Source organism: Cupressus sempervirens, chromosome 11 (genome assembly GCF_028749045.1).
Source record: "Cupressus sempervirens isolate cs-2001-9-10 chromosome 11, ASM2874904v1, whole genome shotgun sequence".
NCBI lineage: Eukaryota > Viridiplantae > Streptophyta > Pinopsida > Cupressales > Cupressaceae > Cupressus > Cupressus sempervirens.
In genome coordinates this window covers 638,146,884-638,218,972 of record NC_143128.1, presented here as the reverse complement: position 1 = coordinate 638,218,972, position 72,089 = coordinate 638,146,884, and the positions used below count along the sequence as shown (strand labels likewise).

The 72,089-nt window shown below is 33.8% G+C and overlaps 1 protein-coding gene across 1 annotated transcript; it reads left to right on the top strand.

The window, feature by feature from the left end:
• The first annotated feature begins 21,455 nt into the window (after positions 1 to 21,455).
• DCL1 (dicer-like 1) lies at positions 21,456 to 50,776 on the top strand. The gene is made up of 21 exons (XM_089811030.1): positions 21,456 to 21,617; positions 25,625 to 27,216; positions 27,544 to 27,657; positions 28,198 to 28,408; positions 28,676 to 29,070; positions 29,205 to 29,433; positions 35,840 to 36,012; positions 36,100 to 36,222; positions 36,521 to 36,681; positions 42,988 to 43,221; positions 43,353 to 43,503; positions 43,607 to 43,789; positions 45,945 to 46,109; positions 46,250 to 46,345; positions 46,446 to 47,074; positions 47,341 to 47,441; positions 47,558 to 47,748; positions 47,879 to 48,808; positions 48,907 to 49,071; positions 49,215 to 49,594; positions 50,037 to 50,776. The coding sequence occupies exons 2-21, from the start codon at positions 25,675 to 25,677 to the stop codon at positions 50,212 to 50,214; spliced, it is 6,351 nt and encodes a 2,116-aa protein (XP_089667156.1). The 5' UTR covers positions 21,456 to 21,617; positions 25,625 to 25,674; the 3' UTR covers positions 50,215 to 50,776.
• Positions 50,777 to 72,089: the final 21,313 nt, after the last annotated feature.

Here is a 72,089-nt window from a genome sequence, read left to right as displayed (position 1 = left end):
TAAAGGAATTGATCTACTAGATCAATGAATTATAAGAATATTTTGACTATGGAGATATCAAAGATCCTGATAGGGTCAAGTTTCTAAAGGCTAGATTGAAGGGTCATGTGAAGATTTAGTAGTGGGAGATTAAATTGGAGTGAAATAGTCATTTTTCATCAATTATGAGCTTGATTTTTTGAAAAAAAAAGCAAGGTTTGAAGTGAGTAGGAAGATTTTTCCAAGAGTATAGAAAAGATTTCTATCAAGTCCTCATCATAATAGGTCATGCAAAAGCTGACAAGGAGAAAGTTTCATGTTACCTTAATGGGTTGAGGCAAAGTATTTAGGAGGAGTTAAGTCTAGTTAGACTACCTAGTCTTGAAGAGGCGTGTTAATTTTCCCTAAGAGTAGGGAAAAAGTTGAACATGAAGTTTGAGAGCAGACAAAGTGAAAAAGGTCAAAGTGGAAGATCTAGTGGATGGTCTTATGGAGGCTAAACTAAAGATTTAAATAAGAAGGATGATGCCAATAGTGGTCAGAATTAGAGGGGAAATAATTTCAATCATTTACATTATAAGAATAGTAGAAATCTAAGAGGAAGAGGAAGATGACAAGGACCTAGCAGAGGAGCTTTCCACAGAACATGTTTTCATTTTAGAGAAGTTAGCAAAGCTTATAAATGTCCTTAACACAAAGAAAGGATAGATAGAAGAGATGAAGGTTAGGAAAGAGTTGCAAATGTGGATTAAGATTCCAAATCATCACATTCTCACAACACTAAAAGAGAAGTCCCAGTTAATAGAGGAGTCTTTTTGAGTGGTGAGAATGAACTTAAGAAAAGGAGGAGCTTATTTTGCACCAAGTGCAAGTGTGAGGATACATGTTGTGATGTGATTATCAATATTGGAAGCAATAACAATTTGGTGTTAAAGGAAATGGTCACAAATTTAAAGATCAAGAGAGAGAAATACCCATATCCATAGTAGATTACCTAGGTGCAAGATGACCACAAGGTAAACAATGCCTAGTAAAGTTTAAGATTAGGAGCTACCATGACGAGGTACTATGTGATATCATATGCATGAGTGCATGCCATCTATTACTGGGTATGTCATCAAAGTTTGATAGGCATGTTGTCCATGATGGTATTACGAATACCTATTCCTTAACAAAGGATGGAGTGAGACATTAGATATAGCCCTTGAAGGAAATAGAAGAAAATATATGTAGTAATTCCCAAATATGTTTAGTTGATGGAAGAAAGTTCCTAGATGGTATGACACATGAGCATATGTATTTTTATTTAATTCTAAAAGATAGTAAAGAGGAAGTAGAATATGTACCTTTAGAAACTATAGATTTTTTGGATGTGTTTCAATATATTGAATCTAATAATGTTCATGATGGATTACCACTAGTAGGGAAGACCAATCATCAAATGGACTTGAATCTTGGAGCAACTTTTCCAAATAAGGTATTACATAGAATGACATTCGCAGAAATTTAAGAGTTGAAGATGTAAGTACAAGAGTTATTACATAAGGGATTGATTCGAGAGAGAGTCTATATTTCTATGTTGTACTAATAGTTTTATCACCAAAGAAGAATGATGTACATAGATTCTAGGGCTATCAATAAGATCACAATCAAGTATAAATTTTCCTTACCAATGATGGATGATATTATGGATTGTTTGAGAGGAGCTATGCATTTCATAAAGATAGATATAAAGAGTAGATATCACTAAATTCAAATCAAAGAAGGAGATGAATGAAATACTACCTTCAAGATGAAGGGTTGTATGAATATTTAGTCATGTCTTTTGGGCTAAACAATGCACCAAATATTTCCACATGATTCATGAATGAGGTACTAAAGCAATTTCTAGGTAAGTTTGTCATTATTTATCTAGATGATATTTTGATCTTTGGTAAGATATTGGAGGAGAATCTAATGCATATTTGTAGGATGTTTGAGAGGTTAAGGGAAGTGAATTGTTGATTAATTTAAAGAAGTACAATTTTGTGAAGGAGTTGGTATATCAAAGGTTCGTAGTTTCAATAGAAGGTCTGAAAATAGACCCAAAAAAGGTGAAGGTTATCCTCAAATGACATACTCCAAGGAGTGATACTCAGGTAAAATCTTTTCATAGTTTTGCTAGCTTTTACAAAAAAAATATCAAGAGTTTTAGAAATGTCTATGGACCCTTGACTAAAACAATGAGAGAGGATAGGAAGGAGTTTAAGTGGACTACATGAGCACATAAGAGTTTTGAATTATTGAAACAAAAAGTGAGAAAACAACTTATTTTAGCACTTCCAAATCTTAATAAGGTGTTTCAAGTAGACTGTAATGCTAGTGGTATTGTAATAGGAGCTATTTTGAGCCAAGGAGGTGGACTTGTTTCTTATTTTAGTGAGAAGTTGAATGATGCCAAGAGAAAATATGATGTTTATGATCAATTATTTTGTGCTATAGTTCTACCATTGAAGAAGTGAAGACACTATCTTCCTCCTAAGGAGTTTTTTTGTATGTTAATCATCAAGATTTTCAATGTTTGAATAGTCAAGGAAAGTTTAATAAGAGGCATTTGAAATGCATTGAGTTTTTTTAGAGTTATAGAGTTGTTTTGAAACCCATGAGTGAAAAGTCTAACAAGGTTGTAGATTCTATTAGAAAGAGACAAATTTTTTTGACATAGATGAAGATTAAGGTTGTTGGCTTCAATGAACTCAAGAGTTTGTATCTAGAGGATGTTGATTTTGGTGAAGATTGGAAAGCTTATAAGAATACTATTACTCTAGAAGGACCTAAATGATTGGATTTCATTATCTAGGATGGTATGTTATTTAAAGGAAGTCAATTATGCATTCATAGGAGTTCTATTAGGGATAATCTCATTAAAGAGAAGCATAATAGAGGGTTGGATGGACATTTTGGTTGAGATACAACCATTTCTCTAGTTAATGAGAATTATTAGTGGCGACAATTACAACAAGATATTAAGAAGTTTGTATAGAGTTGTAGAGTATGCTAGATGGGAAAAGGAGAAAAGAAGAATACAGGGCTATATCATCCACCACTTGTGTCACCCACATTTTCAACTTGGTTACTTTCCTTTTTCAAGGTCTTCAGAAAAGAATCTTTAAGAGGATTTTGGACCTTGAACTTTAACCACTTGGTTCAAAGGTTCAAAGTCTCTCATTCTCATGTTGGGAATCATTCTTGAGTTTTTCTTTTTATCAAACCAGAACCTTGAATTTGAACCCATGTTTTAATTGATTCAAAGGCTTAAAGTTCAAAGATTCATCTGTTGTACTTATACACCCGACATAAAGTGTTGTGTTTCATAGTGGACCCTACTGTTACTTGAAGTTGAACTTTGAACTCCTTTTAGTTAGTTCAAGTTCATGGTTTGATGTAATGAAAATCTACCTAAGTCATTTTGGGTATGTTTACAATGAGTACTTTGTCCCATAATATTCTTGGTGGATTGAACTTGAATCTTGAATTGATCATTTTATGGTTTAAGAATTCAAAATTTGTGGGCTTAAGAGCTGACCACCCATAGATACGTGGCAGTATAAAGATACACAATTTTTCTGAGAAAGATGTAAACACATACATTTAATGAGAATTGGTCAAGGTGAATGTAGAATGAAATTTAGATGACGTGGAATTGAAGGCACTCATTAATGAGAAAGAATACCTGATATATCGATACTTTCCCTTATCATTTAATGGACATGCTCTCTAGGTATGTACTATAATAAAACCCCTTTTCTCATTTTTTTTGAAAGAAGAAAGTATGATGTGTCTTCTTGAAATCAAAAGTAAATAGCAAGTAGGGCCCACATTAGAGGATTTTTATGAATTCAAGTATGATGAATCTGCATTTCTTATCTAAATTCCCTAATTTTATTTTATTTCAATATTTTTAGAGTTTGTCTAGTTTCTCTCAATATATGTTTAGTTCTGCTAGTTGAAACCTGCACATTTCCATGGCCAAACTGCATCCATGGTTATCTCATGAAGAGGTAACCTTGATGTCTCAAAAACTGCACAAATGAAAATGGAAGAAATAGGTGTGGACAACATAAAAAGTTGATTGAGCACAAATCCATACAAGATCCATAAAGCTACTAGAAGACATGAGATAGAATGTCTTAAATAATGATTTTTTTCCATTTTAAGATGGTATATTTAGCCCCCACTTTAGTGGGAGTATGATTCTTGTATAAAAATGGCTTAGGGTCAAGGATGTTTTAATATGTATGATGATTTTGTAGCTTCTTGTGACAGTATTGAGTTACAAGGCATTACAGATTGTATTTGGGTTGAAATCATTGGATAACAATGTTGGACTTGTTGTTTGGTGGGTGTAGCTTAGGGATTGGGTGAAGCATGCTAAATCTGTGTATCTTATATTTGCTTATGTGTGCTTTATTCCTTTGTGATATTGGCTATTTTTGCATGTAATTGTTATTTTTGCCTCTCTAATCATGACATAAGCTTTGAAAAATAAATATAGAATTGTTTGAAAGAGCTATTAACAAATAAAATTTATTGACTTTTAGAGAAACATTTTCTCCTATTGTTAGAATTCTGATATTTAGACTATTTCTTGTTTTTGTTTCTTCAAGTACTTCAAAGTGTATCTAATTGATGCCAAATTTGTGTTCTTAACTAGTGAGTTGGAAGAGGAAGTACATGTGGAACATCCAAATATTTTTTCTAGTCAAACAAATGAAAGAAATATGGTACGAAAGTTGAAGAAATCTTTATATGGATTGAAACAAGCCCCTAGAGCGTGGAATTAAAGATTGGATAAATACCTTTTGGAGCTTGGATTTAGTAAAGGTACTAGTAAGATATATTTGTATTTGAAGATTGATTACGATAACATGTTCATTATTGAGGTATTTATTCATGATATCATTTTGGTGGTAATGACAAGTTGAGTAAAGAGCTTACTGATAAAATGTAAAGTGAATTTGAGATGTCCATGATAGGTGAGATGGAATTAATTCCTTGGTTTGAAAATTATACAATTAAAAATATATATATCACATTCAAAATATGTAAAGGAAATATTGAAGAAATTTGGTATGAAAAACTCCAAACTAGTTGGAACTCCCGTGGTGACTAGTTACAACTTAACTAGAGATGATGATTTTCTAGGAGACAAATAATTCAATATATAGATCTTAATGTTCAGTGGCTTATTGCATTTAACATAAATACGACTTATTATTGTGAGTGTAGTATGTGTGACATCTAGATTTCAAGCATAACCAAAGGATCTCTTGGGGTTGTAGTGAAGAGGATATTCAGATGATTGTGGCCTATGGTACACTTACGATGAGTCAAATTTTATATTGTGTGTTTATACTTATGTTGATTTAGAAAGCAACGTGGATGATTGCAAGAGTACAAGTGGTGGTACATTCTTCTTAGGTAAAAGATTGACTTCTTAGGTGAGTAAGAGACAAAAATATGTATCTCAGCCTACTACTGAATCAAAATATGGTATTTCTATTATAAATTGTTCACAATTGGTATGAATGAAGAAAATGTTGAATGGTATCAAAGTGAGCATTGATGAGCCTATGACTATTTATTGTGATAATTCAAGTTCTATCAATATTTCTAAGAATCTAATACTACATTAAAAACCAAGCATATACCTATCAAGTATCATTTCTTGAAGGACAAGGTAGTTGAGAAGGAAATAAAATGAGATTACATGTCTATTAAGGATTGGATTACATATGTTTTCCCAAGCCTTTACCTAAGAACACTTTTGAGTTTTTAAGAAAAAATCTAGGGGTTATTACCCCTCCTAAGTAGATACAATGATGTATAAATGTGCATCAATCCAAGGTGCTTAACATGTATATTTATCTTCTTCTTGGATTGATGTAAGGAAGCTTCTCCTCAGTGGAATAGTGTGTAAAGGAGACTTCTAATTGGCATGTGTGTGTATTAGATCTTTGTATTTAGGTGAGAGATTAGCTTTTGAGTTTCATTGTTGGATATTTGAGTTGCAAATATGTGCCTTTGTCATTGATGTCAAAGGGGAAGAGAAGTCGCATGAAAAATAATGTATAAAAAATAGTAACAAGGCATGTATATGAGAGACTTTTATATGACAAAGAGAAGAGTATGTTATAAGTATGGAATAAATGGGGATGTAATGTTCATTTGGGAGAGAATATTATTAGAGAAACTTTGCAATATAATATCCTTTGAGAAGTATTGTCACTAAGATTACTATATGTTTTTTCACATCATATGTCGCTATAAATTCAAAAGGGTGATATTGTTGAGATATTAGGAAAATATGTGCTTTCACATATTTGAGAGACATTTTGTCATTGATGTCAACATATTTCTTTATCTAGACAATGTTGTAGAGTTGGTGCAAGAATTTTTAGGGGAATGATTGGATTAGTGAGACTACTATGTTAGCAGTCAAAAGGTATGGAGGAACAAAAATATCAAGGTATGTTTGTAGTTTACCTATATCAAGTTACAAAGGTTCGTTGATATTTGGTGACTAATTAGGATTTAGTATTGTACACTTTTCATAACCCTTGATTTGTTTTTTGGTAACTCGTTAAGGATTTTTGAGTTGACTCGTCAACCATTTCCCAAGGTTAACTCTTCAAGTATGTTTAGGGTTAACTTGTTAAGCCAACATAAGTTATGTAATATTGGCTTAGGGTCAAGGTTTTCTAAGGTGAATATATGGCCTCTTGTGATGATATTGAGTTGTAAGGGGGATTGAAGATTATAACAGGTTGAAGTTATTAGATAATAACATTAGACTCGTTGTTTGTTGGACGTAGTCCAAAGATTGGGTGAACCATGTTAAATATTTGTGTCTTCTGTTCATTTATGTGTGATTTATTCCTTTGTGATATTGGTTATATTTACATGTAATCATAATTTTTAGTCTCTCTAATCCTAACGAGGTTTTGAGTGAAGAATGAAGTGAGTTATGGGTGATTATTAGATAGCAATATTCTAGTACTGAAGAAGCATTCGGGAAGAGATAGAGGGATGATAAATACTTCAATGTTCATGCATGTGACAAAAAAATGTGATGTGATTGATATGTTTAGGACTTGGAATTGTATCCTTGACATGATTTGTGCACTATTTTCAAGTTCACAAGCTATGTCTCTAAAATGATAAAGATGAGTGATTTGTTTTTCATGTTCTTGGTTGACCTGATGGTATAGCATGTTATGTGGATAATGATATTCAATTTATGGATTTTTTGTTTGCTCAAGGATGTTGATATGGATAATTTCTATGTTGCGACTAAAATTAAATGGATCACTTTATAAATTGAGTTGTATTGAATAAATTTTTGTAGCTAGGTGTTTAGTAAGATTGACCTTGTCTATTTCTACAAGGTTGATGAAATATATAAAGGAACTTGGTATAATTTACAACTGAGAAGAGTGTGAGGTGTATTCAAGGATGCAAGCTATGTATTAGTGACTATGTCAAGAGGTATGAGTGAAATATAATGTACTTCACCAATACTAATATAGCATGTTGGTGCTACTAGGCAGTTCATAACTTGTGGATTGTTGTCCAAATGTATTTGTAAGGGAATGAGCCTTCCCTCGTGTAATTGAGTAGCAAGCTTTAGGAAGTGTGTCCAAATGCATGTACATTCCCTTTGTACAAAGTCTCTTAACTGGTTATTACGTCTAACAAGGTAATTATTTGAGGATGCCATCCCCACTATGGTTTTTCTCCTAGTAGGGATTCCACATCAAGAATATTGGTGTTATGTATTCATGTGGTATTGTGGATCTATGCTTCCATGCTTAACATTTTGATCTATGGTTTGAAGATTTAATTATGCAAGTTGGCTAGGTCACAACCGATTTAGCCCCACTCTTAGTTGCCTGTTTCTGCTATATATCTATACATACATGTTCTAAATGGTCTCACTATGCTTCCCAAACCAAATCCCACACTTTCTAATAGATTTTAATCAAAATCAAACTCTTGGTATTCTTCTCTTACCAAAGAATGAGTGGCTTCCAACCTAGTGCATCACCAAAATTATATCAAATCCACTTCCCTGCTCCTACAATCTTATGAGACATAAAATGCATCAAATACCCTTCATTCCATGGATTTATATAATTTTTCAATAGTGGAATACACCCCAATTTATTATTTTGTAGATCAAACCCTCAGACCTTGGATTTTAGACACTATCTCGGTAATATGCTTATAAAATACACAAAACCTACACAAAATGATAGAGGATTAGTTTTAGATTGTGGAGCCTCCATATAATTCCATAGAGTTGATTGCAACAACAACAAAAAATCTAAGAACTAAGAAATAATGACTTTTTATTGCAATTTCTTCAGCTTACATTCATCAAAGACCTATTCGATAATGAAATTGGCCCATTTAAATGTTTTTCAACACCTCTAATAGTCATAAACCAATATTTGAACTGTAACAAACTAAACCAAAAACTTGTTTGGTTTGACGAATCTGCAAGAAAGAGATACTCAACAACTTTTACAACTTTTGTGTAACTTTTTCTTAATGACTTCAAATGACTTCTCAAGACTCTAATTTCTAACACAAATAATTTTAAAATGGGCTAGAAGGTCTTATTACATGATCAAGACAAAATCTAAAACAAATATTTACAAAATATCATCATGGAGGCTTGAACTCAACCAATTGCTTCTGCACCAAAACATGACTTGCAAAAATCAAAATAAGATAAGATCAACTTGGACAACAATCCAATAGCCATACTAATTTCACATCTTCACAATGTGTTTGTTTGTTAATGACATTAATGATGATACTAATGTCTATTCTCTTACATGTAGATTATAAGTGTTTATTTGCATAAGATCTATCATGGGCTATGTGGAAATTGTCATAAATTTGGCTACAAGTTTCATCATGACTTTGAGTGTAGTGGGCAAACTAGGTCTACCCTTACATGGAAAATTGGGCCCAAATTTAAAATAAGAAGATGACATTTTATTTCAGGCAAGATTTAATTCTATGTTAGCCTTTTTAAGCTTTAGGCCTTGAATTAGCTAGGTGAGGTATAAGTACAAGGCCACCTCCCTTATTTTATGATCCATCTTTAATTTATGACATTCTTATTCATCTAAGCACTCAAGTTGTCAATTAAAGGACCAATCTAGTTGAAGTTCATTTAAGCATCAAGCATGGAAAATTATGGAGAAATGTCTAGATCCTAGCATGTATGAACGCATTCATGTTCTTCCCATTTTAGATCCAAGGTGAAGACTACACAAGACAACTTTCAAGCATCTTCACGAAAAAATTAATAATTGTGAAGGTATAATATCTTGTAGAGCTTATCATACTAATTAACATGCTTTTTCCTTTAATGTCATTTTGAATATATTTTAATGTTAACTCTTGCATAGGGGATTGACTAAGACAACCTCTTTACCCTTATTTTCCCCCCCAATTTTGTGTTTAGGTGACATGTGGTGTAGTCATGGATTTAGCTACAAGAATAATTGATAGATTTCTCTAAATCCTATGCCTTTTCATCAGTCAAGTAAAGGGCATATCTCACAGTCAAGGGTGAGTCCTAATTGCCCTTAAATCTTGAGGTCACCTCTTACGAATATTTCAAGTTGAAAATTGGTGTGCAGGTCAATTACTATCTCTATTTCTCAAAGATCTAATCTTGAAATTTGTTTATCAATATGCTATCTTTTTCTAGTTACAAATTACCCCTCATTGCATCCTATCTCATCCTATTTCCTCAATCTCTTAATTCTAAATTACACCAATTAATCATTGCATTCTGAGAAACTTATTAAGCCTAGTGGGTACTTTGTCCTTCCTAATCCGATGTGTGTGTGTGTGTGTGTGTGTGTGTGTGTGTGTGTGTGTGAGAGAGAGAGAGAGAGAGAGAGAGAGAGAGAGAGAGAGAGAGAGAGAGAGAGAGAGAGAGAGAGAGAGAGAGAGAGAGAGAGAGAGAGAGAGAGAGAGAGAGAGAGAGAGAGAGAGAGAGAGAGAGAGAGAAGCCTAGTGGGTACTTTGTCCTTCCTAATCCAATGTGTGTGTGTGTGTGTGTGTGTGTGTGTGTGTGTGTGTGTGTGTGTGAGAGAGAGAGAGAGAGAGAGAGAGAGAGAGAGAGAGAGAGAGAGAGAGAGAGAGAGAGAGAGAGAGAGAGAGAGAGAGAGAGAGAGAGAGAGAGAGAGAGAGAGAGAAATCAAATATGGGGTATGAGCTTCCTACTTTGATTGACCATTATAGTGAACTCTTCCCCTTATCCCATCATCATCAATCTTTCTCTCCTTACACTAAGAAAAGCAATCAAATCCCTCTATCTACTAATTAATTTGAAAATAAATAGTATGAAATTATATACATTCCCTTGACCTTGACATATTCAAACTACATTATCTAAAAAAATTGACCGGGGCCTAAATTTGTGTTGTTTTTACGAAACCTAAAATCAAAAGCTAAACAGGAATACAAAATGTTATGCATTCAGTTAATCTTGACACATTCAAATTACATCATTATCTAAAAATTTCACCAAACCTAAATTCAAATTTTTTTTCTTCATATTCCAGAGGAAGGGACCTCAACTGTGTTCTAATGTCCACCTACTCCTTGCTCATTAAATCCCCAAATTACCAACTTTAAAGAAACCAAAAAAATCATAATAAAAAATCCAATAAATTTTTTTACATGTGTACATATAGCTACCCAGGATATTCTAGTAGTTAAAAGTTGTTGACTTTAATTGGAGGAGTTGTGCAACTTAATTGGTACCTCAACACATGACTACTAGGACATTTGTTCATAACTATACAATTTGGAGGTAACTGTAGTCTATGGTTATTAAGACATTTTTCAGTAGTCCACTTTGATAAAAATATTTTCTAAATGTTTGCAATGGTCCTTAGCCTTTTTTGAGTATGCAGTTAGGTCATCTTGATATACAACCATGAATTTATCAATATACTCTTTAAATGCTACATCCATAGCCCTTTGAACTGTTGCTCCTGCATTTATCAGGCCAAAATGCATCTTGACATATACATAGGTTCCCCAATGTGTTGTAAAAGCTATTTTAAATTGTTCTTTCTCATCAACAAGAACTTGGCTATATCTTGAGAAACCATCCATCATTGACCTTAACTCTGAACTAGTGACTTGTTGCAACATAGCTTCCATGTTGGGGAGTCCATAATTATCTTTCAATGATGCAATATTTAGATTTCTAAAATCAACACACAATCTAATATCTCCATTCTTTTTTTTGACCGGTACTAGGTTTGACACCCATGAAGAATGTTTGATTGGTTTGATTATCCCCCCATCCCTTAGCTTCATGAGTTCTTCCTGCATTTTAGGGGCTAGAGTGGGATTTATAGGTCTCTATTTTTGTCTAAATGGTTTGAAACTCTCTCTGAGAGGTATTACATGTTGAAAAAGATCTTCTCTATAAGCTTTAATGTCATCATATGACCATGCAAAAACATGTTTGAATTTTCTTAGCAAATCAACTAAAGACTTCCTAATTGCACAAGATAAAGTCCTACCTATGTATACCTTTTTTGGAGATTCAACAATGCCAAGATTGATCTCTTCAAGCTCATGTGGCTTCTTGTCTTTGGTGTCTGAATGCACTCTATCTTGGGTATGAAAGACACTTTCAAGTACCACCAATCCTTTAGGTACCTTGTTTGTTTTTAACTACAAGATTTCTTGGCCAAATATTGTTTCCTTCCCATCTGATGTTTCTACCAAAGCACTGCAGTCCATCTCTTGGCCATGATACTTATCCTCATTAAGAAGAAAGTTCAAGATATCTTTATCATCTTCGAATACTTGCCAATTTTCTACATTGTGAGATAGAAGGCCTATTCTGCATCTCAATTGTAGATACACTAGAAAATGATATGTCATCTAACTTGATTGCTACATTAGCCAATAAGTCAGCCATCTTGTTGTTACTTCTATCCATCCAAGAAATGCCAAAGGCATCAAATGCTTCTATTTGGTCCCAAACAACATTCCTGGACTGTTTTAGATTTTTATTCTTGGAGGCATATGTCTTCTTAATTTGAGACACAACTAACTCCGAGTCACCAATAACATGCAGTTTCTTAATTCCATGACTAGTTGCAACTATTAATCCTAGTAAAAGTGCCTCATAATCTACAATATTATTAGTGCATGTAAAATTTAAGGTAAATGAATACCTAAAAGTGTTCTTTTCTGGAGATATAAAAACTACTCCAGCTCAATCCATCCTTAGAATTGGCTCCATCAAAATACATGGTCCATAAATTTTGTGAGTTCAAACAATTTGTTATCTCTTTGTGTAATTAGTGGGGGTGGTTTTTCAGCTTCTTGAATGACAAGTTCAACTCTAAAAGCATTAACCTCAGTATATAGACAACATGTAGCATCTTTATCCATGTTGTCTTCAAACATATGAGTGACCCTTGGTTATCTATCAATTTTGATAGCCTTATCTGCTATGTGAAATGTAGCATATGACAGGTCACATTTTAGGCTACTTCCCATTGCAACACTCTATTTTCTAGAGAGTAGCATCCCATAATGTGGAGGAATATCAACTACTGGGATAGTCATAGTTAACTCAACATCAATGTAGGAAGCTAGTCTAAAAGGTAAGGAATTGATTGTACCTATGATAGACACTTCCCTTGCATCCATTTCTATACACATACCTTGTTTGGTATCTACTTCCAAGCCAAGGGCCTCCATAACTTTGAAAGGCATGACAATATTAGAAGCCATTTTTTAAAATTCTACCATTTATGGGTAGACCGAGGAAGAAATGATCAATGTCTTCTATGTAAGCTTCAAAGGAATTATCTAAGTTGTGATATTTGGGACATGGCTCTTTTTTCCTCTTTGTCTTTTATTACAAGTGGTATTTGTTGCACTACTGATGATTCTTGCTAAAAAAACATTACTACTTCCTTTGCCACTTAACCAAGAAAGGGCCTTATTCTTGTGTTCTTCTATTTTAAACATCTCAGATAAGGAAAATTTGATAGTAATTTGAGAAAGTATAGAGATCATATCAACAGGATCATATATAAAAGATTTGGGAAGATTGCCTTTGATTGTTTTCTCTTGAACAGTAGGTTCCTTCACTTTCTTGGTGACATTAGGGCGTGAATTTTTCTCTTGTACATTAGCCTTGACTGTTTCAACTTCTTGAAAATGACACCTCAAAAATAACCATTTTCTGACCCTTACACACCTAAAAAATCCTAAAACATATGTTATTACTACTTAGAAGCCATAATTGTTTCTGTTACAAGTTAAGTCCCATATAGAAACACGGGTCCAAATTCAATGTACCATTTAGATTTTTTGGATACTCAAAATCAACACTCTACTATTATGCTTCCTCTTGAAGCATGACTATAGAATAACATTATGGTTCTTATCCATGTCATAAAACCCAAAATGAAGAAGGAAATTATACTTTTCTTTCTTATCCAATCAAGAGAAACAAAAATATACTAGCAGTTGCACGTTTAAGTATGAGCAACGATTAGCCGATAGGAATATTTTGTGAGAAGGTGTTGTAATTCATAAATAGTTTTTAAGAAATATTTACATATGAATCTCGTTAGAAAATGAAGAGGACAATTAAATAAGCATAGTGCCAAATTGTAGATCCAAGTATTTTTAAATTAATCATATATTTTTATGGTAAATGTTAACAATTTAAACAATTATGATTAGACAAATCATAGTACCACTATTTTATATTGTTTTGGTTAATAATTAAGAAAACATGAGTGAAGAAAAAAAAAATGACAACATTTTCTATTGGTAATAGAAGCAATATCTAAAGGCACATATTTTTTTGGCACTTTTTAATTTTGAAACATTGAAGAGACACAATACTCGTGTGCATGTGTATGTAAAATATGGAATGAATGTATTGACTATTCATATTAATTTGAGTAATGTACATTAAAATAACAATATTTAATTAATATCACTTTATGTACATAAAAATAGTGAATTTAAGAAAAGGCTTTATACTTGTCCAAGTTCATCAATAGATAAAATATTTTATTGTTTGTAGATTGGTACATGTGCATGCTAGACAATATTTTACAAAAAAAATTAGTGTCTAATTCCACACTTTGGATATTATAGCTATAAAATATTTTTTAAGAGCTTTTTAAAAATATGTATTTCGATAAATGTAAAATTTGCTTTTAGTTGATTTCATGTTACCTAGAATTAAAGACTATTGGAGGGCCTTATTTGAAACTATAAAATTAGACATCCATGAATTTGAAACTTCTTATGGGTGTGGTAAAATTACAGTAGTACTTTTAATGTCAAGATATTTGCAAGTATCTAGAATGAGAAGAAAAATATGAAAGAGCATTGTGTAACGCCCCGCCAAGAGATCCAAAAGAATTAACCTAAAGTTTTACTAAGTTTGCTAAACATTTTTTTTTTTAAAAGTAAGAATGTATAACATACACATCAAACACATAGTAGCGGAAGCAATAACATGTAATCATCAACAAACATACATAACAGGTTACATTCCTTAAGGATCCCAAGACGTTGAGTCACTTTTAAATTTAATTAATTCTAAGTCTAACAACTACCACATCCATATGAAAGAATAATAAGAAAGTCCAATGTCCATAATATACATTTTTTCCGAATACCTCTTGGCAAATTAATTCGGAATGCTCAATCATCCACTGTACATGTCACAGGGTATGAAAGGCTTAAAAGAATATACATATGTAAAAATAGAAATACATCATCCTCAAATCCATGATACAAAGTATAGTAAAATAAATGAAATCCTCCACCATACATGATACATCCATACATCCATAATGATAAAACATCTATCATAAAATCTAACCATCCATCATCATAATCCAAAAACATAGTGAAGGTAAGTGCCAACCAAGAAAGCTCCAGCCACGGCGACTACAGACAGATCTCAATGGTAAGAGTAAAAAGCACTACCACCTGACCGCGTGGAACCTAAATGGTCCACTCCCACCGCGCTGAGGAGATAGTCTCAAGTCCCAAACAAGGTATTAAAACACAAAACACAAGTACTCTCTAAGTCTGAAAAATTCTAAAAGTATACTAACTCAAAGGTTCCAACATAGATAGACATCTAGACCCAGAGGCACCACAAAGACACGTAGGAAACCTGCTATGCAAGCGAGAAAGTGTCATCGCAAAAGTCACGTAGAAGTTACCCGAGCAATCCCTTAGGAATCCTGGGTCCCTAGTGATCCCTGCGGCCACTAGTATCCTCTCATATTGACGAGGCATACTACAGAATGCAAGGTCGTAACCAAGCGTTCTCTCTACCCCATCCTAGCCTGTACTAGCACTCAAGGCATGGGAGAGAACATACAATTATCTTATTAGGTTCATTTAAGTCAGTATTTAGGTGAGATGTTTTCACTTATTAAAACAACTTACAATGGGTTACTCCAGGCAGCCTCTTAGGGCCCCGATCCCCATTGCAAGCCACTTCCCGACACTACACATAGATAACCTACCCTAGGCTCATGAAATCACAAATCAAAGAGTAATAATAAAAGCACCTCAGTCCTATACAAGCGACTGAAAACATCAAAAGATAATCATAATGATCACACAAGTTCTCTATGAGCATATGAAGGCATCAATGATAAATCACAATATCCAATGGTTCTCCAACGAGTAACCAGAAAGAATCCCAATAATAGAGCACAAAACTGATTGAAGACTCCCAAAATGGTCAAGTCACACATGTCACAACATGACATCATCAAGAGCAAAACAAACACTTCAGTCCTCTCAAAGCGACTAGAAGGTAATCCAAGTATAACTGATCGAGACTCAAAAATGGTTATTAAATATAACTGATCGATGACTCAAAAATGGTTAAGTTAGGTATCTCAATACATACACCTCAGCTTCACACAAGGAACTAGAAAGCAACAACCAACAGTAAAACATCTGTATCATAGAGCATACCATCACATTATCATGGTTGGGTTTAGAAAGATCGGGAACAAATCGTCATAATATCACAATCGCATAACCCCAAAGCCTCTGGTAACAACCTAGGACTGGTCAACATCTGATCAACCCAAAAACCCCAAACATAATATCATAAGAAAATAGAACAGTACAGTAAAGGTCATAGTTGGATACATTTTCAGAAAACACACTAGGGTTTAAGTTAAAGTTCAATTCACGTTTCTATGTACGTTTCTAATGTAGAATTTTCTCATTATTACCCTTATGCTTAAACTCGATTATTTATTTATAAATATAAGATTACTCTTAGATTAAAAGTCAATTTCTTCCTAACAAAATGACCTAAAATAATCTTTAATAATTTTTTTTTAAAAATTATTTTAAAATAATCAATAATGATTTAAATTAAATAACTACTATTTTATTAAAAACCATTATTTAACCTTTAATAATAATAACTCCTATTATTATTAAACATCCTTCTTAATTAAATTACTTAATGTTTTATTTAAATAAAAATTACATTTATAATCATATATAAATATTAATAAAATTTAACATTTAAAACTATCAATAATATTAATATGAAATTAATTTAAAACTTATTAAAAACTAATTTAAATTTTAAAAAAACTGAATGCCAAAAATATGGATCGGCATCATATATTAAAGTTTTTTTTTTTGTTTTTAAAACAAAAATTATAAAGCGATTTGGTAAATCGCTACCTGCGGCTTAATTGCAGCGCAGTGATTGCTGCGTCATCAGTACCTGCTGCGACACGCGAGTCGATAGGTAGGAAGGGGGGTGGGTCAACGACCCCCCCCAATATTAATATATTTTATTTCCTTAAAAAAAAAACCCTTTGTTATATGATTAACAATTTCAAAAAAATAATTTATTTAGTTTATAAAATTTTATAAATAATTTAAGATTATAAAACACTTTTTTTTAATATAAATTTATTTATTTATTATTATTATTATTAATTAATTTTTTTTTATTTTTTTATTTTTTTAAGTTGATTTCATCTATAATCTAATGGAGAAAACATTATCAACCCTCCAAATTTAGAATTTCATTCTTAGATTCTATCCTTTCCCGATTACAATCTTATGTTCTTTGATTTAGAAACTCGAGATTTTTCTAATCTCTTTTCTAATCCCTATGTATACAGAAGATTAATTAACAAGCATCTGTTAATTTTCAATATTGGAATGTTTAAACTTTCATCACAGAGAAAGGCACGAAGAAGACAAGAAGTAGGAAAAATGCATAATTAATTAGTGATCACAAGACCCTACCTGATTCTGATGCTAATTGGAAAACTCCGAAAAACTGTGAGAGAATCCGCTTCTCTCAATAACTTTCCTTTTTAAAAAACTTTCCTAGAATTCTCCTTCCGAAATTCGCTGCCAAAAGATGTCTTCAAAATTCCTGTCTCCTCCCAAAAATTCTTTCCCAAATTCGTGTCCCTCAAAAATGAACCCCAAAGTTGTGATAAAGAGTTTTCTCCTCAAATCAGGGCACTAATTGTGCATTCACCCGAGAGGACTCTTTGCTCAACTGAGTTAACTCTCAAATTAACTTGTATTAATCTTTGCTTTATCTTTTTAATGCACATTAAATGAATTATTAAATAACTTTATTTAATATTCCACTCGACTTCTATTTTAATCTTTATTACTTTTAAACCCATGCACACTTTATGAAATTAAAACAACATTATAATTTTCTCTTGTTTTATCTTTTTAATTAATTTCTCATATTTAAACTCATGCTTAGATCATGCGATCTAGAAACTTTAATAATTTAATATCTTTTAACTTTTTAATTTATTTTAGAAACTTAATTGATAGAATATTTAATTAACTTAAATAACAATAATATTTAGCATTTATTTAAAAATGAACTCTAAATATATTATTATTAAATTAAATAAATATTATCACGTTGTAAATTTATCTTTAAACTTTTATCTCCAAATTTAATTCTTTTATTTAATTAATTTCTCAATTAATTAAATATAATTAAATATGAAAATGTCATAATAATTTTCCTTTAAATTAAATCATTAATTAATCCTTTTAATTAAATTTAATTAATAGAAAAATATGCCAAAGACTCATAAAGACAACATATGAAAACCCATCATAGAAGAACACATACTAAATTAAACAAAAGGGTTATAATCACGAAATAACATCATTTGATGCATTCGGAGGGTACTTAATTCAGATACTTGTCCTAATTATCAATTAGGACAATCGGCTAAAGGGTTTAGGAATTGGACTTAAGAGTTTATCTCCCCTCTCTTACCATTGAGATAATGCGATAGGGTACGCTCATCCTGGCAATTCAGGGAAGTCGATACCCGGTACCTGCAACCTGCATAAAATCCACGCATGTACAGACACAATATTCTAAGCTAAACAGACAATGGTAGGAAGTGGTGCATCGTGTAGATCCCGACTAGCAAGTGACTACGACTCCCTTCCTTAACCACATTAGAAACACCATACATAAAGAAAACAAACACGCACACCATACACATGTAGTATGGGGTAAGTATCCATAAGAAAGCACATGTGATAATAAACCATCTAACTAATCATTATCGATAATTGAAAACATTGAATAATCATCATACATGCATGAAATATAGAGTACCAAGTAATCTCATCATATAATAAATTGAGTGTAAAACAACATCTGATAATTTGAAAGTAATGCTACTAAACATCAAGTATAAAACTGGCCTAAAAGAGTTTGGCAATTAAAACAAAAAATGTGAACTAGGGGCAGGCACTACACATTGGTAGTGTTAAAGTTTGTGATGTTGTAGCATGTGTCATCCTGTAAGAAACATTTTATTGGAGAAGGGAAGTTGTATTCTTGATCTGCAAAAGTACATTGGAATCATGTTAGCTTAGTAAATTATGTAAAAGTCAATAGAAGACTATTTAGCTAACTCAATAGGTAAAATTTTGTAAGTTCCAAAATTTTGAAAAATAATTTTGGTGAGGTTTATGGATCTCAAAAAGTAGATGTTTTCTATTAACTGAATCATCAATGTTAAATTTTGTAAGTTCCATCATTTTGGATATTGAAAAGGATTTTGCAAGTTCCCCCTGGTTAATTCTTATTTACTATCATATTATTCTGAGGGTAATTGGTTTTCAGATAAAAGGAGGTCTAGTGTACCTGACATAGTTGCATTGAATTGATACATAATCTTCATTGTCCTAAAACTAATCAAAAGAAACTCAAGGATTTGATCAAAGCAGTAGTTAGTGCTTGCAAGACAAAATATAGGAAGATCGTGTGTGTGCAAAATTATGAAAAGGGTTTACTCTCTAATTCTACAATAGGCATTGAAAATCTTGATATTATTCATAAGATGTAAATGCAAAGATGAGCAGTTACTCACAAAAAGCATTCATATAAAGTATCACTGGGATTAGAAATCAAAAAGTGTAATACATGTAATATGAAAGAGCTATGAAAAATGTTGTAATAAAATCGTTGAGCATTAAAGAAGAGGAGAAGAATACAAAACTTTCCAACTTCTTGTTCAATGGACGAATCTGCAATAGAAGTTTGTTTGCTTATAGAACAATAGACCTGCAAAAGAAGTTTTCGAAGTAATAGAATGAAAAGTGATGCAATAATATCATCTTGTGAATATTTAAAAGATAACTTGGGAAACAATATTTAATGAGTTTCTAGATATTTTTCTAGATTTTTCTAATTCTATAACAATATTTTTGGAAGTTTCTAAAAATTCTTATAACAAGAAGATATGTGACAAAATAATATAATCACTAAATATTAAAAAATAGATAACTTGGAAATAAAATGAAAGTTTCTATTACTTATTGGTTTTTTTAATATCATTGGAAGTTTGTAATAATTTATTTATTATGATTTTAATATCATGAGAAAGGAAAGTTTCTTTAATATGAAGAGGAGATCATATTTACTATTAAGTCTAATTTTAATGTGAAAAAAATTATACTTAAATTTACTCAAAATATAATATTAATAACATAAAAGAAATTAGTTACATGTTTTTGATCTCATATATATTTTTATCCTTATGTCTCCACAAAAGTTCTATTTTAATAGAGTTTCTATATTACAATGTTTTCAAAAAAATCTACAAAAATATATATTTAAAATTTTGGAAAGTTTTCAAAATGAGAGGAATTACAAAATTTTAAAAGGAAAGTATGTGAAGAGAATAAATTATTTTTAAAATTTTTTAAAAATGAGTTTTAAGTCACATCGGAAAATTAAAAAACTGACATGGTCTTACAAATTTTCCGGCAAAAAACTAAATTTTGGGAACAAAGCTCCACAATAAGCCTATCGCTTAATAATTAATAATTAATAAATTGTTATTTCCTTTCCTTTTAAGTGAAAAAATTAAAATTTGATATCTCTATCTTTCCAAAATTTCTCTATCGCCATAGTCATAACATACCAAAACAAAGAAAGTGCCCATCTCAAACTTCAAATGCACGGCACCACGGATCTTCCTGCATGGTGCCTGCTTCACAATTATTAAAACATATTTTAAGCCCCAAAAAATTAAAATTCCTCTGTTTCGCTTTAACCCGAGGGAAAAAACGAAAACGACGGATAATAATAAAATGCACGATTATGTCAAGAAATATTCCATCCGTAATATCTACGTATATTCGACACTTTTAACGTGAGCGTCACGCTTATTTTAACCGCGGAAGGCCAATCCAGTGAAAGAAGGAATCTGAAAAGCATCACAAGGACCAGTCAGAACAGACAGTTTTTCTCCGTTTGTCCACCCGTCAAAGCCAACCGGCGTAACCTTTCACCTTATTGGAAGTCTAATAGTCGCTCGACGCGTGTCAATGCTAGCCGGTTGTCGTTGAGAGCCCGGGAGAAACGGAGCAAGGGATCAGAATGCTCTGGTTAAGGAAAGATTGGGTGGCAGGCATGCATTTCTTGTGCGTTGGATTTTGAGATTTCTAGAGTACAAAAATAAATGGTAATTAAAAGCATATAAGGAAGTTTCATATGTATCTATTAATTTTTATTTGTTCATTATGGGCATTTGTCGCATTTAACAATTAAAATTAATGATGATAATAACTAGTAGGGGAAAGTATTCAATAATGTGACTTCTTTGTCATTTTAGCTTTTTTGCTTGGTAAATAGTCAATTAATAAATAAACTAGAATATTTCAAATGAACTCCGGACCGCCTATTGTCGGTGCCCCGGTTAACCAGTTGACGTTTGAGTGTGTGTTTTTTAAATTTTTAAATAGCGTTATTAACATCTGTCAATGGTGGGCCCACTTTCCTGCATTTTTTCTCAACATCCTATTTCCAGTGTTGGACTCCTTTTTATCAGCTCAATAAATAGCGGCGTCATTTTTTTCGTCTAGGCCGCTTGCTCTGCCCTAATCCAGCCCGAGCTGTGTCTGGGTTTTTTTTTTCTTCGTTTTTTCAGCTGAAGATTTGAAGAGCTTTGAGGATTCGATCCCGCGACCTGCTGTGGGGTGTGATTATAGCAGAGGTGCTCTAACTTCTTATTTGACTATCTTTTTATTTATGAGGTTTTTTTGGTAATGGATAAATTTGATGCACAGCTGAAATGAGGGGTGGGATTGAAGGTCGTGTTTATTATATGCTGTCAGCTTCTTCATGCGAATCCTCGAGTCACATGCAATAAAAAAATGACGACTCGAGGCTTCCCATGCAGATTTTGACAAGCGCACAATTCCATTCACGGCCTCCGGCGGATTATTCACAGTCAGGCGGTTGAACCCTTGTTTTTGCTTATTTTCTTCTGAATAAGTGTTTTGTTTTTACGTTTCTTGAATGAAATGTGTGCCGATCTTTGATTATCATAACGGTATTACTTTGAATTACGGCCAAAAACTGACGAGAAATTAGATCTATTATGTTTTATTTTTGGATATATTCACCAAATGAACTGTGCGTACTGTAAGATTTTTGGTTATTTGAAATTTAATTTAAAAGGAATAAGGATTCCTGTATAACATGAAGAGTAACAATCACATTTTGCATGACTAAGCTACAAGACTAGAAATTTGAGAAAGCCTATGTTTTCTTTAGCTCTGATTAGCTTTTGAACATACTATTTTATGAATATCATTTACACTTTTTATTATTCACAACAGCAGGTAGACTTAGCTTGTCAAATTTGGAAAGCAAGAGAGAATTATGCTTTCTCATGCTTTTGATTTGCTTTGAGAACGCGTTCTTCGATCGACTCAATAATAATTTGCCCAGTAAAAAGGAAGCTTCGGATTTGCTTCTTGTATACCCAACAAATTTCTAACATTCGTCTGGTAAATTTCGTCGCACATAATGAGAGAACTGTTTGGCATTATGATAATGCGAAATGAATATTCTTTTCCAGATTCGTCATTGAGTTGCTGGGCATAATATCTACGCAGGATCATATTAAAATGTAAACCAGGCAATTATGGCAACAGGATGACCATTGCATGTTAATGGAACTATCTGTCAGTGTATTGGATTAGAAACAGATATGACAGTTATGAGTCCTAGTTGTTAGAAAATGGAACAAGGTATTGCGCACAAAATTAGAAAGTAGATAGTCTTTAAACAAGGTAGGTTTAGCTTTATGCTTTTTTATAGCTTGTCTCTCTGAAGTTTTTGATGTAATTTTATTTACTATTTAACAAAAGAACTGTTTAGGTTAGGGTGATACAAAGTAGGTTTTCTTGTCAAGATTCATCGTTGAGGCTCAAATGCAACGTTAATGCTACATCATATTAAAATTTGTTTGTTATGATGTCGAACACTTGGATGATTTTTGTTGGAACTATTCATTAAAATATTGGATTAGAGATGGCAATAGCAATTGTAAGTTGCATAGATACTAGATATTATGAATGGAAATAATGCATTTTGTGTGCCCAGAAGGTAGATTTATTGTAAAGTTCTCTTTAATTCAAATTTATTTCTTATCTTTTATGCCTTTTTTATATTGGCTTGTTTGGTTTGGTTTGATTTCGTATTTCCTTACCTTAACTTGTTTTCTCTCTGTAGTATTCTAGCCTATAGGCAATGCAATGGCATTTATTATTACGAGTCTTTTTTAATATTTTTTTGAAATTTCTAATCGAAGTTAAGTTTTTTGAATGAAAAATCTGTAAAACACTAAATGTTAGCACTGATTTGTTATTATGTGTGACCTCAATTTATTTTATTTTTATGAACATTGTATCAACCTGTATCATATGATGGACTGCGAGACAAAAAGGAAGATTTGTATTTTGTTATTTTATTTTCTTCTTTGCTGAATGCCTGGTTTTCATTTTTCAAATTTAGTCACAACATAACTACAGGAACTGTTTAGGTTAGCATGATAGTAAGTGCATTGCAATTTTCTGTTGCATCATTCAAATGCAGATTGAAATTTTGAGCATAGTGAAAATTTCAGTTTGACCAGTTTCTAGTTGGAAGCCGTTTTCTTTAGTTATATGTTTTGTTAAAAAGGAAGCAATATATAGAACTCTTTTGTAGGTAAATCAGCTTTATTCAAGAATGCATGATCCGTTTACAACAAAATGTAATCTTTTTCGCTTAAGAATTTGCTATGTGATTGTTTGGGATGCAATTCAACATAATTAACCTTTTGTCAGGTTAAACCTTGAACAAAAAAGTGGAATTTTAATCTAACATGTCACAACTGTGATGAAATTATTCATTAAAGTCTCCAATTCAGAACAAAAAGGACAGATACTGTTTACAGACTAAATTGTTGAAATAAAAATAAGGAATTGTATGCAAAAATTCGTTAAAAGCAGGTAGGTTTTTCTGTAGCTTTCTTCAACCTTGATTGTTATCTTTGGATTTCAACCTTACAATCTCTGTAACTTAAATTTGCTTGTTTAGGTTAGGTTTTTATCTTTCTTTGCATTAATGCTTCACTTAGTCAGTTCTATTGTTAACTATACATCAATTTGCTATCTGTAGATTATGAAATAAAAATAGAATCCCTGCATTTTGTTCTTTATTTTCTCTTGGGTGAGGTAGCATTTGCAAAACAGACAAATTTATTATCAAAACTAATAAATTAGGTTTACCTCTTTGAGCCATGAATTTCTCTTTATCTACTCTGATTTCATAACAGGTTGCAGCTTTGTATTTTTGATATTGTTGATTATTTTGCTCTTGTACGTCATGAAAATTATTTCCGATATATATTTGCTAATTTTAATTTCATTTATAGTTATCATCGTACTCTAGAAGTTACTGTTATCAAGGAAGGACTGTTCAGGTTACAACCATATATATGTATGTACGTATCATGTATGTATATGCATGTGTGCGCTTGTGCGCGCACGTGCATATATATGTATATGTAATGTATGTATGTATATATTTTGGATTCATCATTTTATTTAGTTTGAGTTCTTAATAAGTAGCTTTTTTTAATTAGGTTGACCAGTTGTAGTTGGAAACATTTCTTTAAATACAGGTATCTTACAAATCATGAAAAATAGGTCTGTTATTAGCCAAAGAGGCTAAATAGAGGGGCACAAAGTTGTAGAGAAAGTATGCGCAGATAAATGTTTTGTGGATGTATGCTTATTTTTCTTGGCGGCTTCTTTATGATGTTCATGATCTTAGATGCTAGTTTGGTTCAGAATCAAATATTTCTAATAATACCCTCCCTTGAAATGGAAGAAGTTTGTGTTTTAACTTCTTTAATTTTTAGTTTAAGAAAAATGATTTATATCTCAAGAAAGTAAAAGCAAATAAAATAAAATTTCAGAAATTTATTGTGTTTGCAGGACATTTTAGTGGCCAAAGATACGCTATTTATCTTTATCTTGCATAACATTAATTTTTTTTACTTTCTTACAATTTGCAGTTAGCATTGGTTTTGGCTCTATATGTTGTGTTGGCTTAATTTATATTGACATAAAACCTTATTTGGCTCTATCTTTGGGCATAAAAACAGCTGCCAAAATATCCCAGCAGAACTTTAAAGCAAGCTCACATAATCGACATTGCAGATAATAAGAATTAAAAGTGCAAGCAAAATCAATCCAAGCAAAGACAAAGCAAAAATAAAACATTTCTTTACCATAAAAATGACTTACAAATGATTAAAAACAGTGTTGCTTTAACTTAGAGTTCTGTCCAAGCAGAGTCTGTTGTGTTTCTCATGTTAAGAAACCTTTGCTAATATGCCCGTTAAACAGTTGGATTATTATTGCTTTTGTACTTTGCTGCTTATCCTTCTTTCATTTTATATGTAGCTAGGGAAATAGTTTTATAATTTCCATGTACTTGTATTTCACCGAGTTACCACTGTTTGTTTCTAGATTTCTTAATGAACGAATTTTATTTGTTTATGTATAACTTTATGGGTGATTGTCATTTCTGTATTTCACTATGGGTGACTGTCATTTGTGTTTTGTAGTGGTTGGCTTATTTATTTTCGTATTATTGCATGAACTTCTTAATTTTATGCTAACATTTTGACATTTTGAATAATTCATCTATTGATTTGCTTAGGTGATTCTACTACTTGGCTCAACTTGATACACATTTTATTCTGATCTGCCATGGAGGAACCACATCCTGGGTTGACTGTAGGTCCTTTGGATTTGATTTCTGTGAAAGATATTGAATCACCTCATAAATTGGAAGGTTGTTTTGAGGAGAAGTTCGACTTTCCCTCCCCAAAGCCTCATATTGATACTGAGCAATCTTTTGATGATCCTGCAAGCAAAACCTCCTACTGGATTGATGCATGTGAAGATATTTTAATGAGTTGGGATCAAACATTTGTTCAGAACAAGGACAATTGCCATGAAGACACATTTGGTGTCCACAATAATGATTTTGGAATTGACATTCTCATGGATGGAGATCCTCTTCAAAATGAAAAAGTGGCCTTTCTAGATAGTAATGATAAGATAATCAAAGAGGTCACTTATGAACAGAGTGTTGGGCATGATAATCAAATTGTAGATGCCTTGGATGTGCAGCTTTTGTCTGACAGAGATTGCAATTCTATTAGATTCACTAATGCTTGTAATGGACATGGGTTTGAAATGACAGAAGCAAAGGATATGATGCCCAATTCTTGCAAAAGACTGAGAAGTGACTGTCATGCAACAAACAAGGAAAATGAAAAAGAGATGATGTTATTGGAAGAGCAGAGGAAGAAGCATTCCGATAAGGTTAATAATGAATGCCAGAAAGAAACTGAGAGAAATGGAGCTGGGAGGCATAAAGGTGTTGGCGAAGCTAACAAATTAGGTAAAATTCAAGAAGAGCGTTGGGAGAAGAATGTGAACTCCAGAGACAGCTTTAGGAAACATGATGAAAAGATGTGCAACTCTGTGGCAAAATCTGGAGAAAGAGAAAACTGTGCAGATAACATGAAAGGAGCACCCGAGAGAAACAGAGCAAATGATTATTCTAAACGAAGAAGAGAGAGATCAAGATCTGCAGATGATATTGACGAGAGAGAGAGACGAAGGAAGTTCTTGAGGGACACCAGTAAAGATGGGAGAGTGCAAACAAGGTGTCAGGATGTGACAAGGGAAAGAGTAAGGTGTCAAGATATGTCAAGAGATAGAGGGAGGTATCCGGAATTTTCTAGAGAAAGAGGGAGGTTTGATAGGAAGAGGGGCCGTGATTGGGAAAGGGAGAGTGAGAGGAGTGACAGGGACTGGAACAGGAGGGAAAGAGAGAAAGAGAGGAGAGATAGAGATGGCAGGAGAGAAAGAGAGAGAAGGGGCTATTGGGAAAGAGATCGTTCTGGAAAAATGATTTTTCGGCATGGGACAATGGATTCTGAAACTGAAAGGGAAAGAGCAAGACTTAAGGAAAATGAAACATCTCCAGGGCAACTTAAAACCTCTGAAAAGGTTTCAGATGAACCTAAAGAAAAGGTGGCAGAAGAGCGGGCACGTGATTATCAAATTGAAGTACTAGAGCAAGCATTAGTTAAAAATACAATAGCATTCCTTGAAACTGGAGCTGGGAAGACCCTGATTGCTGTTCTCCTGATGAGAAGTGTATGCAAAACCATGCGTAAGGAAGGCAGGAAAATGTTAGCAATCTTTTTGGTGCCCAAGGTTCCTCTTGTTTACCAGGTAGTCCTTCATGCTTGCTGGCAAGTTTGCATTTTCAATAGTTAATTTGGAGTTTTAATTAGATCATCTGCTTGAAACCATATTTTTTGAATACATTATCATATATGATTGTTATTCATTTTGAAAAATCAAAGAGTAGGTAGTGATGGAAACCAAGTGGTACTAATGGATAAGTAATATCATTTATCAAATCTCTTGCAATACTGAAGAAGCTGAAGTACATGTTTTTGTAATTAGAATTTTTTGCATGTGATCATATGGGATTTCCGACCATCTCATGTTTTGATATATCATGTTACTTAGCGAATCAATGTTGACTGAAAACAGCAAGCGGAAGTGATAAGAAAGCAAACTGGCTTTAACGTTGGCCACTACTGTGGTGAGATGGGGCAAGATTTTTGGGATGCACGAAGATGGCAGCGGGAATTTGAGTCAAGGGAGGTAAATAATCTTTAGGGTTCTTTGAAATTTGTTATAATGTTGATGTAAAGAGAATGTATAATATGTTGTTATTTATTATGTTACTCTTTACAAGTAATCATGTTATTGAGTGGACATTGAAGTATATTTTCAAAGAATAAAAATAGGTGGTTTAGCATTTGATTTTGGTTCCTAATCTTTATGTGGCATACATTCTAAATGATATCATTGTATACAGTGTAGATGTCCACAGTCACACCTTGTGATTTAGCAGAGTTTTCTTTTCTAAGTACACCTTTCTGGTTTGAAATTCGAACTTGGAATGCTTAGCCAGTTTATCTAGGCATGTAAAAGTGTACCTATATGAGAGATATTTTTTGCCACATACATGGGGAAAAATTAGAGTCAAATACTGAAGGAAGTAGACTCATATCAAATTGAGATTCATCTTAAAATTGCTTTGCAAGATCAGAAAATACAAAAAGGAAATCGTTTTCCATTCATGTGTATGTGTAGCTGATGGTTAATGTAATAAATAATTTTGTAAACTTGTTATATCAGGTGCTTGTAATGACGGCACAAATTCTTCTGAACATCTTGAGGCATAGCATAATAAAGATGGAAGCAATTCATCTTCTTATCTTGGATGAGTGCCACCATGCAGTAAAGAAACATCCCTATTCTTTGGTAATGTCTGAATTCTACCATACCACTCCAAAAGATAAAAGGCCAGCAGTTTTTGGTATGACAGCATCTCCAGTCAATTTGAAAGGTATAGAATTTAAAAAGTCATGTTGCTCTTTTGTGCTTCACATTTGTTTGATAGATCTGTTTGATAATATATTATATACACTCATGTAATTAGAAGCATGGCTTCAAAGAAGCAACTAATAATGTTATTTATTAGAGACTGATGAATAATTTTGTGATCGATCTCAAAATTCCAGTCTCTATTGAACCTCCTATCATCCATTGCATTAGTTACTGTGGTTCTGTTTCTGTCATTCCTGGCTTTTCAAGTAACAGCTCTGCTTTTCAGGTGTCTCAAATCAGGAAGACTGTGCAATAAAGATACGCAACCTTGAAAGTAAACTTGATTCTGTTGTATGCACCATAAAAGATAGGAAGGAGCTTGAGAAGCATGTTCCAATGCCACTAGAAGTGGTAGTGGAATATGATAAGGCAGCTATACTATGGTCTCTGCATGAACAAATAAAACAAATGGAAGTAGCTATTGAGAATGCTGCTCATGCAAGTTCGAAACGCAGCAAATGGCAATTTATGGGTGCAAGAGATGCTGGGGCCAAAGAGGAGCTGCGACTTGTATATGGTGTCTCTGAAAGAACAGAAAGTGATGGTGCTGCCAATTTAGTGCAAAAATTGAGGGCAATCATCTATGCCCTTGATGAGTTAGGACAATGGTGTGCCTATAAGGTAGTAAGTCAGCACAAGGGATAATTACTGTTAGTTATTAGTATCATTTGGTCTATATCCAAGTACTTTGGCTATTTATTGATTAGTAATTAATGGTTCTCTGTTTGTTGATTTATTTATTTTTTACTGTGTAGGTTGCCCAATCATTTTTGACATCCCTTCAAAATGATGAAAGAGCAAATCGTCAGCTGGATGTGAAATTTCAGGAGTCTTATTTGGAAAAGGTTGTAGCTCTTCTGCAGTGCCAATTGGCTGAGGGAGCCGCATGTAATAAGGATTCCGAGAAATCAGAGAGAAATGATAATGCTATGGAGGGAGGATGTTCAGATGAAGTTGAAGAGGGCGAACTTCCAGATGCTTCTGGTGAAACACATTTCTTTTAGTTTGTATCTTCATGCTATATTTCTTTGGCCTAACACCCATGAAATTTTTTTCTAGATAGAAAATATATGATTTTTCTTCAGCTTTTCACTTCTTTATAAAGCTTATAAGTTCAGACCTGGTAATCTAAAATAAGCCCTGAGATACATTAGTTACATTTAAAAAAGCACATCATTGGACTTCTGAAAGCAAAAGTGTGAATTTATCATTGTATTATTTTGCATAGCCTGCAGTTACCAGGATGTGGTTTGCTTTAGTTTTAGTCGTATCTAGGCATGAATATTGTAATGTTCAGTACTATTTCTGTATGTGCTCTGTTATGCATTTGCTTTTCTCCAGTATAAATAGTTTAGGCAGGAAAGAAAGGGATCTCATGGTAGCATGACCCCCTGTGCTTTTGCTTTCCTGAAATGTGAAATGTTCAGTACTTTTTCTGTATATGCTTTGTAATGCATTTTCTATCCTTTCGTATAAATAGTTGAGGGGATCAAGAAAATGCATATATATAAATATATATGATGTCTGCAAGCCCTAAGTTCCTCCATAAAATATTTAAGGTCCTTGAGTTTCCAATAAAATCGAAAATGCCTGAGGGAACTTGCAGGAAAAAGGGACCTCATGGTGACATGTCCTCCTCTGATTTTGCATTCCTGAAATGTCTGTAGAGCACAAGTTGAGTCATGGAGGATTTCTGCTTATTGATGTTGCCCATATGATGTATAATTAAGTTCATTCATGACTACAGAGAATTCTTATTAATCTATATTTGTTATTTACAAGAAAATTTTCAGTCAGGTGATGCTATGTTTCCATTCAAAAAGGCAAAAACTACAGACAGACAATGATTGAATCCCTACTGAAACACTATATTCATCTACAGTTATTTGGTAATGAGAGCATTTTATCTGCTTGGAGCTGGTCTACAATGCCTTCCTATTATGTTCTTAGGAAGCAGATTATGGTCCCATTATGTGAAAGATTGACGCTTATTGATAGTACCTGTACAAATGTAGTCGAAGAATTCAACTTATAGTAACTCACTCGCCCTCTTTTGTGCTGTCCATATCTGTTTTTTTCCCTTTTTTCCTTTTTTCTTTTTTTGAAGTTTGTGACATATTTGGCACTCCACTTTTTGTGTCTAAATCTATAAGCCTCATCTGTCTCTGTGATTCTTGAGCTCATTTTAATTATAAATGCACATCTTTGATCAGGTCCTTCTTGCCATGAAATGTAGGATTTGGACTGGTCATTCTTTGATTGATCTAAATGAAAAAGGTCCATATCTCAGTTGTATTGTTTGTGGGAGACCATTAGAAAATAGTACATGGCAATATGTATAAATCCTACCAGTTTGAGGGTTTCCAATTCTTTGATGCATTATTTCATATTGTTTTGTTTGCAAGACTGGTATGAAAGATGCAGATTAAATTTATGTTTGGGAAGCTCCTGAAACAGAAACCAAATTGTGCTTGAAGTATGACATATTTCACAATATTGTGTTTCTGTTTTGCCCTTCTTAAGCTGCATTCCAAGAAGATCCTGAAACTGTCCGTATCCTTTATTTATGCACTTGATTTTCACCACATCAAGCCCTCTGTTTAGTAGCCATACTTTGCTTGTCTAGGGTAGATGGCAATACAGCATCTCTCATCTTCCATCAAGCTGAGAAGAAAATAAAAATAAAAATGAGATTGTTAGATTGAGCTAATTGAAAAACATTCTTTTCTAGCAAGAAAGATTGAAACCTAGCTTAATGCTCTGTAAACCAGAGAAACTTGTGGAGAAACTGTCTGAGGTAGACTATTTCAAAACACTTTAGAAAAACATTGGGCAGCTGCTGCAAAAATCAGATTCTATGAATATATAGGCCTCACTAGTAACTGATTACACACACAGCTTCTTTGGTAACTGCAAAAGCATTGGAATTCAGTTAAAAATACTTTAGTAAAGTGAAAGAGGGATGGACAAACTCTGGAAAGCATTAAATAACCTTAAATTGATGGGGGCAGTAGCATATGAGGGGCCAAAGCTGTTGTAACAAAGCTTAGGAAGCTTGCTTAAATTGCATTTTTATCTTGATTGGTTCTAGAGGTATAACTAATTATCTAAGCATGTATTTAGTAAAATATGTAGCTTTTGATGGTGTGTTGCCTACTCTTAAAACTCATACAATGTCCAAACAATAAGTAATAGACAAAGTAAAATTATAACTAAATTTTATTTTTAATATTTTTAAGGGGCATGTGAGAAAGGTTTATCTATATTGGAGAAAAAAACTATTTAAGAGAAACCAAACAAGGAGAAGGAGAATCATATTGATGATTCATTTTTATTTCATTATTACTCCTTGTGGAGCAAAAACTATGGTTCAACCAAACTGAGGATGAAACCCATCTAGGTCTAAGATTAGAGGATGAAAACCCATAGTTGGCAAGAGTGCTTTCACATGGAGATCTTCATTGTGTAAATAAGTGTTGGAATCAAAATATCCTTACAACTGGCAGCAAATATGTTAATAAAGGACAATTATCAAACAGTTTCAAGGGCAGAAAAGTAGTTTCTCTAATAAATAGATCACTGCAAAATTGGGCCAGATAAACAGCCACTCCAAAAGAGCTGATTTAGTCATTCTGAGCTATATGCTAAGCATTAAATCTGATCTGCAGAATAACTCAGAACCTGTACTACTTTACTACCCGGGAAGGAAAGGGCTAATGTGTTTCCAAGGAGAGGCCTGTCTAAATCGAGCTAATAGGTTGATTCCTTGGATAGGGTAGGGATCAACATCTTTTTGAAACCTTGAGGGCATAGTCACAAGATAGGGTAGGGGTTTGGATCTGTGAACTTTGAGAGAACCTATTGTGATTTGTATCTAAGCAACTTGGTTATATTCTAATTCTTCTTCTTGAATGTAGCATGGACATTAAGGATCATAAATAGTAAGATTGCTTAATATGTTTGGTGAATGTACAACTTTCTTACTTTGAATAATGGAATACCGTAGTTGGAATCAGTATATTTTGATCACTTCAGTTTAAGTATATTAATATGGGCTATTTATGGCTATAAACAGCCCTAAACCTAGCAGGTGACATTAGAATTTCAAAAATGGGACATGACACACCATCTGCGAAGGCTTAATGAAAAGTTTGCTGAAGCTTATGTGGATAAGGAAAAACAAGAGTTTAGGCAGCAATTGGATGTACTCCTACATCTTGTATTAGAACCTGAGAAGGTGATGACAAAACAAATAGTATTGGGTTTGCAAGTTCGAGTGATTGATCCCTTTATCCACTAAGGACTAGGAAAGGTTAGTTTGCGTACGATCATAAATGAAGAAAAAATTGGGCATTCTAACCACTACTATGAGTGCAATTCAAAATATGAAAGAGACTATTTACTTTACATTATGTCCTTTCAATGTTTTTGTCATCATGCAAAATTGCAAGTACTCTCAACATGCGAAAAAAGTGAAGATACAATCTTGCAATAAAGGACACAGAGTATTTTACTCGAATACAAGATATGTTATGCACAAAGGAGTGGAATCCCATTACTTGGGCCACCCCACAATCAATCATGGCGGATGATGCAACACATTGTTGTCATCTTGGATGTTAACAATGACAATCGAGATTTGTATTTGCTGCTCAAGATCTTTGGTGAATATGTGTAATGAGAGAGCAGAAGATTGTGGCAACAAATGATATTATTCAATTTGATCAAGCCAATTTTTCTTGTTCCTATTAAAGGCCTCAATGTATTGAAGAGAACACAGATGCTTTTGCTAATATAGCTGTTTCCCAGTGGCAGTTGAAAGATAGACATAATGCCAGATACATGAATGAGCAGATTTTTTAAAATACTTGGGTTGAGCAGAACATATTGTTTCATAACATACCAAGATGACCACTTGGTTAGAACATTTTGCACAAGTGTCTTAAGAGTATTTTGAGGCAGAAGAATAGGGTTTGAGTCTTTTGGTACTGCATATTCAACCTTCTTTTGGCATTGAAGGTTATCTTGGTAGACCAGTTGAGGCAAGCATAGTAATAGTTTTTCTTCAGAGACATTATTCTAGTGCATAATAGAATTGAGCTTAGCATAACATCAACTAATCCTCAAGGACATCGTTGTAATATAGTGTTGGGCATATTTGAGACAGTCAAAGAAGCATCACCTGGTGCATAGTTTCAATTCCTGATTATATCAATGAAGTGCAACATAAACTGACTGTATCATAAGGAAGATTGAAGATCAAAAATTACAATCTCCAGGATGATCTGGGATCATTGCAAGTCTAGGAGCATTTTAGTTTGTGATTCAGGTCAACTGTAATGCTTTCTCTTCAAACTTAAACTATGTCCAAATGAAGGTTAACTGATAGATGAAGTAAAATTAGAACTCAAGCTAATTCTTAGTGATGTCAAGGGGCATCTGAAGGATTAGGTTTATTGGAGGAAAATGGTATATAAAAGAGACTAGGCAAGCAGAAAGATTATCATTGAAAATACATTTTTACTCAATTTTTACTCTTGTGAAGTGCACAAGCAATGGCTCAACCTATTTGAGCAGGAAACTGCTCGAGGTTTGGAATTGCAGGATGAAAATCTACATGGAGTTTGCCATTGTGTAAGTTGGATTATCTATATAACTGGCAGCAATTGTGGCTTCCTAAGGACAATTATCAAGAAGTTTTTAAAGGCAGAAAAGCATTTTCACTTAGAAATAAGTTACAGCAGAATTGTGTCGGATAAACAGATGCTCCAAACGAATTAATTTATTTCTGAGCTATATTGTGAGCATTAAATCTGATTTACAGAATAAACTATTAATTATCAATTTTGGATTAATCTCATCAAGATCATATAAGGATTTCATATCTATATCAAACTGTGCAAATTATTATAATCATGAGGATGCTTGGAAAAATTTAAATAGGATGTGGCACATTACATCTGGGTTCCCACTGTAGCAAATATTTTTATAATCTTAAAAACAATGCAGAGAAAGGGAGTCCAATTTGCCTCGCAGAAATCTTGATCTCCATCTACTTTTGTCTCCATTCAACGGCCTCCGATTTGCTTTCCCAGGCAAAACCAGGGCAGGAGAGGGTTCATGCAAGCGATCATGGGCTGCCTTAAACCTTAGAAGCTTCTTCTAGTTGTGTTGATTTTAAATGCGGCTTCATTAATTCAATTGTCTATTCATCATGTTCATGTCATTCAAAATATTTATTAATTCCTGTCTTTGTTAACCTTGTAATTTTTTCCCAAATAGTCCTGAATTGAATGGTTCAGTGTTCTAACCTATTTATTTTACTACATACCTGTTATTTTTCCTTCTTGCATCGCATTTATGTCATATGAATTGTTTATGTCTCCTGGTCTTCATTAACCACAAAATGTAATTTCTTCCCAAATATTCCTGAATTGAATGGCTGAATGCTCTCACCTATATTTTTCTATACAGATTTGAGACTTGTTATTTTCCTTCTTCCATCCTATTCATGTTGAAGAGCACACAAAGTATAATAACCATTTTACCGATTTAAACTTTAACCTTAGTTACCCTGGTTTGGTTATACACCCTCTGGACCAGGCATGGGTTCAAACTGGTACCTGGTCCAGGTACAGTTTGAACATGGTTTGGCCAGAGTTCGAAATGCAGAGCCCAAGTTCAAACTTGTTCACCTGCTGATTGAACCCGGGTGAACTGCTCATGCACAGATCGAACCATGTTTGAACTTGGTTGAACTGGGCCAAGCGGATGGCAGATAAGTGAATTTTTTTTTTTTTTTTTTGGCATATTTTATAATGTTTTGATTTCCTAATGGCTTCTTTATAATCGCATCTTATTGTTGAGGAGATGAGAAGAAACTGATCTCCCATGTGCAATATTTGTGACCTAACTCCTGCCTTGAGGTCAAAGATTTCATGACTTCTCACTCATTTACATCTTATGTATATCTTTGATTGTAACTGGTTCGATCTCAATGCAATAATTGTAGTGTGGATCTATATATATATAGCATTTACTTGGATATATTCTGTCATCCATTTAACATATTGCTTTCATAATGATTGATATGTCCATATACTTATCTGTATTTTATCTTCAATTATGACCATTACTGCATACTGTATTATTTGTTGTTTGTGTATGCATCTCCTGGTCATGTCTTTGACTTTGACATCAATCACAATATCCCATCACATGTCAGATGTTTGTGAATTGTGGTATCATGTTTTTCCTGAATAGTCTTTAATTGAATGGTTCAATGTTCTTCCCTTTAATTTTTGCAAATATTTTATTTTTGTTTCGAAGTTACTTTTATGATTTTATTAAAGGGAGTTTTTCTAACATGTTGCTCAATGTAAATGTCTAGTTGTCTCTGGTGGTGAGCATGTTGACGAGGTCATTGGTGCTGCAGTAGCAGATGGTAAGGTGACCCCAAAAGTACAATCATTGATAAAAATTCTGTTGAAGTATCAGCATACTGAAGATTTCCGTGCAATTATTTTTGTGGAACGGGTTGTATCTGCTTTAGTCCTTCCAAAGGTTTGCCCTTTTTGCATTTTTTTAATTATAATGTTTCGTCAGTTGGTCAAAAGTTTTTGTCTGAACACCTTTTGTTTTGATTCATAGGTGTTTGCAGAATTACCATCTTTGGATTTTGTGAAGTGCGCAAGTTTAATTGGGCACAACAACAACCACGATATGCGGACAAGGCAGATGCAGGAAACAATTGCCAAATTCCGTGATGGTCGGGTATGCTATCACAGTTTGTTTGTTTTATTTTGTGCAACATCAACTTCATTTTTTCGCTTGTGATAGATGTCTATTGAGAAAATTTGAGATAATCATAAAATTATATTATTATAACGGTCATCTTAAGTTCTATATTTAGATTCAGATATTTTAGTGCTTTAGTCTGCTAGTTTTAGTGTCTCTATTTATAGCATTGCAACTTCTGCCTTTTTATTTATTTTTATTTGACTCCTCAGTTTAATGCAATCATGAATCCCATTTTTAACACTTACAATGTCGCTATTCCATTTTTTGGCAGGTTACCTTGCTGGTTGCAACCAGTGTTGCAGAGGAAGGATTAGACATCCGGCAGTGTAATGTTGTCATTCGCTTTGATCTTGCTAAAACTGTCCTGGCTTATATCCAGTCAAGAGGCCGTGCTCGCAAACCTGGATCAGACTATATACTGATGCTTGAGAAGTATTTTTTGAGCCATTCCCTATAGTATCACTTTGCTTATTCTATATTATTTCTTATATATTTCAGTGTTATTCTTTGCAGCTATTTGTAGTTGCAATTGACTGTCTATTTCTTGATTTTACATGTTTTTGCTTTTCATCCTTGTTTTTGCTTTTCATCATTAAAAGCATTCATTCATTCATGCCACAATTTTGTTTACAGCTACTGTTAGTTTGGAAGTGTATGGGGTCTGAAGTTACAGTTTTTATTTATGATCTGTGAATTACTACTATAGATGTTATGTTGATGGTAATGACGGCTTTAAGAGTTCACAAAGCCATGGTTGCCAGGTTCTGATGAACTTGACAAGTTTTTCTGATCCCTGAGCGATTTCAGAAGAAAAATAAAAAATCATAATCATTAAATGTGATGAAGTTATAGTCGTATACCTGCTGGTTGTGATAAGATTAATTTTGAACTCTTAGATAAAAATATTAGGTAACACACATTATCATCGATTTTTCATCTGTTAAATGCATGTCTCAGTCCTCAATCACACTGCTATTATAGGTATGAAAATCTTGTATCCTTACGTGAGTTTGGACATCAGAACTTGTGAACAGCTTGTTTGAAGGTTCCTCATCTTGTTAGAACTGGACTTATTCACAAAATTGAGAGACAAATAAAGTTTGATGCACTTTTAAAAAATAAAATTATGTTAGCTTACACGAATAAGCAGGCCCTGCATTCTCATGCAAATGAATTGAATAGTAGGAAGATGAAAAGTTTGTTCTGCTTCTTTGTCCTTGATGATAATCTTTCTGAAGGCATGACAGTATGAGATTATGATTTGGTAACATGATATGGTTAGGAGCCACTTCCATTGCTAGTGTTGGTAATTGCAAATATACCAACTATTTCCCTGATTTATACAAGTCAGTAACTGGCTTGGGTCTATTTCAGGGACTGTAACTTGGTCAACTCATTAGACAGTGCCATCCTCATAGGGTTCAGCTCAGAGGCAGATTACAGGTTTCTTCAACTGATTTTATTGGATATTTGATTTTCTAAATAGCTTCCTCACTGGTCCAAGAGTTTCTAATACCTCTAGATTTCTTCCTTAGGGTTTTTAAATCCGGGGCATTTTTCAGGTGACATTCTGTAGAAGATTTCTTGCGATTCCATAATCTGGGATTAACAGCATTTTGTTTGTTATGGGCAAAAATTATGGCTATTCAAGGACACTTGTGTAATTCTATTGCTCTAGAGGAATGACCGAAGTATGTAACTTGTAATCTAGAATACAACAAGTTAACCGCTAATGGGATATGGGGAAGACTCAACCACAGGTAAAAAATTCGAATGCTAAAATCATATTATCAAGAGTGAAGCAGAATAATTTAATTTAAGGGGTGATACTTGACAAGGTAGTAGAATAAAAATGCTGATAGAGCCAAGAGAATGGAGTACAATGGAAGACAATGCTTTATTCTGCATTAGAGAAGAGCAATAGAAGGGCCATAATCCTGGTCAATTGCCAGAAAACAAGAAAGTCAGCAAAGACATTTGACTGACAAAGCAACCTCCCCAGAAAGAAACATTTTTGAAATATGTTGGGATGCAAAATAAGAAGAGGTTATTACTGCTTCCCCAACTCAAAATTTTAAAAAATCTGAAATTCAGTATTAATCTAGATGTTTGGCTTTGTGGATACTTACTAGTTTGCATCAACTCTTGCACATCCTATGTCTTGTGCAAAAGTGGTAATGAGTTTCATAGCTGCCTTTAACTGCTATGAAGACTCTGAGGTATTGCGTTGGCTCCCTGTTATCATTAGGTATATGCATACTGAAGCTAAATTCAAAGTGGATATAATGTGTTTTTTTATTTGGCCAAGCTATTAGAATGATGTACACACAGACATGGATGATTCTTTGTTTCTAAAAATATTGCACAAATGTTAAAAATAACAGATATGATGACCTAGAAATTTAAACTTCAATCAATTGTGTGCAATCATAGCATTGATTTAATTATAAACACATGCATGTTTCTTATTTCAAATGTCTTAAAAACAGTAATTTTTTCATATAAATGATGACTTTATAAATTCAAAGTTCTATCAATTGTGTGCAATCACAACATTGATTCAAGTTTAATTATAAACACACATGCATGGTTCTGTTTTTTTTAAATGTCTTGCAAACTATCAAAAAAGTATAAATGATGACCTTAGGAATTCAAAATCATATCAATTATATGCAATCATAACTTTTTCTTAAGTATATACTATAAACACACATGCATGTTTTTGTTTTTTTAATTTCTCGCAAACTTTCAAAAAGTATAAATGATCCTTAGAAATTTAAACTAAAATCAATTATGTGCAATCACAAACATTGATTTAAATGTCTCAAAAAGTTTTTTATTTAACTTTATTTAAATGTCTCAAAATGTTTTTTTATTTTATTTTATAAATGATGACCTTGCAAATTCAATACTCTATCAATTTTGTGCAATCATAACATTGATTCAAGTTTGACTATAAGCACACATGCATGTTTCTGTTTTTTAAAATGTCCTGCAAACTTTCAAAAAAGTATAAATGATGACCTAAGAAACTCAAGATTATATCAATTATGTGTAATCATAACATTGATGTCTCACAAACATTTAAAAAGTATAAATGATGACCTTAGAAATTTAAGCTTCTATCAATTGTGTGCAATCACAGCAATGGTTTAAGTATAAACCTAAAGGACCAGAACAGAATTAATCTTTGCTACTGGGTTCCCCTGGAAACAGGCGTGTGCTTGTACTGGGTCCCACTAAATTAACGATGGGATCAGAATCCTTGTCAATTGGAAGAAAAGCTTAAAGCTCAGAGAAAACATTCAAATCACAAAAGAAGTAACCTTCCTAGAAAGTCAGATTTGTACAACCACAAAATTGGTAGAGGCTGTTACTGCTTTCGTGACATGAAATCTTCAAAAAGCTTAAGACTTTAAATTTCACCATCAATTGTTTCATCAACTCTTGCAAATACTATCTCCTGCAGAAGAAGTAATGAGCCCCATAATTGCTTGATCTGCTAGGAAGATGCCAAGGTCCTCCACGTGTACATATGGCGTCAATTTACTTACCAGCAACACATGCTCTCTGGCTTGAGCTTGTTGTGGAGCCTAGCTAACAGAAAAGCTTCTGCAAATTGAATTGGAGCAACATAAAGAACTTAACAGAAAAGTTAGAATTGCCTTTCCTTTGCAAAGTTCCTCAACTTCATAACATGTTTAGGTTCACATAAGAAGCTCCATCAATTTTCAACTTCAAGATTCCACTTTGAGGAGGAATCCGGCTGTCTGTTCCACTTGTGCGATCTTTCTCCCAATCTTTACACTGAAGGCATTTCATATATTAAATGCTCCGGCTCATTATGATGATCAATGGTTGGATGAGATCTAGAGGGGTTGCAAGACGATCCAGCTGATCCAGAACTTCTGCTTCCTCCATGGGAATGGCTCCGAATACGAGGTTTGATGATTTAAAGCTCGTTTGCCAAGTTCCCTTTTCTGCCGTCCAGTGATTATGTCAGCGATGTGAAAAGATTTATGTGCCACGCAGGTCATCAATGTGAGAAGAGGTTAAATCTACGCATGTCATTAATGTAAGAATAGCTTTACACCACACAACTTATTGATGGAAAGAAACTGCAAGAAGAGTTTTATGCCATGCCGCTTATTCGTATAGAGAAAGTAAATTGATGCCCTTATTTTCAAAACCTTATCAATAATATCATCTGAGAAATGAATTAATTGCATGGCCAAGAAAAAATGGAAAAGCCAAACACATTTGGAACAGTCATCACAAAAATCAGTGGAGTGGAGAAAAGTCAAATGACATGGGTTCACCTTGTTCTGCTGCTTCAGTTCCGCCCCAACTCTCTCTCCCAATACTTAAACATTTTCATTTATTTTTTCATCCACACAATCTGCAATATGTTCTGACCAGAACGTCTATGTGGCCTACATAAAACTCTACATTGTCTCGGTTCCCCCTTTTTTGGGTAGACGCAGGACCCAAACAAACTTAGCACCATACAATTGATGTCCAAGTAATTTATATGTCTAATGCCAATGCAGATTTTCAAGTATAGAAGCAATGGGGTCCAGTCAAATCTTTCGAGTCATTATATCCATATGCAAAACCAAGAGGTCAATTTCCTGGTAATATTTTTCATTATATCATGTTATATTCTAAATTAATTCAACTGCAGTATTGGTCCAGTGTTTAGATTGTAGAAGTTGGGTATTGCGATTTAGAAATGCAATTTCCTTAGGACTGCACTTCAACAAACAAGAGCATGGGACTGTGGCAAAGCAAACATTTTTCAATTATCTTGATATTTATTTTCCATAAATTCTGACAGACTTATCATTTTTACAAATAGTTTTCTACTTTCTACTATTTTTATAATTTGTTCAATTTATCAGCTTTACAAACACTTAAGGTTTCTAATAAGTAATCTCATTAAACATTTTTCACATTTATTAATATTTGTTTGTCAGAAATTATGACAGAATTATCATTACTACAAATAGTTTGCTCCTTCCTACTATTTTTGTAAATTGTTCTAATAATCAGCATTACAAACACTTTAGATTTCTAATAAGTAAGCTCACTAAACATTGTTCACATCCGTGCTATCCATATTAAAAGATAATACATATATTTTCTTTTAATTCAATTTGAAATTCACATTTAATGCTCCCCTTCCACATATCTTCGGCATACCCATTGCACACCAAGGTGCAATTGCTAGTTTTATTTGTGTTAGATATCAGGATCACCTCTCAGTCCCTTCGTGTCCAGATTGTCTGGTTGTCTATGCCATAGCAAACACACCCCTTATGAGATTGCATCCACATATGGTCAGTGATTCAGGAGAGGATTCACGTGTTCTTGCAATCTCATGCAAAACAGAAACACATGGGGGAGGGGGGGGCGCATATGAAATCCTTTCTCATTAGGGAATTTTTCCAAGCGAGGATTTTTTTCCTGACCAGCAAGTGATAGAAAACTGTTTCTTTTTGGAGACTACACTTAAACCAAATGTTCTTTGAACAAAAGGAGTTCTCCCTCTTTTCTGACTCCCGAGCTTATAATCTTTTTATAATCCTGCCTTTGAATCCATTCAAATTACTTTATCCTCTTTCTTAGAGAAATGAAAAGGATGGATTACCACCTGTGGTTGATGTAGATTCAGTTTAAGATTTCATGGACACTGGTTGTAAGTTGTATTGAAAAGACATTGATATACATTGCCTGCAAGTGGATTTAATCAACTGAAGCCTTCCACTAAAAGAAAGCCATCTACTCTTCTAACCATCTATTGTTGTCATTACCTGATTTATTGAATATATTAAAGGAGTTGTAGAATTTTTCAATTACATCTATGTTTGTTCTGCAGTTGAAATTTAAATATGTATGAGACTTTAACTATGACCAATTTGAATCTGGATGTAGTTATTGTTTCTGAGACTCTTGATAACAAATTAGACATATTACATGGCACTCATATAGATTGTGGATTTGTGTTTGGACTTTGTACACAATTCCCCATAAATTGCTACAAATAATGCATGCTCTCTAGGTCTTGAACAGAAAACACACTCAGTTTTCTTTACTGAAGTTTGGAGATATACTGCATGTTTCAGTTTCAGTTGATTGGAAATTAGAACATGGTGTGTTCTGATGGATTTTTAGTAAGGTCTTAGAATTGTGTTGCCTAGTACTATTCCTATTTTATCTAGTGTTCTAATTTTGACTTCTGTTTTTGGTATGAAATGAATATTTTCCTAGAAATCCTGTTAAATATCTGGAATAAATATTTGTAGCCCTCATTCTGTAGGGAAATGTACTCCATAAAGTAGGTTTGACTCTGAGGGGTTAGTGTTATACACCTTGTTTAACAATATATGATGCAAATGGAAAAGTAATTCTCCTTGTGGGCTTCTAGAAGGTTGACTTTTATATGCCGACTAGTTTTCCGACTCGGTGACCCAAAAACCAGTTTTATATTAACCTTTTTAGATCATAATTTGTTGATTGAGCTGCAATAGTCTGCATCATGTATTATGTGTTTAAATCTGTACTCTGGCTTTGGCAATATATATATTTTGGCATTAAGAAAATACATCTATTTAATTAATTTTCTAATAAAGTTGTTATACATTACTAGGGGCAATTTTATATATATGTATATTTTTTGGCATTAAGATAATACATCTATTTAAGTAATTTTCTAATAAAATTGTTATACATTACTAGGGGCAATTTGTCTCATGAAGCATTTCTTAGAAATGCAAGAAATAGTGAAGAGACCTTGCGCAAGGAAGCAATTGAAAGAACCGATCTTAGCCATCTTAAGGATTCATCCAAGCTGGTTTCTGCGGAGACAGCACCTGGAGCTGTTTATCAGGTGGCAAGCACTGGTGCAATTGTTAGTTTGAATTCTGCTGTGGGCCTTGTTCATTTTTATTGCTCACAATTGCCAAGTGATAGGTATAACCCATGACTTTTATTGATAATGTCATTTGAATTATAGATGATTCAAAAATTGTTTCATGTAAATGGACCATACATATTGAAGTCGTTAGATGCTGATGATAATATTTTTGTATCTTTCATTGCAGGTATTCCATATTGAGACCAGAATTTACCATGAAAAAGCATGACAAGCAAGGTGGATCCGTTGAATATTCTTGTGAGCTTCAGCTTCCTTGCAATGCACCCTTTGAAAAGCTTGAAGGACCTGTCTGCACTTCAATACGTTTGGCACAACAGGTTTTTCTCATTTGTAGAATGTCCTTTATTTGCCAGTTCAAACTTGCTCTACTGTTAGATTTTGCCATTCCAGATTTAACAAGGCTAGTTGTTACATTTGCAGGCAGTGTGCTTGGAAGCATGTAAGAAATTGCATGAAATGGGGGCATTTACTGATATGCTTTTACCTGATAAGGGCAGTGGTGAAGAAGGAGAAAAGGTTGATCAGCCCGAAGAAGGAGAACCTCTTCCTGGAACTGCTCGCCATAGAGAATTTTATCCAGAAGGAGTTGCAGATAGTCTTCAGGTATGCATGTGATGCTTTTATCTTGTATGTGATAGTTCCCTGTACATATTGTATTTTAATGTGTTTTCCAGGATGAAGCTTCCAGCTGCTCGTATATAAGTGATGATAGCATTAAACCATTCATTAATGTTCCGCTTTCTGTTCTGTAGTACACTCAAAGCTTAAAAAACATTAAGCTCTTTCATTTGTAGAAATTCTATTCATTTTCTGCATGCATCAGCATAGCTTATAGCTGCCTCTAAATGTCTAGGTTTAAACATCATGCATGTTTTTTAGCCTTTAAGCTATTTGAATTCAAGGATAAAAAACTAAGGATAATTCAGATTGTGATATAGCTTGGACAAGCACCAAATTCCTTTATAACTCAGTTGTATCAAACACTTTGCAAGCAAGCTCTGAACTGAATAAGTTAATGTGTTCTTTGAGGTTTGTTATTCTCTTTCTTTATAACCTTTCAACATATGATTTTTTTGAGTTTTGATAGAGTTAAATGAAATAAAAGTAACTCCAATGATGATGCCAAAAATACTGAAATGATCTATAATTAATGCCAAATTTAAACTAAGGATAAAAAACTAAGGATAATTCAGATTGTGATATAGCTTGGACAAGCACCAAATTCCTTTATAACTCAGTTGTATCAAACACTTTGCAAGCAAGCTCTGAACTGAATAAGTTAATGTGTTCTTTGAGGTTTGTTATTCTCTTTCTTTATAACCTTTCAACATATGATTTTTTTGAGTTTTGATAGAGTTAAATGAAATAAAAGTAACTCCAATGATGATGCCAAAAATACTGAAATGATCTATAATTAATGCCAAATTTAAACTTCTTGAAATTTGCAATTTTATTGATTATTGACTATGCTGCAATAATAGCCATAGGAGAATTACAATTACTAATAGATGGAATCTGATCGCTGCTGTAGATGTCCAATATGCTCCAACGCCACACTCTTATGTCAAATACCATTCACAGTTTGCTTAGAGAGGTAAAACGCCGCTCTATGTTTCATCAATAAAACCCTCACACTGGCTGCAACATGCATGTTCAGGCAGAATTAACTCATACCCAAATATGAGTGGTGATAATGCAAACAACGCCCAAATGTAGTGTCACTTTTCAAACTCGTAGAAAAGGTAGCAGGAAGCCAATTTGCAGGATATAAGATCACTGGAAATGCTGATGATTCAACACTGATTTGCATTAGATAAAGCCCGCACTGGAAGTCAAGATACTTGCTGCCCAACCCAGAAAATTAGAAATGATAAACTCCAGATTTCAAATGCAAACCAATAACAACTCTCAGCATGCAATAACCTCTGAGCCACAGTTAATACGGTAGGAAGAATGCTCAATTCAATACTATCATACTCAAATTCAAATCTGCTATACCTCAGCAGCAGATGAAATGCACAACTCAGAAATCCTCTCAAGAGACGATTAAATCAAATAATCAATTGGATGATCAATTCTCATAATTTGAGTCATATTTATTATCTCCATTGTGCAACTTAGCTTCAATTTCACACCTTTCACAACATAGCCCAAACCAGAAGCCTGAAATAAAAATTGAGAGCATCGCTCAACTCCTTTTACTCAACAGAGCTCATCGGAACCAACTGTTGACTTACAATTAATAGCAAGTCCCTCAAAATGGAGCCAAAACTGACCATAAGCCACTGGAAAGCCTAATAACTCCACAACTGAGACCCTCAAATCCCACTATCAACACACGAGGGTCACGATGATGAACTAAACAAGCCAAGTGCAGGAACCTGCTAAAAATGGGGACATTACACCATTTCCAATTCAGCAACTTAGCAAAAAGGTTTATAAGGATATCAGGTTCACCTGAAAATGCATCCTGTTACCATCTTACTTTGAACTCAGAAAATAAATCTAATATTTGCACAACATTTCAAATGTTTGTGATATGGACATAAATTAGCAATGGATGCCATTTCATTCTTTTCATTTTTTCGTGGCTGCTGCCTATTGGCTAGTGTTCTTGTTTTTCTAGTATCATAGCTTCTGCAGACTATTACATTAGTGCATATCTGGACATAAAAAGCTTCCTGCTATCCACATGGGAAGTTATCCTATATCTAGATTGTACATATGATGTAAAGAATATTAATTTTATATTTGGCAGGGTGATTGGATTCTGATTGGGAAAGATGGTCAATGCAATGAAGAAAACTTAGTTACGTTGTTTATGTATAAAGTGAAATGTGAAAATGTGGGAGTTTCAAAGGATCCGTTTTTGACCCAAACTTCAGAATTTGGAGTGCTTTTTGGTAGTGAGTTGGATGCAGAGGTACTCTTTGAATTTTGAGTATATTAATCTGAATTATTCTTTTTCTCAGAGGTGCCACATCTAATTTGTATTTGGAAAATAAAGTTATATTTGATTGCAGCAACTTAGAGTAAATTGTGTACGCATTGTGAATTTGGCAGGTGTTATCAATGACAATGGATCTCTTTGTAGCTCGCACCATGTTCACTAAGGCTTCTCTCCACTACCGAGGAGCGATACAGATCTCGGAAAGCCAGGTTTACTCTAGTTTTTGTTAGTTCTTTATAGATTACATTTTGTTGTAGTTTATCTAGTCAAGTTATTTCATCATTACCTCTTCTGTAATTTTTTTGGCAGCTTGTGTCATTGAAGAGTTTTCATGTGAGGCTCATGAGCATTGTGTTAGATGTGAATGTGGAACCTGCCTCTACACCGTGGGATCCTGCAAAAGCATATGTGTTTATTCCTCTCATAGCTGAAAAAGTTTTAAAACCAGTAATGGAGATTGACTGGCTTCTCATTGAAAGGGTCTTGGGAACTAAAGCTTGGAATAATCCGCTCCAGTGTGCTCGACCTGATGTTTACCTTGGTACTGATGAACGAACACTTGGTGGTGACCGAAGAGAGTATGGCTTTGGGAAATTGAGAAACGGAATGTCAGTTGGACAAAAGTCACATCCAACTTATGGGATCAGAGGAGCAGTAGCACAGTTTGATGTTGTAAAAGCTTCAGGATTAGTTCCTTCTCGTAATGAAATAGAGAAGTTGCAGGATGAAGCTCCTCCCCCGGGAAAGTTAATGATGGCAGATGGATATGTTGATATAAAGGACCTTACAGGCAAAATTGTAACTGCAGCACATTCGGGAAAGAGGTTCTATGTTGATTCAGTTCGGTTTGAGATGAATGCAGAAAGTTCATTTCCCAGGAAAGAAGGTTACTTGGGTCCTCTAGAATACAGTTCATATGCTGACTACTACAAACAGAAGTACGTACACCATCAAGTGGAATTACACTTTTGTAGTTATTGCATTGTATACCTAGAGGACATTGGCTATATATATATTTTAGCAATTTAGTTCTTTCAACTTTTTCTGCATTGTAGCCTGTTACTGTTTTGATGTGTTGGATTCGACTTCTAATCTTGCTATTGCCACTGTATATTTGAGTCCCATTGATATTTTTTTTTGGGTTCATTCTGTTTTCCTTTTGTTTAGAATGATCTTAGTCTTTTGTGTATTGCCCATGTTCTAGGTATGGAGTTAAATTGGTTTACAAGAAGCAACCTCTTATAAGAGGACGTGGTGTCTCGTACTGCAAGAACTTACTGTCCCCCAGATTTGAAACTACTGAGAGTGAGTGATCATCTGGAATTGATGTATCTATCATCTCTCTTTACAGTTTGTTTCTATAGAAGAAATCTCGAGTAACACAATCTCTGATTATGGGTAAATCACTATTGAATCTGCAGGCAATGCAGAGGAAACACAAGATAAGACTTATTATGTAATGTTGCCACCAGAAATTTGCTTGGTTCATCCGCTGCCAGGTTCCCTTGTTAGAGGTGCACAGCGTTTACCATCAGTCATGAGGAGAGTTGAGAGCATGCTTCTTGCAGTTCAGCTCAAGCATAAAATTAACTATCTAATTCCTGCTTCCAAGGTAATCAGTCACTTCAAATACCAGTACTATACAAGCAAAACCATTCTCTAAATGCAACAATTGTTTTTCTATTGGAAGTTATAATATATTTCATTGATTGTGTTACCGACTTTTGAAATATCCCTGACAGATCTTGGAAGCATTGACTGCTGCATCATGTCAAGAGTCATTCTGCTATGAAAGGGCAGAACTGTTAGGGGATGCATATCTTAAATGGGTTGTCAGTAGATGTTTATTCCTCAAATACCCTCAGAAACATGAGGGACAGCTTACACGCATGAGACAGCAGACTGTAAGCAATGTTGTACTATATCAATATGCACTAAGTAAAGGACTACAGTCCTATATTCAGGCTGATCGCTTTGCTCCATCTAGATGGGCTGCTCCTGGCGTGCTCCCAGTCTTTGATGAGGATACCAATGAAGCTGATAATGCAGATTTGCTTAGCGATGCGGAGCTCACCTCGCCAAAAGAACTTGTGACACATAAAAGCATGCATCTTGAAGACAGTGATGATGATTCAATGGAGGAGGGTGAGATTGAAGGAGATTCAAGTTGTTATCGTGTTCTTTCAAGCAAGACGTTAGCAGATGTCGTGGAAGCTTTGATTGGAGTCTATTATGTGGAAGGAGGAAAGAGAGCAGCTGCTCATCTGATGAACTGGATAGGTATTCCTGCAGAATTTGATGCTGAAGAAGGTGAACTTGCTAGGAAAAGATGCAAGGTACCGGAATCTGTGGCTAGGAGTATTGATTTTGATAAGTTAGAAGGAGCATTGAATTGTAAGTTCAATGAGAGAAGCTTGTTGGTTGAAGCAATTACACATGCCTCAAGACCCTCATCAGGAGTCTCTTGCTATCAGCGACTAGAGTTTATCGGTGATGCAGTTTTAGATCACCTCATAACAAAACATCTATTCTTTAGTTACACTGACCTTCCACCTGGTCGGCTTACTGATTTGCGTGCTGCAGCAGTGAACAATGAGAACTTTGCACGTGTTGCAGTGAAACACAAACTTCATATACACCTTCGACATGGATCAACTGCACTAGAAGCACAGGTACCATGGAATCATCACTGGATGCCTTTAGTAACCAACTTGTTGATTTATATTGCTTATATTGTGCATGTCACTAATGTTAATTAATCTCATTGTAGATACGTGATTTCGTGAAGGACATTCAAGCTGAACTTGATAAACCAGGAGTGAATTCTTTTGGTCTGGGAGATTTCAAGGCTCCAAAAGTCCTTGGCGACATTGTGGAATCTATTGCTGGAGCAATTTTTCTGGACAAGGGCCTTGACACAAGAAATGTTTGGGAGGTAATGACAATCGAGTTTTACTCCACATGGGAACAATAATGAGAAAATAACAGCATTTCCATTCAATATAGAGGAGCTCAATGTTCATATAAAAGGTTGGATGTTCATTGGAATGTAGCTTGATTTAGTTTTTCCGTTTACAGATATTCCAACCGTTATTACAACCGATGGTCACTCCAGAGACACTTCCCATGCACCCAGTTCGCGAACTACAAGAGCGCTGTCAACAGCAGGCCGAGGGCCTTGAATACAAGGCCTCACGAGCAGGGAATATAGCTACAGTTGAAGTTTTTGTTGATGGTGTTCAAATTGGCGTTGCTCAAAATCCACAAAAGAAAATGGCCCAGAAATTGGCAGCCCGAAATGCTCTGGTAATCTTAAAGGAAAAGGAAGAGCAGGCTAAGGCTACTAGTGGGGATAATGCAGATGCACAAAATGGAAAAAGGAATGGAGCTCAAACTTTTACACGGCAAACTCTGAATGATATTTGTCTCAGGAGACAGTGGCCAATGCCTCAATACAGGTAACTTTTCTATTGGTCACCTATCAATTATAAATTATAGCTAAGCTTGTATGGTTGCAAAGTTACTAGGATTGTCACATCATGCTGTGCACACCAATTTTCAGTACCAGATTGAGACATTATGTTAAATGCTCTATGATCGTACATAACTCTTTTGCTTTTCTCAGAGTCTGATCATCCCTAACTTTTTTTTTTCTCAAATTTTGTTTCCTGTTTAATATAAAATACAATAGTTGTTAAGTTGAATTTTATTAGAAAATGTTTGACACTCAAGTTTACCCAATGTGTAGTCAAAAGCAAACCATTTCATGTAGGAAAATCAGGCACAATTTCAGCAAGTAAATGAAAGCACAATACTTCTGAGTGTGCAGTAGTCTGTTATATTATACATCATTGCCTTTTGAATCTTTATGAAGTGATAATCAAGCTACTTTTATTGCAGGTGTGTAAGTGAAGGTGGCCCAGCCCATGCAAAGAGGTTTACATATTCTGTACGTGTACATACAACTTCAGGAGGATGGACTGAAGAGTGCAGGGGTGAGCCTATGCCTAGTGTCAAAAAGGCAAAGGATTCTGCAGCAATGGTTTTGTTAGAACTCCTGAAGCGTGACACTGTTTAATAAAGGCTGCATTTTGCTGCAGCCATTCAGTATATTTATTTGCTGGAAAGGATTCTTCAGCAATGGTAACGTGGGAAGTTCATGAGTAATCTCTTTCCAATGGAGAACTCGTTATGCCACAGCCTTCCATTACACCACATTTATTACAGCCGTCAATTTTGAACTCATTTTGTCACAGCCTCTCATGCCATATTCATGAAATGCTGGCTAACATAAAAATGAAAAGACATTTTCTGATATCAACATTTATATCCTTGATTTTAGCTACCATGGGCTTCGAGATATATATACACCAATGCAAATGGCAAAGGCATTCACATTACACATTTCAGATGACCTTTAGGGATACATTTTGGCAGTCAGATCTGAATTGTTTCCCACTTTGCAAAAGAGGACAACACAGGTTGTGCTGAAGGTCTAATCGAAATAAATGGTGGAAAGTTTTTTTTAAGAAAGAATAGAACTTAGCCTACGTGGGTATGAAATTTTGATCTAAATTTTTTAATTGACACTTCGGGACGCATTCGACGGCAATCTTTAATAGCCATTTGGAGTACAAATATATCTTTTCGCATCTGTTGAAAAAATCCCTTTTTATGGGCAGGGTAACATTTAAAAGGAAATGAACACTAACTACAACGGCTTTAATAATTAATATTATATTCTAGAGCTTTTAAAAGGCCCATCTTATATTTAGAATCAGAAAAAAATATTTTTTATAAATTTATATTTATGTCAAATTTGACACAACATTAAATATAGTATTATGATTTTCTTCAATATGAGATTTTAATAAAATAATATTACAAAGGCCTTCTTTGTTGTTCAAGTGGAGCCATAACCATATCCACCACTACCAAGTCAAAAATCATAGGTCAATCTTGATACTTTATAGTCACACTATCCACATAACTTTCAAAATAAGAGCCTTTAAATTCCATTTCAAGTCCCTGATAATTAATGCGAGTATCAAATCCATGAATTTGTCCATATTTCCAAAGTCATCTCTCCCTTGATAGACTAGTCCATCAAGAAGCTTCTCATTATGAACTTATTTCATCATATTACCATTGTTTTCTTCCACATTAGATATTGCACAAAATGAGGAAGCAATCCTTGTTCCCGTGTAATCTTATGATCACATTATGGAGGAGGGCATAAGACGGGTTTCGAGATCATATTAAATCATTGTGCCCACTTTGGGGAACAAAAGGATTTTGAAATCCTATTGAGTTGCTATGCATACTTTGAAGAACAAAAAGAACTTTACATCCTAGATTGATGTAGTGCAAGGTAGTAGAATCCCCAAAGGAGATGCCTTAACCACCAACAAATAACCACATGGTGGAATGTAAACAATAACACAGATTTAGATCCACAATGTTAATTCTCATGATAGAAACATAAGATTTACATTCAACTTGTCTAGTTGTAAGGCATTTTGAGTTACGGCCAAATACAAAGCAATTACAATAGTAATTCTGCAAGACCTTGCAAGTTTCAAACTCCCACACTCCAGTAGAAAACCCCAAGAAGAATCTAAACTTGTGCTCACAAGCCATCAAACAACTTTCTTATTTTCTCAAAGCCCAGAATTTCACTCCTATTAACCACTCTATTGAACATTGTCATGAATACTGATGTCTCAAGACAAGACTAGACCCCATATTTACGCTAAACCAAGTCACAAGTCGACCTAGCTACTGGCTTTGTTAAACTTTGCTCCTCTTAGCTACTCCATGTTGAACTTCATCATGAATATCAATGTCTCAAGACAAGACAAGACCCCCCTAATTATATTAAACTAAGACACAAGTTGACCTAGCGACCCTTGCATTAAATTAACATCCACATTAAATTACCCTCAAGCTACAAGTTAGGTTGACAACAAACTTTCAATACATGAAATATTTAAATACTTAGGACAAGACTAGACCCCATATTTACACTAAACCAAGTCACAAGTCGACCTAGCTACTGGCTTTGTTAAACTTTGCTCCTCTTAGCTACTCCATGTTGAACTTCATCATGAATATCAATGTCTCAAGACAAGACAAGACCCCCCTAATTATATTAAACTAAGACACAAGTCGACTTAGCAACCCTTACATTAAATTAACATCCACATTAAATTATCCTCAAGCTACAAGTTAGGTTGACAACAAACTTTCAATACATGAAATATTTAAATTCTTAGGACATGCCCTAAGTTTACAAAGCATAAGTAACTCAAATGATAACATAAGAGTATGTGCCCTTAGACATAGGTCCACGTGCCACCCATCGATCCAAATTCGAAAGTGCACATGTCAACTCCTTCGAATAGAAGCTCACAAATACAATCTCCAATGTCTGCCAGTAAATCAGGAACACATGACTAACAGTCACCTAAATGGTTGTAACTTAAAGACAATTACTCCAATCATCATGCACACTTAGGACAAGGTTCTCAAATATGTCTCGAACATATCCCCAACTGCGCACAAAATCCGAGCTTGATGCCTTGCATCAGACTCCTGAGGTAGATGAAAAAGTATGTTCCATACTTAGATGCTAAAGAAATTTCTGCAACAAACTTATATTCACCAAAGGCTTCCAATCCATCAAGGACAAGAGAACCAATCTACACATCAACCATCTCTACTTCATCCATTTAAACATTAGAATGAAAAGAATCTCAACAACCCAATCAACATGCTCACTCCTAGGAACAAGCTGAACATAATGCTTTACCAATAAGTGCTGCAACCACTCACAACCAACAAAAGTATCATCCTCAAACATGAAATCCATGTCAGCAACATCATTTAATTCCAAAACCAAACCAACATGCAAGCTCAAATCCATAATAAGAGCAACATGTAAATCCTCAATCATGTCAACCACATGCAGATCTACGCCAGGAACATATAGATCCAAATCAACAGTATCATGTAGATCCTCAACCATATCAACAACCAGTGAATCCACATTAGTAGCAACAATAGAGTCCTCAACCATATAACACCATTCGAGTCCAAAACCATATCCACATTAGCAACAATATGGTAATCCAAATCAACCATGTCAACACTAATTGGTACATCCATTAGAAAGGATAGGGTTGCCATTGCACGAAAAGATCGACTTGTTAATGCTCGATACAATTGTAAGTCAGAGCCACGCTCTGCCACCTCACAACCAAGATATATATCACCCCAGAAAGAACTATCCACCACAAGATCAATATCCAGCTCTGATAATCTCCAACCAAATCAAACTTCTGCTTTGATACCAATTGACATAGTGCAAGGTGAGAGAATCCCCAAAGGCGATGCCCTAGCCCCCAACAAATAAACACACAATAAAATATAAATAATTACACAAATTTAGATCCACATAATGCTAATTCTCATGATAGAATCATAAGATTTACATCTAACATGCCTGACCATAAGGCCTTTTGGATTACAACCAAATACAAAGCAATTATAGTAGTAATTCTGCAAGACCTCACAAGATCCAAACTCTAGCTAGCCCAAATCCACACTATGGTAGAAAACCCCAAGAAAAATATAAACTTGTGCTTGCAAGCCACCAAGCAACTTTCTTGTTTTCCCAAGCCCAAATTTAGCTACTAACTTTGCTAAACTTTGCTCCTCTTAGCTACTCCATGCTGAACTCCATCATGAATGTTGATGTCTGAAGGCAAGACAAGACCCCCTACTTATACTAAACCAAGCCACAAGTCAGCCTAGCAACCCTTACATTAAATTAACACACATTAAATACATCCTCAAGCCATAAGTCGACTTGACAACAAACATTATATACATGAACTTTCTAAATACTTAGGACAAGCCTCAAGTCTACAAAGCATAACTAACTCAATGACAACATAGGAATATGTGCCCTTAGGCATAGGTCCACCTGCCATCCAAAGATCCAAATCTAAGAGCATACACGTCAATTCCTTCGGATCAAAGATTGTGAATACAATCTCCAATTTCTACCAGTAAATCAGGAACACGTGATCAATAGTCACCAAAATGGTTCTAACTTCAAGACTATTACTCCAATCATCATGTACACTTAGGACAAGGTTCCCTAATATGTCTTGAATATATCCCCAACTACACAAACCATAGGTCCACAAAGTTCGAGCTCGATGCCCCTACATCATAGGTGCACCATTTGAATCAAATCATCATAAAGGCATCTTAATCATCAATCAACTTGATCTATTGCCACTTGCTCTCCAAGATAGATCATTCATCAGTGAAGTCACTATCGACATTCTTTTGGGTACAAAAAAAGAATAAAAACTCATGTAATTAGTGGTTTCATCAAATCTTCAATTGACAAAAGAAGTGTAAAACTTGAGACTACCCTAATATATTTTCATTTTCCTATGCCAAGATGCTTGGCTTGCATTAATCCACAGTTGCCCATACATCGATTATATGATTTAGTACCAAATTAGTTTGGCAAAAACATATAAAAATACCAAACTAGTTTGGCAAAAGTACATAAAAGCATGTCCTCAAGTAGCTCTCTTGATCTGGAAGCGTGTTTTACAGATTGAGGACCTAATCAAGGAGTTGATTACGCATGATAAAGACAATCATTAATCCCTATGCAAGGCAATTCACCAATCATAAAGTTGCAAGGACTAAGTGGCAAAAGGAATGAATCTAATTCGTTGATTGGGATCTAGAAGGTTCGCACAAACAACTATTTAAGGAGGATTTTTTGCCCAATTCAAAAGGATGTGTTCGTGTGCGCAAGTGTGTGATCAATAGGAGTTTGGATGCGAAGTTTTGGAGGTGAATTAGACATAAGCGACCAAGTAGTGCAGTGAACAATTTTGAGTAGAGATAAAGAAGATCAATCATATTAAGGTGATAATACATTGCATGCAAGAGATCTGTTATCAACATTGTAGTGCAAACCAAGAATTAGGTACTGAACATTCTAACAGGTGTTTTAGGATTCAAATCTCTTAACACAACTTTAACAGGCTTTTGTAAATATCCTAGCAGAGTACTCACTTAGCTTTTGATGTAAAATCTTTTAATTAGGGTAGAAATTAACAATCTTTTTAGCCTTTAAAATGGCAGATCCCTCATAGGGTAGATCATTGGAAGTGATTGAATATTGCAGCCTTGACATGTACAACTTTATTGCTGTAGCAGTGAAGATTTTGTGGGTGTCATCCCCACTGTAGTTTTACCTTCACCTTCAAGGGTTTCTGCATTACCAATATGTGTGTTAATGTGTTATGTGTTTATGAGTTTTCATTCATGTAGTTAGAAGTTAGATCTGATGTTATGTTGAAGTATACGATTGCATTAATGAGGTTAATGTTCAAATGAGGGTTTATGTGAAGACATCAAATATGTTTCATGTTTGAAATGTTAAAAGTTTTATAGATCTCGATTCACTCCTCCAACACCACCCCCCCCACCCCCACCCCCCTCCCCCCGAGCCACCCCTCTCAATATCTCACTTTTCCTATTATATTTTGAACAGGTTTCTCCTTAAAAAAAGGTTTATACTTATTTGATCACTCATGGCATTGATAAATGGTAACCCATTGATGAAGGATCACACCACCCTTACCAACTCACAAACAAAAACACAACAATATGGAGACAAAGAGAAGACAAAATGCTTCAAAAAGAATCCCGCCTGAAATTCATTACAATATTCTCCAAATGAGAGAACTCCAAATTCTTACAATATGAGAGCTTACAAACCAAGAACTTCCAATAATCTTGCACACCAAGAGCTTCTACACAAGAAAAGCTTCCACAAAGAGAACTTCCACAAAGAAGAGCTTCACCAAGAAGGGACTTCCTATCAAGATCTTACTAAGATCTTTCACCTCCAAAGCTTCTATACAAGAAGAGATCACACCTTGAGAGCTTGATTACAAATGCTTATAAGCCTTGCTTATCTAGGCACTTACCACCCAAGATATTACAAACACAACTAATGTAGGATAAAAGGTAAATGCAACTACCTTACAACAAATATTAAATTCTCGCCCAAGTACAACTAAGCACCACCATGTGGCCAATTAGAAAATTACATTTCCTTTGTGGATCACAACAAATATTAAATGCATGATTTAAGGAACTTTCCACAAAATTCTAAAATGCCGCCTACACACCTTGATAGATGAAATGACAACCATTTTAATTTATTTTTCTATTTTGTGCCACCCATGCACCTTGGTAAATGAAATACCTTTTTCCTCTCTTTTTCCTTTTTTCCCTTTTTAAAATTATTTTTCCTCTAATTTGCGTCACTTTCTCTCTCCTCCATAATTTTTTTTAATTATATCATTCCCCCTTTATTTTTGTGATGCAAGATGCTCTTGCATCAGCTGTTGTGGATGGATATGTGGCACCATCTACATTACCAACTAATTAAGTGAGAAATAGGGCAAGTAGGAACAATGCTAAAGCTAAAAATATAATTCTATGTGATCCAAATGAACCAAAATTTTAGTCATGCATTGCACAATGATAAAAGAAATGTGGGATACTCCTCAAAGGACATATAAATGAGACAACAAACTAAAAAAGGCGAATCTTCAAACCTACTTGAGACAATTCACAAGTTTAAAGATGAAGGATGAAGAAAATGTTGTTGCCTATGCTATTTGCGTGGATGAAAAATCACAGTCTTGGAGAAAAATTGAGGATAAGGTTATTGTGGAAAAGGTCTTGAGATATTTTTGCATGATATTTGATGTGACTATTTTGACTATTGCAAATAGATAAGTTGTGTGATATTCTCACTACATATGAAATGAGTGCTTAAAAAGGAATGAGGAAAAGTATAACTTTGAAAAGAAGTTTAAGAAAGGATCTATCAAGCATAATGTTAAGTATATATTATATATTATAACTATCGTAATATAGGTCATTTTGTGGCTAAATATCCATCGCTTAGAAATGATAGCAACTAAGAAGAAGACTACAACAAAAGCAAAGAAAAGAAGGATAATTATAAATAAATAAAATGCACACTCAATCGAGGGAAGAAAGTAAAAATGAAGAACTTACAAGGACATTAGAAGATCCTATATGTTCAAGGAAGCTATACTTCATTCAAGGAAGGTGTTGAAAGCATTTTTGAAAGTTTTAGAGAAGAAACTAGGTCTATGGGCATATAGAAAATAATATGCACTAGAAAGAAAAGATAAATAAATGAAATAAAATAATCTCAAAGGATAGGAGGAAACACTATGAGATCTAGATGAATAACTTATAATTGGCCTTGATGACACAAACAATCAAGAAATATGATTCAATCTAAAAACTCAAGAAACATAACTCAAATAAATAAGTAAAACTCAAATTGAAGGAGAACATGAATCTAAGAAAAATCTACTAAAGGATTTGGGGAACATGATTGTAGATCTAAACAGTCAAGTTGAAATCTAAAGACAAACTGAAGTCTTAAGAGCTCAACCAAAAGCAATAGAAACATATTGTGAGAACTTAGAATTATTTTTGTAAGGAAGGAATTGGAGAAGACAAAAGAACCACTAAATTAAAGTATAAAGTTTGATAAAGGTATTGAAATTTTGGATAGTTTTATCAATGCACAAAGGTCAACATTCATCAGACTTGGCCATGGATTTGATGAAAAAAGGACAAAAAAATGTTGCAAGTTCTAATATTGCAAATCTATTAAAAAAAAAGAATGAAGAAAATACAAAAAACTATGCTAACACTTACGAAAGCAAGAACACAAAGGAGAAAAATGAAAAGGAGTACAAAGTCCTCTAGAAAAATAATCCACCTACAAAGGTAAGTAATGATGTTGAAGATAACTTCCATGCACAACCAAGTTTCAACATTCTTTCCATGATCATCACTTTTCATGTAGTCAAATTGGACACAAGAATTTAAATTATATGTTCGTACAAGTAATGCTTTTTGTTAAGATATATAATTCTCTATAATTGTAATAATTTAAGCACATAAGTTTTGTAGAAGTACATTGATTTGAGTCTTCAAGAAAAAATAAGAAGGATGTTAGAAACAAGAAAAATGATAAACTATACAAGGTATCAATAAAGAAGAAGAAATGACAAGAAATGAAGGAAAATTCATGCTTGCACAATTTTTACTACATGCCTAAGATGATAAATATCAATGATATGTTGATAATGGTTACTTAACTTACATGGCTATTGATAAAAATAAATTTCTCTCTTTGAAGGAAGTGAGTGTAGGAATGATGCAATTTGGGGAAATTACCACGAAAGAACATAAAAATGTGAAGTCACTCTTACTGTAGTTGATATAATAACTAAACAAAGGATGTCCTATATGTTGTAGGACACTCGCCTTCATGCGAGTAAGATATGTGTTTAAGGTTACACCTTCATGTTTACTTTTGGAGGATGTGAAATCACAAAAAATAGAAGTTTGATAGTTGATGGTTATAGAATATATGAAAATGTCTCCATCCATAATAAAATCAAAAGTAAAAATGGTACATGGCACAAGAAGATGGGAGTTGGTTGCGACAAAAAAGAACATGACACTTTAAGTTTGAAAAAAAAATGAATATTGAAAAAACAAGTCACAAGGGACATGTTGAAGACAAAAAAGCCTTCAAATTTTATCTGCAAACAATGCCAAATAAGGTATAAAACAAGGAAAAGCTTCAAATCTAAGGAATATTCTATGTCAAAGCCTTTAGAACTTGATCACACCTTTTGTATGGGCCAATAAGATAAAAAAGATTGTAAGTTGAGATTTATTTTATTATCTTGATTGATGATTATTCCAAGATGACTTGGATAACTTTTCTACGAGAAAAATATGAAGAAACTAAATATTTTAAGGCATTCAAATCCATAGTAGATAAGGAAACAAGATCAAAGATCATTTTCCTTGGAGGTGATAGAGGAGGAGAATTTATCTAACATGTATTTGAATAATTTTTTGAACATCGTAGAATAAAAAGAGTATATTCAACCAAAATAACTCTTTAAAAAATGAGTATTTGAGAGGGGTAATCAAACAATTCAAGGAATGACAAGAGCTCTGCTAAATGAATTAAAGATATTGGATGATTTTTTGTAAGGAGTTGTTCATATAAGAGTTAACATTTAAAACCAAGTAAAAACTAGGTGAACACTAACAAAACTCCATATGGAATTTGGAGGGGAAGGACTACATCAATAAAGTATTTCAAGGTCTTAAGAAGAAAATACGATGTAAGAAGAGATGAGGAAAATTTGGGAAAAATTCAATTCCAAAAGCATTGAAGGTATCCTCCCTTAATAGTCCACAATGAGTAAATCTTATGATATAACAAAAGAAAGTTGTTAGGCATACACATGTTGTTTCTTCCTTTTGATAATAAATTTCATGGAATATCTTCTTTTGATGTCTTCCATCATCAACTTTCATAGTATTCAACCAAAAAAAATTAGATGGCCTAAAATGTGGCACAAACTAATTCAAGGAGTTCATCAAAGGAACTGCACAATACACCATCTAGATTATTCAAAAGAATAATTTTAAAGATTTGACTATAGGAGATGGAAACACATAAATTTAGACATGAATAAAATTTTGTTAGACAATAGAAAATGCAAACCTGTGTTTGCTTTTCAAAGTTGAACCAATTTTTTTAAAAAAAATCAAGTGAAGGTTTTTTTGGATAAAGTCTATGAAAGAAGTGTTTGATTAAATGTATACAAATGAAACTTGGGAACTTGTACCAAGACATAAGAAAATCAATGTGATTGGCAGTATTGGCTTTTAAAAGCTAAACTAAATGAGAATGGCCAAGTTGTAATAAATAAGGAAATATCGGTATGAAATGGATATGGACAAGTCTTTTAAAATTAAATGGATGTAAAATTAGTCTTCTTAAATGAGAATATGAAAGAGGAAGTGTGCATTGAACAAATTGAAGGATTCATTTTGTTTAACAATGAGGACCATGCTTTTAGATTAAACAAAACACTCTATGTACTAAAGCTACTCTTGAAGGCTTTGTACTAAAGTCTAGTCATTTATCTTCAAGAGAAAGGTTTCAATAAAGGATTTGTGAACAACAATATGTATATCTAGAGTAAAGGAGACGACTTGTTTATTGATGCAGTTTATGTGGATGATATCTTTTTTGGGGGCAAGAATGATATACATATGTCAAGAGTTCACGTTGAACATACAAGATGAGTTTGAAATGTCAAAGCTTCACGAGTTTTCTTTCTTTCTTTCTTTGTGAATTTTACAATATGATAAGGGACTATTTATTTCACAAAACAAATATGTTGAGGAGATCTCGAAGAATTTTAGGATGGATGATTGCAATGTAATAATCACTCCTATGATTACTAGTTGTAAATTGAGCAAAGATGATGATTTTTTTTTGCAAAAAATTAGATTATATATAGATCTAAGACTCAGTATTTTCTATATCTAATAACTACAAGGCATAATATCATGCATGTTTTGGTAGTAGCACATTTTGAGGCAACTCCAAAGGAAACACATATACTTTTATTTGAAAGGAAATTGACATATTTGAAGGAGACTATGGATTTTGGATTTTGGAATTCAAAGGATGAAGATTCGACCTTTATAACATATATCGATGAAGAATTGGTTGGAAGTGTTGATGACATAAAAAATACAAGTAGAGGGTTTTCCATGGTAGTAATTTTGTGTATTGATTAAGTAAGAGGCACACTTCAATTTCTCCATCTACAATATAGATAAAATGTATTACAAAAATAACTTGTGCACACATGTTTTATGGGCAAAATTTGAAATATATAAAGGTTGAGTACAAGAATCCCATTTCCATGTTCACTTATAATACAAGTGTTATAAACATCTTAAAGAACCCAACTATAATATCTCTTTTTGAATCATGCTTCAATGATTTTTTTTTGAGAGAATAATTACTTAAGCATCAAGTTAAGTTGAATTATATTTTCGCAAATAAATATTGAAGAGATTTAACAAACTTGAGGGAGAAATTGGGAGTTCGATGTCACTCTCATCCATTCACTAAGATGAACATATATTTAGGAAAACTTATTCATTTTGTAATATTTGAGCTTTGAATAACATTTATCCTCAATGTCAAAGGGTGGGTGGGATTCGAGTAAAGAGGATCATTTTAGTCAAGAAGAGTTGTATGATCTAGTTGTGTTTAAAATATTATTTTTTATAGAGGTTTTGTCAATGACAAACGAAATATTGTTAAATTAATTTTATTAATGTTAAAGGTCTAATTCGTGGTATATTTGAGTAGAGTTTTGAGGTTCATTTGAGTATATTTATGAGTCTAATATGATTAGATTCATAGAGTTTGAATGAGAAGGGATGTTATAAATAAATAAGGAGGAGAGATACTATAAAGCATGACTTATTTTGGTAAAATAATCTAATTATTAGTTGACACTAATAAGTTTAGAAAATAAAACAATTCATACATATTTGGCATGGTTGACTCCATGATGAGGTGCACCCCAAATTAAGGAGAATTTTAAATAAAATAAAACATCTCTTGGCCAATTGCTTTTGATGTTGTGTCCACTTTAGGAAAATGAAATTTAAAAGCCAAAAATATTTTGCTCAGTTGACTTGAGGATGCATGACCATTGAATGAAGATGCAAGATTAAGGGTATTTATAAAAGAATTCTGGATATCTAAACGCACCTAGTCTTCAAGATTATTTTTGTGCATGAAGGAACATAATAAAAGAGATATTACAACAAAACTGTATTATTTATTTAAGAAAATTTTATCAGATATAGATGACTTCATTTAGGTGTAAATGAAAATCTATAAAATATTTTGACTATTTTGTGAATTTTTGAATAGGATTTACAAGAATACTTGCATAAATACATTTTCTAGATTCATGAACATCTATTAAATATCATATTGTTGATATGGATGTAGATTTTTAGCAATATTTTGAGAGAAAATTTCTAAGGCAAATTTTGGGAGAGTGACAAATATTTTTAGGTGGCTTGGGATAGATCAAAGCAATCACAATTTATTTTAATTATATCTTAAAAAATTATGGGATATATTCTTAAAAAATTAGGAAGTTGGCGCCTTTCATTAAATGAGATTGGTATATCTTACTAAGTTGGTGCTCAATATAAGAAACTGATGTTTCATATAGGTTTTTTGTGACTTTATCTTGAAAGGATTTCCACATAAATCATGTGTTTTAAATTTTAGATGTGTGGATTCTTTTTATTATAACTCCATGATTTCGAAGGTTTCTAAATTTTAAAAGGTTGGTCTTATACTATTTGACTCCCCCCACCCCATGATTATTTTCACATGTGTTTATTTAGATCTAATATTAGACTACCAAATATTTTCTTATGGATGTGGTCTCTAGAAACGATCAATTATGGATCACCCTAGAAGATCTATGGAAAACACCATTTATTACTTTTTGGAGAACTTTTACTATATAGTCATGTACTTTGTCATTAAGAATGCAATCCTATTTATTTAAGATCCATGATTTTATCATTCATGACACACAACATGATATTTTTAAGTACCATGCCAATGCCATCCTAAGCATGTCTAAGCTCAAGGAAGATCATCTAAGTCTTCCACATCATATCTTTCAAAAAATTCAAGGACAAAGTTTGAATAAACCCCAAGAAATATCTTTAAAATGGCATCAAGAAAAATCCTAGAAAAATCCTAGGGTTCATTATTTCCAATTTTTCATCAAATTAAATCCTAGATATTCCTTGCAGATACAATTGTGTGATTTTTTCACATCAACAGTTTGAATTACACTACGTATCTATCATCAACATAAAAGAGAGTACTAGGAGAGAAAAAATATAGTCTAGATGCAGATCTTCTTGACTAAAAATGAAGACAAGAAAGAGGAATGAAACGAACACAAAGAATGATGTAGAAAAAGTTCAAAAGTAATAAAATACAATAACTAAACTTGGGATAAACTACAAAAGGATAACTAAAAGAAACACTCACATAGATTTATTATATATGTAAAGAAAATAAAGTAAAGAACCCATATGCATAAGTCTAGAAGTCTATCAAACATACCTATGTATATACTTAAATGATTATATATATACACACATAGGTGACTGTACATGTACATGTGTATGTATACACATATTTATATAAGACACACACAAACACCCACTTGCTTAGGAAGATTATGTATGCAGTAAAATCCACATATTAGGATCAGGCTCAAAAAAGGAAAATTTAGTAAGACAAAGATATATATGAAATCAAAAAATACACCAAACCAAGTATTGCATTTTAAACTTAATCTACAATAAATATTTCCTCACAACCTCAAAGCTCAAAAAGTGCAACCAAGGTTTGTTGGTATACTTAGGTCATTTTTTCAAATTCCCCTTTTGGGACAAATGGTCCCTTAAGGATGAATCTTTGATGGATTGAGTATCACGTCACACACACTATATAGGTCATTCAATGCATCTTTGATGAGTTAACTAGCATTCCACACGTGCTTTATAGACCATTCAATGTCATGTTTTATTGTGGCACACCTTTTAATGTGGTTTACAGTAAGGAACACAAACCTTATTAGGCAAGTTGAGTAAATTTTCTCTCTTTTTCTCTTTTCAATGACATATCTCTTATTATGACTTTAGATATGGTGAAGAATCAACTCTATTGGGGGCTTGATAGTTTCTTTACCTCCTTAATTATGATAAGATTAGTTCTTGCATTTGATCTACTTTACTGCGAGTATGAGGTATTTTCATACTCTCACTAAAGTGGAGGATAAATGTACTATCTTAAAATATAAGCACCCATTATTTAATACCTTTAAGCTCCCATGCTTTAGTGAACGTATGGTCCATGGATACTTTTGTGCTCAAAAAACTCTTCCTCACACTCTTTTCTATTTTCTAGTTTTGTCTATGCCATTTTTGAGACCCTGAGATTATCTCTCCTTGGGATAACCCTGGTATAGGTTAGCCATGTCAACCTTTTCCCTATCCATTTTTTTCATGGGGACATTTCTATCGCAAGGATATAATGTGTAAAATTTGGTGACCCAATTGACTTTCTTTGTTTATTATCCCAAAACCTAGCATGAAAGGAATCTTGGGCACCTCATTTTGACATCCAATAGCAAGCACAAGACATCTATACATATTAACTCAATGATTCTTATAGGAGGAAATTTTTTCAAGTAATTCATCAAGCATCCAAGATATTCTCAATATATAAGGATCCTTTATGAGCATTTTCTTTTCAAGAGCTAGCATTTTTGTTGGTTATCAAGGGAGGAGATCTACAATGTGGCTTTCATATTATTCTTCCTTTGTGCACATCTACATCCATGGATCCATGATTTGGTATTTGATTAGATCCATCTCATTTGTGTATATTTTCTAAATTCCTATGAAAGATTCAACATCAACAACATCTAGCAATAATGGAACTCTACCTGACAAGGGTTTCATCAAGTAAGGTGAATCATTACATTTATCTGACTATTTCACATTCTTTTTCATACTTGTCTCTTTCAAGTTTAATTCCTAAATGGGATCTTGATGAAGGAAAGTCCCTCTCCCTTAACAAAAAAAAAAACTTCTCTTGTGTGCAAGAATTGGTTATCAAAATTGTGAATTTGGATTTGGAAACTCATAGTCAGGAGCTTCTAGGAGATATGAGGTCATTTTGCTTCTACCCTCCATCGTATGTCAAGCCATAACCTACCTATATAGGTCAACTAGGTCAACCTGTACCTAAAAATATGATATTTTTCAAGGTTTTCAGGGTTTTATGTTCTGGTTCTAGATTTGTAGTCAGATTTTCTATCATGATTTCATACCTACAATTTTCTTACCAAAAAAACACTTTCCCTTGCACATTTTGAGGTAATAATTCTTCCTTGTTTTCATTTCCTATCATAGATCTAGTTTTGTACTTTAATTGGATTGATTGTATCCATCTTTGTTGTTTAAATAATTGGATTAAATTACTTTCACATTACACATCTAAGGTTAATGATCATTTCATCAAAAAGGACTTGCTTACATATTTCCTTAGTATATTCTGGGTTTAGTAGTGGCATCCCTTCATCCTACTTTGGTTTTGCTAATCTAGATTTATATTGAGAGTTATGTTTGGAAGCCCCTCTTTCTCTTGTGTTGAATGGCTTAGGGGGAAGATGTTTAGATAATAAACACATCTCATCTAGTTTATATTGTTAAATTCATCACTTCTATTTTCCCCCTAAACATGAGTGAGATGTTTTAAGATTTAAATATAATCATTTTCAAATTCTAACCATTAACTACTTGGTAGATTTTGAGTATATTAGTTTTTGGTTTATATCTCTAAAAAAAAAACTGATTTTGTGTAATATGGAGGCTACAATAGAAAATATGAAATCTTGGGTGCATGTGAAAAAGAGAAACGTGCATAGTAAATCTATTCATATTTTAAAGTTTTGATTTCATTAGGAGGAGAAGAATTTGTACAATCATGTTGCAAGTATATTGATAATAAAGGTTTTTAAAAATATGTTCTTGAAAGTATTGAGAGAATATATAATGTCAAAGGTAATATTTGTGTAAAAAGTAGTTGTGTTAAAAATATGGATATTCAACACATATATACAACAAAGATTCTTTGGTGATAAGTGTTTATTAAAAAAAAAGGACAACAAAAGAAAGTATCAATAAGTGGTAAATTTTAAGTTTTCATCTTTGTGAAAGAAAGTTTTATCTTCTAATTATGGTATATTTTATTTGTTGTTTGCAAATTTAAGAATGATTACAGATTATTTTATATATATTTATTCAATAATCTTAACAGAAACACTCAAGATAGGAATAAGTTGTTGATGGAGAGAATATGTTGAGAAAGAGGGAAACTATATAGTCATGGTATCTATTATGATGCAGATTTATTTCATTAAATAAAATTTGAATATTATATTGTCGAAAACGAGCAAGTGGAAGAGAGAGGTGTTTTTATTGTCATGTGTTTATATTGGTTTGCATACTTTTTGTGACTATTATTTACTGTAGGATTGGTTTATATGGAGGAACTTTTATTTTAATATTGCAAGTGTTAATATCATACTTGAAGATAAATTGTTGACATATTTTTCATTGATTGAAAAGAAGAAAGTTATGTGGTGCAAGGGCACCTAGGTAAGGATCATGGAAGACCTAGGGTAACTCCTAAGTTGTTTTAGATTTTAGTGGTACTAGCCACACCACTAGATTAATAAAGGGACTATCTTGGTCCTAAGTTGAGGTTTGTTAAGTATAGGAAGACTTCTTAGGCCTTAGTTGCTCTTAGTTGCAAGTGTGCCCATTTCAGGTCAAATGGGGTATTTGTGTGATTTTGAAGGAAGAATGGCCAAAAAATTGATTTAAGGTTCTTTTAAATTTTTTTAAGACCTTATTAATCTTTTGGTAAAGTTTGGTGGCCTTTGGGACAAGTTTGAGTGAAAAATTCAAAAAGATGTAAAAATTGCTCAAAAGTTGTCAATGTTGTCATTGACAACATTGGAAACTTTTTGTTGCATAAGAGAAGCTTCATGTATGGGGCTTGATAAAAATCTGAAATAGTTGGTTTTGGCCTTTGGACAATTATTTAAGCCATACTTGACTTGATCAAGGGGTTGGAAGGAATTTCAATTTGTGTATACGGACTGTACAATAGGAATAACAGTTATAGTTCTTAATTTTCTGAGTCTTGAGTGCTTTAATGGATTAGATGAATTGTGATAAACAATAGAAGTGTTATATTAATTAATTTTAAGTTTCTATGTGGTATTATTTTGTGATTTTGTACGTTTCTAGTTAGTGGTTAAATTTTTTTTGTGTTATGCCAGTTTGTTGTCCTGAACTAGGAAATTGGTAAAGATGGGGTCATAGAGCCTCTTCCTACCATGGAATATGCATGATCTTTTTGGATTAGGAAGATGAATCTATATACATAATATATAGTGAATGAGGGGCCTTGGGAAGAAAGGATGGTATTTTTAAGGTGATTCCCTACGTGAGCTAGAGTTGTATTGTTAGGGATCAGAGTATGTTGCAAAGGTGTTAGGAGGTTTTGAAAGCATTGATCACTTCAATAAAGGATTGGGAAGTGGTACAATCATGAGTCATGAATTTACAACTACAATGGGAGGCAATGGTGAAGGTTCATTGGAGGGGAAAACTTACATCTCGTCAGACATGCTTTAATGTCTTGTAAACCTTGATTTTTAGGCCCAATTATAGGTTGTATTGTATGGATTTTTTGGAATCCTAAGACCTCAAGAATCCTTTAGTTCTCTAAAAAGAGTATTTGGATAAAAGGTTAGTTTAACCCCTTGTTAAGGACTTTTGTAATTTATTTAAGGTTTTCATCAAAAGTAGGGCTAATTGCTGATAACCCTTGCTTAGAAGCATTTTGGTGTGCTTCTTGGAACTCGATTAGGATTACAATGAGAAATGTGGTTTTAGGTCTTGGAGAGGATTTAGATGCCTTCCTAGATGGTTATAATTCCATTTTGAGTGATAGTTGAATATATTTGGGTAGATTGTGGAGTTGGTGAAGAGGGGACAATGAGGGCTAATATAAGCCTAGGAAGTGGTGTAAGGAGTTGATGTTCTATCTAATTGGTGTTCACTAGTTGAATAAAGTAGAACCTGATAGATAGGATCCTAAGGAGAGTGGGGGTAGTAAGAAGCCCTATTAGGTCAAGAGAAAGACCTAAGGAGACCCTAGAGGAAGTTTGGGTAGGAGCAAGACTAGTGTTACATCAAAGTGGTATCAAAGCCTAGTTAAGGATTTGGGAATCAAGTATATGTCTGTAGCTATTGGGGAATTAGTAGGTCAATCAAGCATGGTGAAAAATGTAGAGCTAGCCAAAGAGGTTGATGAGAGAAAGTAGAAGAATAGACTCCTTGAAGAAGCCTTAGAAGAGGTGAAGTTAAAGTTAGATGCAGTTGTTGATGCAACCAAGAAAAAGGAAGAAGATAACAATGATAGAGGTAAAGAGATAGTAGAGGAAGATGTTGTGAACTAGACCCTGTCTTGAATGAAGAGCCTTTCTTGAAAGCCATAAAAACCTTAGGAGGGAAGGCCTTGGAAGGTGTTCCACTGTTGAGTGGGGAGATGGACATTGATGTTGTAATGGATTGAATGGATGGAATGGAAAACCACTTTGAATGTGAAGGAGTGAAAAAGGCACAAAAAGTCAAAGTAGCCAAGTCAAGAGTTAGGGGGTCAACATTAACATGGTGGAAATATGTCTAAGATTAGAGGATTAGGATGGGTAAGAAGTCCATAGCAAGTTGGAATGCAACGGTAACCAAACTGAAGGAGAATTTTTTACCAGATGACTATGAGATTCAAATTCACAAGAGGAGACAAGGACTAACGTAGAAAGACATGGACGTGGCCCCTTATATAGAGGAATTTCAAAGATTATGTCTTAGGTCCAAAAATCAAGAAGAAGAGCCAATAAAAGTGGCCAGGTACTTGGGTGGTCTAAAGTGGAACATTCAAGAAGAGATAAGTTTGTGGAAACCTACTACTATTCAAAGATGCCATCAACTAGCCTTAAAGGTGGAAGAAAAGAATAGAAGGAAGGGAGACTCTAACTTCAAAGATAGAGGCAAGGGAAGAAATCAGAGGGGTCAAAGTGGAGGATAGCAAGGTAGAGGTAGTGAGTAGAGGAACCAAGGTGAAACCAAGCTCACTAAGAAAAATATTGAAAGCACTCAAAGAGGAGGTTATAGTAGAGGAAGGGGTAACCAAGGAGGCTCTAATAGAGGTAGACGATTAGGGAGAAGTAATCCTTATTTTGCTAACATGAAGTGTTATAATTGTGGTCAATTAGGCCATCCAACATATAGGTTCCTTGATAAACCTTCTTCTTCAAACCATGATAAGAGAGCGACATATGCTCAAGAGGATAACTCTATTGGAAAAGAACCTGAAGTGGATTACATAGAATTAGAGAAAGGTGAAAATCTCATGTTCAGGAGGGTATTGATTAAGTGACCATCTTAAGATGAACCTAAGCATAGGAGAGATTTGTTTAGGATTGGATGCAAGATTCTTGGGAAGGTATGCAAGATAGTTGTGGACTTTGGCTCTATTGACAATATAATATTAGAGGAGGCAGTTGTAGATGCTTAAAATTGTCCCTAAACACTAAATTAATTAATTTTAATATTGCCCATGACATCGTAATTAATTATTAATTAATTAATTATATTGCTCACATTCTTCTACTTTTTTAATTAAATGAGTTCATTCTCTTTAAGTATTTAGATCTAATTTAAATACTTCTAGCCTTAATGTGTTAAATTAATTTAACACATGATCCTCCATGTTTCCCCATTTTAAAATAAATTTTATTTATTTAAACCCTCACATCCCATTAATTCCTCTAAACCCATGATTAAATTAAATCTCATTTAATTTAATCTTAAGCCTAACCTAGAGCCTAGCCTATAACCATCATTTTCATCCTCTTAAGCCTACTTATTCTCTAATCCCACTTAATCATTCTTAATCATCTCCCTAATCCTCCTCATTAGCCTAAGAGTGTGCTCACACATGTGTGAGATGGCATGCCTACACACTCCCCTTTGCACTCTTGTCTCCCACTCTACTTCTCAAGTTTGCTCACACGTGTGAGAAAACTTTGAATTCTTGACCATTTGCATGGCTTGCATGCCACATTATGTGACATCTACATGGATGAAACCTCACCAAGCCCTCTCTTGAGCCTATAAATAGAGGCCTTGTCTCAAGCATTTGGCATCTCTCATTTATTGCATTGTTATCATGTTGGTTTGAGATTTGAGTTTGCATTCATAGTTTGAGCTTTCATGGTAGTTTGAGCTTGTATTAGTAGAGTTCTCATAGTGATTTTGTAGGTGCATACTAACGATTTGGTAGTTGGTTTAGCTTTGCATTTGCATGGTTTAGCTAGTTTGCATTTATATTTACATTTCCTTTGCATTTACTTGTTAATTTAGCTTGCATACCTCATTAGTTTCTTAGTTGCATTCCATAGTTTCATCCTTGAATACCTTCAAGTATGGCTTTCTCCATAGCCATTTCTTGAGGTGTTCTTCATTTCATCTAGCCTAGATTCATATTTCATTTTCACTCACACTTGCACATCCACTCAAGAGATTCACTCCATTGTTGTGTTTGGGAGAGCACACCAAACATACCTCCCCATATTAACACACCAAAAAGGCCTCTTATGGGTTCCTTTGTTGAGCTATAGAGGTAGCTGGAAGATTGGGTTTGTTAGCTACTTAGGGTTGCAGTGGCTGGAAGATTGGGTTTGTTAGCTGCTTAGGGTTGCAAAACCCAAGCAAGCATTATTTAGTGTTTTTTCCTTGCATTTTGATGAATCTTTGCTATACTTTCAAGGTTTTTAACTAATGTTTGTTTGTTAACTCATGCTACTAATAGGTCACATTTTCTAGCACACAGTAGTCAACAAGATCAAATTTACAAAGATATTCCATGTGAATCCCTATAAGGTAACTTGGCTCAACAAGGGTCAAAGAATTCTATTGAATGAATAGAATTGGGTTGAGTTCTCCATAGCAAGGCATAAGGATAGGTTGTTAAGTGACATATTTCCCATGGACACTTGTCATCTACTATTGGGTAGACCTTGATAGTTTGATAGAGAGGTAGTGTATGATGGAGGTAGAACTTTAAAGATCTAATCTATACCAGAAGGAGATGAACCACAGTCCAAGACTCCTAGTGTGTTACTATGTAGTGGAAAGGATTTTTTAAAATATCCCAAAGAGGATGAGACTCAAAGTTATGCAGTTGTACTAAAGTCCAAAGGAGAAGAAAAGATAGTCAAAGAGTCACTGCCAACATATATACATGCATTGCTTGAGAAATACAAAGAGATTGTAAGTGATGGAACTCCTACCACCTTACCTCCTAGAAGGGTGATAAGCCATCAAATTGATTTCATCCTTGGTGAATCATTACCAAACAAGGCATCATATAAGCTTACCCTTGACCACAACTTGGAAGTAGAAAGGCAAGTACAAGAACTCATCGATAAGGGCTTGATCAAGAAGATTATAAGTCCATGTGCAATCCCTATTGTGCTAGTATCTAAGAAGGGAGGAAAGTAGAGACTACGTACAGATTCAAGGGCCATAAATAGGATCACATTAGGTATAGGTTCCCCATACCTAGGATTGTCTTGGAGGGGCAACATGAGTGGCTTGTGATGCTATTTGGCCTCTCAAATGCTCCCAGTACATTCACGGGGCTTATGAATGAAGTACTTAAATATTTCACTAGAAGATTTGTGGTTGTGTATCTAGATGATATAATAATATTCAGAAAAACAAAGGAGGATCACATTAAACATGTTGAGGCTATATTGCAGAGTTTAAATGAGGAGAAGCTTTCTATTAACCTTGAGAAGTGTGATTTTTTCAAACAAGAACTTGTGTATTTTGGTTTTGTAGTGTCAAAGGAGTCCTTAAAGATGGTTCAAGAGAAGGTTGAAACTATTCTCAACTCACCACCACCTACCACATCTGCTAAGGTAGGAAATTTTCATAGTTTAGCCTAGTTTTATAGAAAATTCATTTGGAAATTTAGTGGTATATGTGCACCTTTGTAAGGGTGGGGTTAAGACTAAGCTCAAATGGATCTTAGAAGCATAAAACTCTTTTTGAGTTGTTGAAGAAACAAGTAGCCACCCAACTTGTCTTACAGTTGCCTAGTTTTGAGAAGCTTTTCACCATAGAATGTGATGCAAGTGGTTTGACAATAGGAGGAGTGTTGAATAAAAAAGGTAGGACAATAGCCTTCTTTAATGAAAAATT

Excerpts from the sequence above, each read along its gene's own strand:
- DCL1 (XM_089811030.1), top strand. The coding sequence starts at position 25,675 with ATGGAGGAACCACATCCTGGGTTGACTGTAGGTCCTTTGGATTTGATT. Across the intron at positions 27,217-27,543 it reads AGGTTCCTCTTGTTTACCAG|CAAGCGGAAGTGATAAGAAA; the intron begins GTAGTCCTTCAT and ends GACTGAAAACAG. Across the intron at positions 46,110-46,249 it reads GTAGTGAGTTGGATGCAGAG|GTGTTATCAATGACAATGGA; the intron begins GTACTCTTTGAA and ends TGAATTTGGCAG.